The sequence below is a fragment of the Euprymna scolopes genome, chromosome 46, assembly GCF_053919585.1.
Source record: "Euprymna scolopes isolate OS-2025 chromosome 46, ASM5391958v1, whole genome shotgun sequence".
Taxonomy (NCBI): Eukaryota; Metazoa; Mollusca; class Cephalopoda; order Sepiida; family Sepiolidae; genus Euprymna; species Euprymna scolopes.
Genome location: NC_136527.1, coordinates 40,262,497 through 40,334,585, shown reverse-complemented (window position 1 = coordinate 40,334,585; position 72,089 = coordinate 40,262,497). Strand labels below are relative to the sequence as shown.

At 31.2% G+C, this 72,089-nt stretch overlaps 1 protein-coding gene and 1 long non-coding RNA gene across 2 annotated transcripts; one reads left to right on the top strand and one right to left on the bottom strand.

Annotated features, from left to right (window-relative positions):
• Positions 1-31,143: 31,143 nt before the first annotated feature.
• Positions 31,144-38,236, top strand: LOC145271193 (uncharacterized). The gene is made up of 3 exons (XR_013865747.1): positions 31,144-31,245; positions 32,565-32,651; positions 37,462-38,236. It is a non-coding gene; the product is annotated as an uncharacterized LOC145271193 (long non-coding RNA).
• Positions 38,237-56,478: 18,242 nt separating this feature from the next.
• LOC145270422 (uncharacterized) lies at positions 56,479-58,472 on the bottom strand. Its single transcript, XM_080126063.1, has 2 exons — positions 57,018-58,472; positions 56,479-56,868 (listed from the first exon to the last, which is right to left on the bottom strand). Exons 1-2 carry the CDS (start codon positions 57,077-57,079, stop codon positions 56,493-56,495), a joined length of 438 nt encoding a protein of 145 aa, XP_079982189.1. The 5' UTR covers positions 57,080-58,472; the 3' UTR covers positions 56,479-56,492.
• Between the last annotated feature and the right edge of the window lie 13,617 nt (positions 58,473-72,089).

Sequence of the window (72,089 nt, the reverse complement as noted above, 5' to 3'; positions counted from 1 at the left end):
CGTCTGTGCAAAAGAAGAGCCACATACTTTACAAGAATGTGGTTTCTCTCCCGTATGTGTTCTAATATGACGCAACAAATGTGACTTGTGTGCAAAAGAAGAACCACATACGTTACAAGAATGTGGTTTCTCTCTCGTATGTGTTTTCATATGACTCAACAAATTTGACTTCCATGCAAAAGAAGAACCACATACTTCACAAGAATGTGGTTTCTCTCCCGTATGTGTTCTCATATGATGCAACAAAGTTGACTTCTGTGCAAAAGAAGAACCACATACTTCACAAGAATGTGGTTTCTCTCCCGTATGTGTTCTCATATGATGCAACAAAGTTGAATTCTGTGCAAAAGAACCACATACTTTACAAGAATATGGTTTGTCTCCCATGTTTGCTCACATCTAATTTCCCCAAAATTATATGCAATAGATAGTATGATGAGATACGCTTATAAATTTCGACTTTATATGAAGAAATTTTATTCTTATTATGATAAAATTTTTTAAATCACCACTGCCGAAAGCCGCTACTCATTAATTAATGGATTTCTTTTCAATGTTGCAAATTCTGGAAATATAAAATAAATGTTAAAAATTATTATGTTGACTTTTAAAAATATAAATTTAAAATAAAATGAGTATTGTTTTATTCAATACTGGGTAAGAAAATTAGTTTTTATTTCAAATATTTAACTAAACATCTTTACATTTTTTAGTTTTAGAAATGAGGATTGATTATTCATATTGTTTTTATTCTTCAAAACACTGATCTCATATTGAGTGTAATTTTCACAACGATTTTCTGTTACCTTCGATTTTATTCAGGTGTATTTTCTCAAACTTTCATCATTAACTTACAACTGAATTTTACCAAGTTATATATTATTATCATTGTGTTATGAGAGTCTTTTAATGATGTTAACCCTATGAGGCATCACATGACTTGGGAAGTAAAAGCAACAAGAGTTTAATTGCTTTGTGTCACATGTTGAAGGTGCAAATGTCAACAGTTTAACATGTGCAGCTGTTAAAGGTAAGCGAACCTGCAAAATGCAGGTCACATATATAGCCCAGAGAAAAAAGATAAAAGACAAGAGAGGTGAACAATCAGCCGCCGATCAAAATATCACAAGTGTGGATCCATCTACCCACCTCCTCGTCCGCACTCTTTATCACATTTTGCAGAATTCAGAATTGAAAGAGAGGAAAATAGAAACATACAAACACACACATGACAGCTGGTAGCAAATGCACTGAATAATGAGGTTGGTTTGTCAGAATTTGTATGGTCAGTGGTGAAATATAAACTTTTTGACATGTGCAGCTCTCGAAAATCAACAGACATGCAAAATGCAGGTCATATATATAAACCAGAGAAAAAGGAAAAAAAGGTCTACAATCAGCCAGCATTCAACATCACACAAGCATCCATCTACCAACCTCCAGTCCACAATCTACATCTCTTGCTGGGCGCACACATATAACAGTAAAGAAACAGAAAATAAAAGGTGTGGTATTTTTATACAAAATGAAAAATCTACTGCGAAGAAGCTTCATTTGATGCCGTTTTTGACCAGTTATTCAAACAAAGAATAAGGAAGCCTAAAAACCCCAGTATAAAGAATAGGGCCTTTGAACTTGAGGAAAATAAAAAAAACAATAATGTGAGATTCGACTCGAAAAACATATACATATTTTTTTAAAAAGCCAAAGACTACACGAGGAAAGACCGGAATTATGAAAGTAAAGAAAGAAATACAAACACATGTAGACGGGTGCGCTTGAGTAGAGGAGTGTCTAGCCTTTATGTGTCTATCTCTCCTCACCTCAATGTATAATTATTTATAACCAAGTTGCTGGTATGTCCGGTGTATGTAAAGTCCGTGGGTATTATGGAACTTTGATTAATTTCAGGAGAAAGGGACCTCTCTTTTTCAAAAGACAAAAGTCGATTCAAGAAAATTCTCGAAATTAATCAAAGTTCCATACCACCCACGTACTTTACATACACCGGACATACCAGCAACTTGGTTATAAATAAGACACTCCTCTACTTAAGCATACCCGTCTACATTTGTTTGTTTTTCTTTCTTTACTTTCATAATTCAGGTCTTTCCCCGCATTGTCTTTGGCTTTAAAAAATTCTATATATTTCTTTACCACCAATGCTTCAAGCAAAATACTACCTACTCTTATATATATAACTATATATATATGTATATATATATTATATATATATCTTATATATATATATTATATATATTTATATATATATTATATATATGTGACGTGCATAAAATAACAAAAAAAGATATATATGCTAAAACCTTTTTAAGCTTATTTTTCTCTCGCTTTTATGTTTCTTAACAAAAATTGATTTTGAGTTGTTTTATTATCTTGTTCTTTCGTCAATAGCATACTATTGGTAAAATAAAGTAGCAGCTATTTTCAAATTTTGTGCAGAATTGAAAAAATCAGTAGGGTAGGTTAAAATGGATACAGGACTATATGCAAAAGGGATTTTTAGATGGTTTAAGGCATAGGAGAGTGAAGATGGTTGTGATGAGACACAAGCCACAAGATCTTAAAGCAGCTTATCAGAAAGCTATAGCAGAAAATAAGTACTTGGATTTTTTAGAGGGTTTAAAGGATAGGAGATGGTTGTGATGAGACACAAGCCACATTAATTAAGAAATGGGAAAATTCTAGCATGGAAAGAACATTAAGAAAAACCGAAAAAAAAGGAAATGGGTGGGTGGATGATGTAGAGCAGTGTTTTAGGGTGAGCATACCAGTCGAGGAAGAAAAATGTCAGTGATCCTTCCATGAGATAATATATTAATACCTTGCAGAGTATATTATGGTGATCAGCAACATGAGATCACTCTACAAGAGATGCATCAATCTTTTATTTTCTAAGGGATAACATTTGGAAAGCAAGGAAAAAACTAATAGAGAACTCGGATAAGAAAACAAAGTTCATAAATTTTAATATTGGAGATCTGGTTTATTATGAGAACAGCAAGAGGCGAGAAAAGCTAGATGGATGTTGGAAAACATATTATGTAGTTATAGATAAAATGGACAGCATCTCATATAGGATTAAGGATCAGTTGATGGGCTACATGATAAAGGCACATATGGAACATCTGCTGGCAACATCGATTAAGAAATGGGAAAATTCTAGCATGGAAAGAACATTAAGAAAAACCGAAAAAAACGGAAATGGGTGGGTGGATGATGTAGAGCAGTGTTTAGGGTGAGCATAGTAGTCGAGGAAGAAAAATGTCAGTGATCCTGCCATTAGATAATAGATTAATACCTTGTAGAGTATATTATGGTGACCACCAATACGAGATCACTCTGAAAGAGATGCATCAATCTTTTACTTATGTAAGGGATAACATTTGGAAAGCAACGAAAAAAACTGTTAGAGACTTTCAATAATAAAATTCATAGATTTTAAGATTGGAGATTTGCTTTATTATAAGAACCACCAGAGGCAAGGAAAGCTAGATGTATGTTGGACAGCATATTATGTAGTTAGAGATAAAACAGGCCCCGTCTCATATAGGATTAACGATCAGTTGATAAGCTCCATGATAACGGTGCTTGCTGACAATGTCGATCAAGGAATGGAACATTCCCAAAACGGAAAGATCATAAAAAAGGCCACACTGGCTTCTCCAAGGGAATCTATGGAGTCAAATATCAATTCAGCCATGGAACAAACTGATATCACAATACGAAGGAGACTCCAACCAAAATCTCATCACTAGGACCAATCATGCAACTACTAGATGGTTAAGTAACTCGATTGCAAGATAATTGACCTACCGCATGGTCAGGAGAATTGTTCAATTTGGATTTTTGATTGCATATCTTAATTGTCTCTTCTTTCTCTTGTTCTTCCTATATGGACAGAGGAGAGTTTTACCTAAGCAGGTAGAGAAGAGGAGGAAGTTTTGTTAGTTTCATATGATTGTAGGGGAAATATGTCAAGAAATGATCAGCTTTTTTATGCTCCTCTGAGAAATGATGTCCTTTTAGCAACCGATGAAAGTAAGGTGCCCTATATCCAAATAGAATCACTAAGAGTTTATCCTCTCTGACCTCAAGATGAAGAAGAGGACGAAAATTTTACTTGTTTACTTCCTCCCAGATGCTTATAATAGGTAACATTTGAAACGTATCCAAATTTCATAACAAACACATGGCTAGGGATCTAAAAGATAGATACACAAGTTCTTTTACTCATAGCCGAAAGAAAAATAAAAGATCAGACCAATTGCAAGAGGGAGCTAACGGTTGCTTTCTTAACTTCCATGGACACAAGGCCACCTTCAATCATAACCGGAAGAAAAATAAAAGCCCATAACAATAGCAAAGGGTGAATAACAACAGTAGTAATAAATAACAAGAAGAATTAACAATAAAACATACAATCCAACACCAAGAAAAATTAATAATGAATCACATTTATTGAAAAACTAAAATAATATCAGTTTTTTCTTAAACAACTTTCAAAATAGTTGAATTAAACAACTTTCCAGAAAGTTCTTATCAGGAGAAAAAAAATATGAAAGTAATTAGAGATGTAATATTCAGATTTTGTTTAAATGCTACATATATAATTCAGCATGTGTTCTTGTAATAGAACGTGCATGGTGTTCATGTGAGAAAATCAGCAGCAGCTGTAGGATAGCTGACTAGTGAAAATATAAGCAGCTGCCGTTTACCACATATGCAAATAAAGAAAGTGTGCACATGCTGATGTCACAGGAAGGTGAAGAGAAAAAAGCAGAAAAAAGCACACGATGAGAAACGACGGCAATCAGACGTGTTTCGACTCATATGAAGTGAGAGGAAAAATGTGATGCATGGTTGAAAAAGTGGAAACGCAGGTGAGGAAAATGACACATAAAGAAAAGCATTTCTGACAGACATGTACAACAGGGAAGCAATATTTTTAAACACAGTGAAGAGTATTGTTGGAAATCACTGGACAAAATGCTTGTGTATCCACCTAAAAAATGCTAAATCATATTTTAATGTCCTTCCTTCAGACTTTGTCCCTGCGATAGTATCAGACAATGTGCAGGTGCGAGTTTTTTTTTAAATGCATGGTTTGAGTGCAAAGTTAAAGTGTACTATCACAATCTAGTAAGTAAATATTTGACAAGTGTTAGTTTTACAATGTTTGCACAATAAATAACACTCAAGATGAGAACAGTAGTCCTAATAATCTAAATAATAAAAGGAATCATTCATCATCTAAAAAATTCAGAACCGTAATATTGTAACTTGTTTAAGTAACTCGATTGCAAGATGATTGTCCGCATGGATGTTCAATTTGGATTTTTGATTGCATATCCTTAATTGTCTCTTATTGCTCTTGTTCTTCGTATATGGACTGAGGCGAGTTTTACCTATGCAGGTAGAGAAGAGAGGGAATTTTTCTGGAATTTAGTAGTTTTTTTAAGTATAGTTATAATTTGGAAGAGTTTATTGTTTTGGCAATTGTTTCAGCCATCGCTAACAACAAAAGAACATGATACTCTCATGTACTAAGCAAAAGGTATCCATTCAAAAGTCTTAGATAATTTTAAATTCTATTTTCAATCTCACTGATGACTGAAACTTCAGCATTCAGGAGTATGTAACTTACACCTGAATTTTACCAAGTACTCTAACCATAGCAGACAATCTTAGTAGGAATTTTAGGAATTCATTTGCTTTTAGATGTTATCACTATTTATTATTACATATTATACGTATGCACTGTTTTGTAAAGCCAGCTTGGTCTTCACTGTTCTTCTCCATGTATAATTTTTACCTCAACACATAAAAACAAAAATGGAAGAAAAAATATTCACATATCATACTGAATGGAAAAGCGACCTATGGAATACATTCAACACTGATTTTAAATGTTGTACAATTTTTGTTGTTGGTTATTTTGTTTTGTAATTGTGTTTTGTTGATTAGAAAAAGAATGTGTATATATTTTATATTGATTCTGATTGTTGGGCAGTTTCATTATTGTATTTATTTTGTATTGTAATGTTTTGTTGAATTGTGAAAAAAAGAAGAGTAAATTGACAGAGCTGGAATGGAAAAAATATATGTGAATATTTTTTTGAATATAGAGAGGGGAGGGATGTCGTGTGTTGAATATGCACACACACAAAGTCACACATGACAGCTTGTAACAAACGCATGGAGTGATGGGATCAGGTTGTCAGTATTGATATCGTCAGTGGTAGATATCCCAATTATTAGACGTATGCAGCTACCAAAGGTGAGCGGACTTGCAAAAAGCAGGTCACATATATAGCCCAAAAGAAAAGGCAAAGAACAAAGAAGCTTACACTCAGCCGGCAATCAACGTCGCACATGTGTGTCTTAATCCATACTAGCTAAGAATATCTATAGATTTTATTTAAATGCTGCATACATAATTCATCTATCTAAAAACACATGTTCTTCTAATATAACATGCATGGAGCTCATATGAGAAAATCAGCAGCAGCTGTAGAATAGCTTACTAGTGAAAATATAAGCAGCCGCCGTCTTTGCACATGTGAAAATAAAGTGTGCACATACTTATGTTATGGGAAGGAGAAAAAGGCAGAAAAAAGCACACGATGAGAAAAGACAGCAATCAAACGTGTTTTGACTCATATGTCGTGAGAGAAAAAATGTGCTGCATGGTTGAAAAAGTGGAAACGCAAACAAAAGGTCATTTTTCAGTCAAGCTGTGCACGTGACAAATGCAGAATATTCACTTATGAAAACCCATTAATAATAATTCAATGTTTTCATCTATCACAATTAATGTCTCCCGAAATACAAAATAGTTAAATTTTATATCGACTTCACTTTTAAAACGGAATTAAAGTTAAAGTGTACTACCACAATCGAGTAAGTAAATATTCGACAAGTGTTATTTTTACAATGTTTGCATAATAAATAACACTCAAGATGAGAACAGTAGTCTTAATAATCTAAATAATACAAGAATCATTCCTCATCTAAAAAGTTAAGAACTGTAATATTGTAATTTGTATAAGAATTATGGTTATATTTTTAATTTAATGAAAACTATTTGTAAGGTTTGTTGTTTTGGTCAATGTTTAAAATCTTTTCAAACCCCAAAATAAACCTTTACAATGACGACTTTTATTAAGTTTTCGAGGGTGCTGAAAACGAATATATACTTCAAAAATTGCTGAAAACGAATATATACTTCAAAAATTGCTGAAAACGAATATATACTTCAAAAATAGTGCAGAGAAATAGTTTTCATGATATGACAGATTTTTCAAAAAGTGAGGGATCGCATTTAAATATGAATTAAACGTAAAATGAGCAACAACTATATGGTCACCTAGGGAAGGGCTGTTATTTTTTATCTTTGTTTTTTGAGCGAAAGTTATTTTTTGTTTTCTTTTCTTTAATTTTTCAATAAAAACACGAGGACATTAAAAAACAAAAATTAAGTACAATCTGTATACAGATACGTGTCATTCCTTATGTTATCAGTGGTGACCATTTTTGCATATTTAAGTGCACACATATATTTGCCACAAACAAGTAGTTTTCAAACATGAAGCAATGTAATTCCTTATGTTATCGGTGGTGGGCAATTCTCGATGTGCAAGTGCATACTTAATTGGCCAACACTGATAACAAACAATTAGATTGTTTAATGTCCAGATACCTACTTGTTTACATCAAATTCAAATGTGATATTCGTTTTCAGCATACCTAAAACTTATCGAAGTTGTCATGTTAAAGATGCTTGTTAAGGTTGAAAGTAAAAAACAATTTCCGAAACGGGTTTCATGCCAACAAAACATGAAAAAGTAATTTCCTCATATCATGAAAAGGAAATCACTTAACAAGTTTTGAAGTAGATATTTGTTTTCAGCACACCAACAAACCAAAATAATTACAAAATAATCCATTTAAAAAGAATGAAAACAAAAGACATTTTTTTTTTACTTTAAACTTGTGGAAATTTTATAAAAGAAACAATGTAATGTAAAATGAGCACCCACTTTATGGCCATTTAGTAAGGCGGGCTTTTTTTTTTAATTCTGATTTAATGTTTTAATAAAGACACAGGGACATTAAAAAACAAAAATCGATAAAAATGTGATCAATTCTGTACGTGAAAACGCATTCATAATTGGCCACGTATTGACCTTTTTTATGTTTAAATCAGTATTGAAAACAAAATCTGATAGATTAGTGACCATTCGATAATAATCCGATGAAAAAAAGATGAAAATAAAAAATACACATACGTGCGCCATGTAGTAATACTTACGTTTTTGTTTTATAATCTGCTTTCGATTAACTTTATCTGATTTTATAAAGGAAACGATTTTTCAAATGTGATTGACTTTACAAGCTCAACTTAACATTCAAGATGACGAACGGAAGAGCAAGTTCGCAGAAAACAAAATTGAAGAGGAAAAATAAAAAATTAAATCATTTCGAAATAGAGCCGATCTATTTGGTGAATACCATGGATAAAATTAGTTTTATTTTAACATTTTAATATTTACATGAGAGCGAACAGATAACAAGTTTCATCTTTATTAATTCTATTATATAATTTGTTGCACGTGCAATTTAATGGCAGAAATGGATCGTATCATATTTTTATTTATTTATTTATTTAATTTGTTGCATGTGAAACTGATAGGGAACATAGTTTTGAAAACCAGCTTATCATATTTTTAATAGATTTCTGATTACTTTTTTGAAAAATTAAAATCTAAAGTTAATCTGTTAATGGAAAAAAATTACATGTGGAAGAAAATTTATAAAGGAAAATGTTTTTACGGCATCAGAAACTGACAAATTCAGCTAATTTTAGAAGTTAAATAAATTCCTGATGAAAATCCCTTCAAAGATAAATATTAGTTTTGTGGGACTATTTCAGAGATAATTAGTAAAGTCATAAGATATTGAATAAAAAAAGAAGATACCTTGTTTTTCAAATAAAACAAATAGTATTATTAGCCCCCCCTCCCCAAAGACACACCGCATAGCATATAAGTTCTAAAAATGTAAGAAAATTAATTTATTTTATACTTAACAGGGAAGAGAGGGAGGGCCAACTTTGGCCGGTCGTTAAATACGCTTAAATATAATATTTTAACAACAGATTTAGTATATATTATTACAAAGTGTTGATGTCAAAATTAAAAAAAAATGTATTTGGATGTCATCAGCTAGAATAAAAAATAAACTGAATGCAGAATGGAGTCACTAACTTCTACGTGTGTGAATCTGTGTTCAACCATTCATAATCGGGATATATTTTTAAGATCGATGTTGCAGGTGCAGGAATCTCTTGAAGTCGAAATTAGTAGAGTAATTGCAGGACCATTAAAGGTAAATTTAACAAGATCGATGATTAATAGATTTCCACCAAGTCACATCCTCACATACATAAAATAAAAAAAATATATAGAAATACCTTCGGAAAATAACGACACTTGACAAAGAACTCGAAATCACTGTATTAAGATGAAATAACATTCATCTACGTGTTAGAAATATTAATTCAAATCGTTCCAAGGTAAATGTTTTCTTGTAACGAGTGTTCATTATGCAGGCTTAGTTAAATGAGGATCTCGTGAGAATAGCATGAAGTTTAAGATTACTGATTTTTATGAACAGAGTGTCACTTGAAATGAATCTGATTATTTTCTGAGAGGAAAATAGTCATTAAATCATGTAAGCGAAATGTTTATCATTAAAACCGCATCAAATATTTTTTCATATTATTTGTTTGTGAAAATATTGAATGAATACTGCTTATCGTAATGTTCATGAAATATTAACAGTATTCTTTAACTGTTAACATCTACAATGTTTTATTTTTATATAAAAAAGCAAATAGAAATTCATGCGTTATTTTTAATTTAAAAAGACAATAATTTGCGATTTTAATCATCATATCGGTGTCACTGGATAAATGTATCCATAAAAATTAAACTGCGTTTTTAAAGGAATCCATTCTATAATTGATCATTTAAATTTATTATCCATTTTCATATTAAGTTAAATCAAATTACAAAATAAATAAATGAATAAATAAACCACGATAATATATTTAGTTTAAAAAAGAACCGAGAAGTTATAACAGGTTAAATGGATATGCGTAATGAAATGAACAACACAGCTAGAAGTCCTATTATCTTCCCTTGTAAGTTCGAGGTTTGTATTACTGTACACATAGATTCGAAAAAGTTGTCAAAAAACAAATATATCACAAATAAATGTTAGCAAAAGCAAGATAAGTTACTTTTCTACCTAACTGGATATATTTTTTGTGTTTTTATTCAGTGTAACATGTTTATTCAGCTCGAAAAACATGCAGTGTTTAACGATGGAATTGGAAAATTCAAAATGGCGGCCGACTCTCTCTCGGAGAGGGTAAGTTTGGGAAAAGGTATTATAAATAATAAAATAGACAAAATACTGTTAGAAAGTCGCTCAATATATGTTACCGTGACATAAGCTGACATATATTCAGTTGTTTTTTAATAGTATTTTGTGTAGTTTATTATTTATAACATCTTTTCTTGAACTTACCGTGTTAAAGAGACAGTCGGCCGTCATTTTGAATTTTCCAATACATCGGTAAACACTGCATGTTTTTCGAGCTGAATAAACATATTACATTGAATAAAAACACAAAAAATATATCTAGTTAGGTAGAAAAGTTACTTATCTTGCCTTTGATACCATTTATTTGTTATATATTTGTTTTTTGACAACTTTTTCGAATCTATGTGTACAGTAATACAAACCCTAAATTCGATTTGATTCTCTTTTTAACCTTTTTTTCGGTAATCTCGAAAATAATCATGATGATTATTGAACACATTTGAAATGTTATTTTCTCCATTTTAAATTAAATTTAAATAAAATAATTTTTAAATCGAAATGACTCCTCATGTCATAATATTTTTTACAAAAGATAATTTTAAATTAAATTTAAATAAAATAATTTTTAAATCGAAATGACTCCTCATGTCATAATATTTTTTACAAAAGATAATTTTAACGCTAACTTAGGAGATTATCCCTTTTTAATTAACACACGCATATTGTACTGTCTTTTTCATTGACATATTGTGTTGATTATAAACATACGACCCTTGAACAGTTAGCATTAAATACGTACCGACAATCAAGACAGGAAATCCTATAAACAAATTCTGTGAGAGTAGATATACGGTAACAAACAAAATAAATGCAAGAAAAAAAAAACTCAACTTAAAAAAGAAACCATTGTTGAGAACACAAAGAGAAAAGATAAGAATCGAAAAGTTATAAAAAGCTGAATGGGGAGTCGTATGCGTTAGAAAATGAACAAAACAACTAGAAGTAAGGGGATCGGACATGTGGGTAAAGAAAATAAATAAAGTTCGTAGTTAAGATGAAATAAAAAAAAAATAACGTTAAAAATATTAAAAAGTGTCTTTAAGAAGGAGATATATAATGTTTCTTACCGGAGATGGCTTAAAACAGCGAAGGACAACAGAAGATAAAAAAAAAACAGCGACACATGGGGTTAGAAAGGCCGCTGACTAGGTGTCGAGTCCGAGGAAACTCTAAGAGAAAAATGTCCGGCCAAGGGAGATAACTGTTAAAGGGAGATAATGCATGGGAAATCGACCACAATTTTAAAAAGAAAATTTTTATATTTATTGTAATTTATTTATATTTAAAAAAAAATGTTGTTTTTTTTAATTCAAAAGAGTTTATCTTGCAACTTAACTCTACTGTTTTGTTTAGTAAACTACTTTTATTTATTCGATTTCGAAATTTATTTTCACTTAAAAATATTGTGTATTTATGACGATATATATATATATATATATATATATATATATATATATATATATATATATATATATATATATAAATTACAATTAAATTTACCAAAATGATCCAAGATGGTAAAACTAAAGTATATTATAAATATAAAGGATTAATATTTTAAAGGAATCTCAACTAGATAAAACAAAATAGGAGATAGAGCTTATAATAAGAGCAAACAGTTAATAAAACATGTTAAAAAAACACTTTGAAAAGAGTTAAAAACATATTTAATCTGAAAAGAAAACACGTGATAATTGCGGAATTTCGAAGGTTTTACTTGTGCAAATGGACATTCAATTAACTTTCTTGGAGTTATATTTTTGGATTTTACCGTCATTGGATTATTTACCTTTCACCAGACTATCCATTCACGTGTAATCACCCTTTTCTTCACCATATTCCCTCTGTTTCACTTTATTGTTATCAAGTAAGATCTTTGACTTAATTGTAGTTTCATCAAATACTTTTGTATGCAAAATCCGATCCCGCATTTTGCTAATTCCTACCCTCTGATGAGAAGGAAACTTCGAAACTCTGCGGATTAAGGACTATCCACTTATCAAGTGTTTCCTTTTCAAATTAAATACGTTTTTAACTCTTTTTCAAAGTGTTTTTAACATTTTTTATTAACTGTTTGCTGTTATATATATATATGTGTGTGTGTGTGTGTGTGTGTGTGTGTGTGTGTGTGTGTGTGTGTGTGCGCGTGTGTGTTTACATATGTATATATACACATATGGATAAACATATACATATGTATACTGCTAAATTCTACGCTAAGTTCAACCATTTGCCCCATATAACAAATTACTGTAACATCTACAAAAAACCTCCACCTCAATCTTCCTCTACCCTATCCCATCCTATCTTTTACTACTTTATCCTCTCCCCCCTCCTCACAGAATAACTTATATCTCAAATTTAATCCCATTTAACCCTATTTATACACCATAAAATTATCCACTGTCGTATGTCTGTTGTTCCATTTAGTCAAATTTACCTCTCCAATTATAATCTTAATTTATACTCGGAATACAATTCAATCCTCCATCTTCTCCTTCACTAGGGACTGCCAAAAGTCGCCACAAAATTACCCCGCCCTATATGTAACACGATGTAACTTTATTATAAATTAATATTATCAGTATAACTTTTATACCTTTTAAAAGGAGAAGGGCAAAATAAATCAGTAACAATTTAAAAAAAATTTTTTTCATTGAACGAAAATAATGAAATTGCGAGACGAACATCGTGTTTACATAATTGGCGCTTTAAAATAACGTTCCCATGTAGTAGACATTCCGAACGTGAAAACATACCCGTATTTAATAAATCTAGCAAAAATCAACTAATGGTCAGATTTTCGTGAAATTTTCGATACTTATCCATTACAAAATGAAATTACATATAAAATGCAGTTTTTGTAAAATATACGAGGGGAAATATTTTTTAGTGCGTGACCCACCATATTTACTTTTACGAAATTCGAACAAAATATATTTAAATCTATCGAAATTTCCATGTATTATGAAACGTAAGAGTTCAAATAAGTAAAAAAAAAAACATTTCTTTTTTAAAAATTTAAAAAAACATACATTGAACAAAAATTTACCGTGAAGTTGCAATAAAAAATTGATATAAACTTAATATTATTATGTTTTTTTAAATAGTGTTTTTTCGAATTAATATATACTATAATCAGCTGAATTGCCAAGAAAAAAAAACTTCGTAAACATTAATTTTTAAAAGATTAAAGCGATTAAAATTCTATTATTTCAAAATATTCCGTTACAATATAGATTTTTAATTAATTGTGTTTAAATTTTTTTTTATATTAAGTTTTCATATAAACATGACTCTTGTCAGCTATTTTATCGCCAGATTAAAACCAATTTGAAAATATTATTGCACAACATTAAGCATTTTTAGGTTCCCCCCTCACATTTTGTTTGTCTCTTTTTACCGAACACCCCATATACTCCACTCCTTATATATATATATATATATATATATATAAAATAAAAATTACAATAAGTTTACCAAGGTAATCAAAATGGTAAACTTAAAATATATTATAAATATTAAAGAGTTAATATTTACAAGTAAAATAAACTCAGCCAGATGTAACAGCTCAATAAAACCGAAAAGGAAATAGAGCTTATAATATGAACAAATGATTAATAAACATGTTAAAAGACATCTTGAAGAAGAGTTTAAAACATATTTAATTTTAAAAAAGGAAGCACAAGATAAGTGGATAGTCCTTAATCCGCGGAGTTTTGAAGAAATACACTCCTTCTCATCAGAGAGCAGGAAATAGCAAAATGCAGGATCGGATTTTGCATATAAAATTATTTAATGAAACTACAAGTAAGTCACAGATCTTACTTGGTTAAAAAAAAGGGTAAGGTAAGGGGAACATAACATTAAATATGTTTTTAACTCTTTTTCAAGATGTCTTTTAACATGTTTTATTAATCATTTGTTTATATATATATATATATATATATATATATATATATATATATATATATATATGCATAGATCATCGTATAACGATTAGATCACTCTCTGACTGATGTAATGAACATTTAAAATTCAAATGTTTAAAATTCAACGCTATTTCACGTGGTTAATGGTAGACGAATGGATACGGACTCCACTAATCGAGCCAGAGATGTCTCGTGTTGAGGGGTTCGAATCATTCGGCTGGTGCTAATCGTGACACCCTGCACTGAAGAATCCCGTAAGGATGAAACACTAGTGTCTGTAGATATTTTATTATTATAGTAAAAAATAATTATATATATATATATATATATATATATATATATATATATATATATATATATGTGTGTGTGTATGTGTATGTGTGTGAGTGTGTTTGTGTGACATAAAGAAAATAGTTTTAACAAACATTTTTATGAAAGTATATTAAAATGAAAAAAGAATATAGATTTCTATGAGTCGTTCTGTTTATAATTGTTTATATTTGAAAAAAAAAAACCAACAACAAAACTTACAGCCATTGAATTATAAGTGGTTTGTCATACTTGTAGGTAAATTTGCACTGAACAGATACCATAATAATTACAGTTAAATTCAAATTTTTATATATCTTTTAATTTAAATGCGGAAAACACAATTGGGACGTCGAAAACGTACACAGTAAAAAAAAAAGTTTTAATGTCGCGTGGATTATTTATTCGTAAGGCAAATTAATATATATATATATATATATATGTGTATATATATATATATATATATATATATATATATATATATATATATATATATATATATATATTCGGGGTTATTTATTAGGTGTGTAAGAATTTGGGGGGAATTTTTGACAGCCTTAACACTAAACTGCAAATAAAATATACTAAACTCGTTTTTTTTAAGTGGGTTGTTTAATTTATTTATAGAATATGCTTCCAAAATAAACTATTAAAGTTTTTCTTAAATAATAAAGGCATTATTTTTTTATCTTTTCAAAAAAGTGTATACAAAGTGCATCCGCGCGCTCATGCAACCTTTTTTTCTACGTAATGAAATGAATTGAATTTTACGAGTTTAATTTGTTCAATTTTTTCAATTTAAAAATGTATCAACATTTTTCTATTTGTTAAATTTTTAAGATATTTTCAGGTTTAATGTAAAATTTTATGCTCTTTCCAATAAACTGAATATAATATTCAAAACAAACGTTTTTTTTTAATTCACCCTTCGATTTTGAAATGTCTATTAATAAGTAAATAACTAATTTGTTCACCTAAGGTTTATATATTACAAATTGAAGATAACAGATCAATAACTAAAATAATCTAATTTAAAACAAAACAAAAAAATAGTTATGTGAACATTTACCTGTAAAGTAAAAGGGCTAAAACCTTTTTATAAAAAAAACACGTTGATTCTTTTTAGATTTTTGAAAAAAAGAACCATTGCATAAAAAAGAAATAAAATATTTTAAAAAAAGAACCATTGCATAAAAAGAAATAAAATATTTAAAAAAAAAGAACCATTGCATAAAAAGAAATAAAATATTAAAAAAAAAGAACCATTGCATAAAAAAGAAATAAAATATTTAAAAAAAAAACCATTGCATAAAAAAGAAATAAAATATTTAAAAAAAAGAACCATTGCATAAAAAGAAATAAAATATTTTAAAAAAAGAACCATTGCATAAAAAAGAAATAAAATATTTTGAAAAAAAGAACCATTGCATAAAAAGAAATAAAATATTAAAAAAAAGAACCATTGCATAAAAAAGAAATAAAATATTTTAAAAAAAAGAACCATTGCATAAAAAAGAAATAAAATATTTAAAAAAAAGAACCATTGCATAAAAAGAAATAAAATATTAAAAAAAAGAACCATTGCATAAAAAGAAATAAAATATTTTGAAAAAAAGAACCATTGCATAAAAAGAAATAAAATATTAAAAAAAAGAACCATTGCATAAAAAGAAATAAAATATTTAAAAAAAGAACCATTGCATAAAAAAGAAATAAAATATTAAAAAAAAGAACCATTGCATAAAAAAGAAATAAAATATTTTAAAAAAAAGAACCATTGCATAAAAAAGAAATAAAATATTTTAAAAAAAAGAACCATTGCATAAAAAAGAAATAAAATATTTTGAAAAAAAGAACCATTGCATAAAAAGAAATAAAATATTAAAAAAAAGAACCATTGCATAAAAAGAAATAAAATATTTAAAAAAAAGAACCATTGCATAAAAAAGAAATAAAATATTTAAAAAAAAAAGAACCATTGCATAAAAAAGAAATAAAATATTTAAAAAAAAAAGAACCATTGCATAAAAAAGAAATAAAATATTTAAAAAAAAGAACCATTGCATAAAAAGAAATAAAATATTAAAAAAAAGAACCATTGCATAAAAAGAAATAAAATATTTAAAAAAAAGAACCATTGCATAAAAAAGAAATAAAATATTTAAAAAAAAAAGAACCATTGCATAAAAAAGAAATAAAATATTTAAAAAAAAAAGAACCATTGCATAAAAAAGAAATAAAATATTAAAAAAAAGAACCATTGCATAAAAAAGAAATACAATATTTTAAAGCAAAAACACATAATTCTTTAAGAGAATAAAAAAATGGGAAATTTTTCGGCGTTTTTGAAAGTAAAATTTGATGAGTAATATGTAATCATTTTTTCAAATACGGTGACCCATGCTTGACTAATTTGATTGTTAACAGTGACCACATGTCAGAAATTCAAAGGGGAGATAAGACACATAATAGGACTTCAAATGTTTGTTTGCTTATATAGTTAATACCGGGAAATATATTTGGTCTAATGTGTGGTTTTAAAGTTTTTGAAATAATTAATTATGCCGTTTTCCAGCCTCCGCATTTGTCAACTGGAAGAAAGGAAGACAACTACGCTCTGTGACCACATGTTAGTAGATTTGAAATTCGCGGTTTTTTTTAATGGTTGCTTAAAAATTATTTTATTTTAAAAGTACATGGTATATAAAATATAAATATGGACAAATTTTTTTAATGAAGAATGAAAGCACCCGTTCATTAGTATTTGTTTATAGGTAAGTGATTTTTTTGGAATTTATATATATTTATTATAATTGGAGTAAGTTAAAATTCATTGAATTTCTTGAAATTTTTTTTTGAAGAAAACAGATTTTTTAAAATATTGCATATTTTTCTATAAAATCTTTTATTATTTTAAAATTTAGTCTTTGTAAACCGGATGTTGGGTTACAACATCCGTTACAAGGTAATTAGAGTGTTATAATTATATATATAGACTACTTTGAATATGTCTATTATAGTGAAATTACAAAACTAATGAAAATCTTCTTGAAATTTCATATGACTACATCAGATAAAAAGACTATTTTTCAACATTGAAAAGATTTTTTTTTAATTCTAAGGAACACAATCAGTTCTGAAAGAAACTAGCATTGCTTTTAATATTAAAAATATTCTTCACTAATACACGTTGAAAATGATCTTTTCTTACAAATTAAAAAAATAAAAATGAAGAAAAATTAAATATTTTTTTCTATATAAGATTCTATTAATTTCTATATTTTTATATTTATGCATATGTATATATTTTCATGTTTGTTTTCATTTTTCTAGGGCAATTGCTCTTGACATATCAAAGACCTTCGACAAGGTATGGCATAAAGGCCTACTTCACAAGATTCCCAGCTACGGTATAACTGGAAATATTCTCTCTATCATTGAATCATTTCTCTCTGATAGGCTCATAAGATGGACAAAAATCAGAGGCCTGCAGTATTAATGCTGGAGTCCCTCAAGTGGGCCCAACTCTCTTCCTGATCTACATCAATGATTTCCCTAAACACATACTTAAATCATTCTTTGACATCTATGCTGATGACACAACCAACTACGGCAACACATCAAAGGTTGTAAATGACAACGCTCTCTCTAATTCTCTCTCTTCTGATCTCGAACGAGTGGTTCAGTGGGGGAAGACGTGGCTGGTTACCTTTAATGCATCTAAAACCAAACCTATCTTTACATCATCAACGCTCTGATCCCCATCTGGCATCAATTGAATTTTTTTTACATAGGCATCATCACATTATCAAGGCCAAGAGGTCACTCAAGGATAAGGGTTAAAGAGTGTACAGTAGAAATTGGACAATATAGTAATCATTAGTAATGAAAATTTGGTAAATTTGATAACATATAGAACGGCGCATCAAGAACTTATTTACGTTAGACTTGAAGACAACCATATTTTAGTCAGCCGGAAAGCAGGAAAACGGAAGACAATTCCACAGGCGTGCAGTTCTAAGAAAGAAGCTTTGTTCATGGAATCTACGTTTAGGTTTAGGCACAGATAAATAGTGGGGGGAATTATTGATAGTGTTTACAGCTAGACGAGGGTTTCTTGTGAAACTTTGGCGAGGGGGGACCATAGATTGAAGCTCAGTCGAACACTTTCCATGAAAATAACGATACATCAGAGACAAACTCACAACATCTCTTCTGTGAGATAGAGGTTGCAAGGAAGAGAAAAGGACATCTCCTACGAGGCTACGAAGTCTATTTTGAACTCTATCAAGGCAGCTCCTGCCCAGATGTGGCAACAGTATTCCATCCTTGGACGTACCTGGCTCTTATATAGATAGAGAATAGCATCAGCAGTGAGATATCTACCGGATCGATAGAAAGATCCCACCATTTTTCCAGCGGCCTTGGCAACAGATTTGATGTACGTGTTCCATTTAAGATCAGGAGTAATGGTCAAGCCAAGAAGCTTGTCAAAACTTGAGGCCTCCTGAAGATGAGAGCCATTCATTTCAATTGATGCCAGATGTGGATCAGAATGTTGATGATGTAAGCTTGGTTTTAGATGCATTAAAAGTAACCAGCCACCCCTTTCCCCATTGTACTACGTGCTCAAGATCAGAGAAGAGAGAATTGGAGAGAACTTGGTCGTTTAGATGTGCTACCATAAATGGTAGTGTCGTCAGCATAAATGTCTACAAATGATGTAAGGATGTGATTTGGAAGATCATTAATGTAGATCAGGAAAAGAGTTGGGCCCAGGATGGACCCCTGAGGGACACCGGCATTAATACTGATTAATACTGGCTCTCATCTAGGAGAAGCCCCATGTTTTGACAAACTTCTGGGCTTGACCTTCACTCTTGATCTGAAATGGAACACGTACATCAAGTCTGTTGCCAAGGTCGCTGGAAGGATGGTGGGATCCTTCTACCGCTCTCCAGAAGATATCTCACTACTGATGTAATTCTCTATCTATATAAAAGCCAAGTACGTCCAAGGATGGAATACTGCTGCCATATCTGGGCAGGAGTTGCTAAAAACAGCCTATCCTGCCTTGACAGAGTACAAAATAGACTTTGTGGCTTAGTGGGGGATGCACTTTTCTCTTCCCTACAACCTCTCTCCCACAGAAGAGACGTTGCAAGCCTATCTTTGTTTTATCGTTATTTCCATGACAGGTGCTCGTCTGAACTCCAATCTCTGGTCCCCCCTCGCCAATCTTTTACAAAAAACACCCGTCTAGCTGAATCCACTGTCAAAAACGTTCCCCACTCTTTATCTAGGCCTAAATCCAAACGTAGATTCTATGAACAAAGCTTCTTTCTTAGAAGTTCACGCCTGTGGAACTCTGTTCCGTCTGCCTGTTTCCCACCTAACTACAATATGGATGTCTTCAAGTCCAACATAAACAAATTCCTGATTAACCGCCCCTTAAGTAGACACTTTATTTAATCTCCACACTAACGTACTGTACTTACAATAACCCTTATCCCTGAGTGGTTTCCAGGCCTTGATAAGTGGTGATCACCTTGTAACAAAGAAAAATATAAAAAACGTAAAAAATTTTATGGAGCAGTGTAACAGAGTACTTAATAGAAAATCAGCAGCAATTGTGTCTAATATTGCTGGTGCGGTAGACATGTGTAAAATATCGGACCTGCCTTCTTTTGAACGAACTGCTATAAACTGTTTTTGACTCCTAATGGGGGGGGGTAAATATTTATTTTCATAAAATACAAAAAAATATTTTAAGAAAAATTTGGCACAAGGCCAAACATGGGGGAGGGGGAAGAGCGGTCTTCTTTGTCTAAAGCTAACTAATTTAACCTAACTAGTTCCTACATTTACTCTACTTTCACCACAATACCACATTCATACTATACATCCATCAGCGTATACATCCTTCTTCATTCAGCATAAGAACATCATACCATGAGAAACTAATTAAAACCCATAAGAAAAGGGGGTTTGGGAGATAAAGATTTTATAATACAAGTGGTGGGGTATGAAACCAATGAATTCGCCAATCGTTTTTATAATCACTGGCTACCAACCAATGAAAACCTTCCAAAGTTACTATAAAAATTTCCGAATTTGGGATTCAATCAGTTCACCGTTGACTATGTCACGGACCGCGTTTGATTCTTGGCCGTCATCTTGGTTGCTACCAATTACATTCAGGATCTGATCTGAACTACGCCGCCATCTTTGTTCAACATAATGTCTATTATTTTATGTTCCCACCGAGTTATTACTTTGTTTTACATGGGCATGCTTGTGTTTTGAAGGTATATAAATATATGGAGGCGTTGTCAAGCGTTTACGCAATTATTGTGCCATCCGAAAACATTCATTTTTATCTTTTATTGTCTTAACAAGTTTTTAAATAGAATTAATTAATTTTGTAAAATGGCCGTTTTCATCTTGCTTTAGATAATGTCGTATGGTCTTTACTACCGGGTGTTGCATCATTCTTTTGGAGATTGGATGTTTTTGTATCTTATCGTCTTAGCTGCTGTCAGGTTGAAGGGAGTGCCGTGAGTACAACCCAGGCTATGATAACATAATTGTGTGAAATAGGCAATTCGCATTAGAAATCAAATAAAGTAATTGTATTAAGAGAAGAAACATTTCTAACTAACAATTAACTCAGATTAAAAATAGGAGTTCATCTGTAACATTATTATAGTTTAATGGAATTTGTCTTTCCGTTTCGATTAAATGTATTTATTCTGTTAAATCTCCCCTGACACATGTTTCGTCATCTCTAAGTCTTATGTGTGACTAAGCGTACATAGATTAAAGACTGAAACTTCAATTGTTGGCACATAGCACTCTACTATGTGTATCAGAATTTGGCGGGAATTTTTGACCCCCCCCCTAGCACGAAACTGCGGATAAAATATAAAAAAAACTCGTACTTTCTCTTTTTAAAGTGGGTTGTTCATTTTCTTTATGGAATATACTTCCAAAATAAACTATTATAGTTGTTTAAAAAATAATAGGAATATTATTTTTTATTTAAAAAAACAACAACAGTGTTTTAAAAGTGCCGGCGCCATTTCATGCAGACATTATTTTACGTAATGAAATCAATTGAATTTTACGAGTTAATGTTTTTTTAATTTTTAAACTTTAAAAATCTATCAAAACTTTTCTATTGGGTAAATTTTTACAATATTTTCAGGATCAATGTGAAATTTTATGCTCTTTCCAATCAATCAAATATAATGTTTTAGAAATACGTTTTTTTTTAATTCACATTCGCCATTTTGAAATGCTTTTAAGAATTTTAATTATTAATTTATGTACCAAAGTTTCATATATCACAAATTGAAGATAAAACATGAATAAATAATATATTCAAATTTAAAACAAAAGAAGAATAGTTTTGTGAACATTCACCTGTAAAGTCAAAAGTTTAAAACCTTTTTTTAAACCACGTTCTTTTTTTGTTATTTTTTTAAGGAAATGAAATGTTTCCCGAATGTATTTAGATATAATCTTCTTATATTGCACAGTAAGTTTCGCTTTATTACGAAAATTATTTCTATTTCAGTCAATGTTTTTTTTAGATATAAAAAAAATCACTCCATAAAGTGGTATTTATATATATTCAATGAAAAACTCGTGTATTTCTTTGAGAAAAGAAAAAAATATAACTAAAATGTGAATAGATTTCAAGTATGGGAGCACGAAAAGGCTAAACGGCTAAGGCAAACGTGTGGGTTTTACTTCCTTCTTCAAAACAATAATAAAAAAAACTACTCCCCGTTTTGATAAAAATGTAAAATGTTTGCGACATGGCGTTTTTTTTTTTCAAATAGTCGTTTAAAAAATTATTTTATTTTAAAATTAAATGTATTTTAAAATATAAATATGGATAAATTCTGAACAATGAAGAATGAAGAATGGAACTAAAGATTCATAGCATGTTTTATAGGTAAGTAGTTTTTGGAATTTATATCGATTTTTATAATAGATATAAATTAAATCTCGTTTATTTTCTTCAAATCTTAAAAAAAACGATTTAAAAAAAATATTGCATAATTTGCCTGTTATTTTTACAAATTTGGTCTTTGCTCTTTTAATTGAAAAAAAAATTAGGGTTTGATTTACATTTTTCAATTAGTTATAAGCTTCGAAAAGATAGTAAGTTGAATTATTAGTTCTTATCACGTCATTTTTAATGGCAGCTTCTGATACACCTAGCAGTTGAGCAAATGTAACTGTTTGTAACAATGAAAGATATTTGAATGAAGCTCTTCATCTTATTCTCTTTCACATGACATGTAACGGACCAGGATATAATACCCTTTCTGCTGTCAGAAGGCAAATGTGTTTCTTTTATATAACAGCATTTGTTTAATTTTTCAAAACTAGATTCCGATTATAAAATGAATGTGCCACTCTGTGAGGCATATGAACAAATGCAGATTTTAAATGGAATTATTGTACGTTGTATAGAAAGTTTGAACTATATATAAACTATATACGATGAATTGTAATGTTATAGAAGGCGTTGTCATTTCGTTCTTCCTCTCGTCTGTCGACCCCATCTAAGTGCAAAACAAATAAATAAACACTTTTAACTATTTTTGACATTTTTATTTTCTGTGATTTCCATAGCACAGAATCACATTCCACTACAAAATTATTATCAAGAAATTTCTTAGAGTGATTACATTTCATTTTGTGTGAATGGATGGATATGCTATATTTGAGTATTGTAGAAAAACAACTTAGCATAGTACCTACGTATACTTTGTAGTGGTGATTAATTCCTACCCTTATTTCCAAAAACAAGTTAGTTCTCACAAGAAAGTGGTAACTCAAAATATTCCTAACCTACGAAAATTGTTATAAACTGGAAAATAAGCATATATATATTGGGATCTGTAAATTTGTATGAATTTTGGCGAGGTTTAAAGTCATACATCTCAGTATAACCTGTTAGCAAACAGGAATGCGCCATGCTGCAGGTGGCATAATTGAAAGTTTTGTTCCCTAGACAAACGCATAAGAAATGCAAGTGTCACATGATATGACAAATAAGTATCTCACATATTTGAAAATAGAAGAGAATTTCCAGGAAGTCTGAATCAAGAAGGAAGACAGAGAAGATGCCTGGTCGTCTGTGTCTCTCAGTTCTTGTCCTTAAGTTAATTTGATGTTGGTCTTTCTTTCTGGCTTGTGAAAATGTTAGCATCAAACGTTAAAGCATGTATGCAAATTAGCAAGTTTTCTGTCCTAGAAGGATCTGCTCGCACGTAAAACTTTCTGGTGTGCAGAAGGTTTTAACTATATAATAGCTATATTTTATAAATCATATTCCACCAGAAAATTATTCCCTATGAATTTATTAAGGTAATTATATTTATTTTTTTGTGAATTGATGAACGTGCTATATTTGAGGATTGCAGAATAAAATACTTAGCATATAGAGAATAGTGTATTACATAATCATAATCCAGCCATTAGTGCATCTTAGATTTATCCAACAGATAATTGAATTGTTATGTTATACTCATGTTGCCATAATATCATTGTATGTTTCAGACCTCCATCATTGTGGATGAATAAAATTAGTATCTGAAAATAGTATCAGCCATATCTATGATGGCGGTCCGACAACCAATAGTCGACCATGTTCTTTTCGTATACCCTGGGCGTGAAGTGATCATGTTTATTTTCGTACTTGAAAATACGTACACCAGGTATCATACGCCTTCAGCATGACGGACAGGATGCAAGCATTCAGACAACTGTTGAAACCTGGAACTCCATTCACCTGGGACAACACACTGGAACGTCTTTTTCAGGAGTCAAAAGCAGTCATCATCAGTGGAAATATGTGTCCAGATATTCGACAAAAACAAACCAACTTGTCTAGCTACAGACTGGTCCAAGAATGGCATTGGATTCTGGCTGTTCCAAAAACATTGCACATGCAACAAAACTGTGCCCTTCTGTTGCCGAGACGGGTGGAAGATAACTCTTGTTGGCAGCGGGTTCAACAGCCCCACAAAATCCAGGTATGCACCCGTCGAAGGTGAAACCCTTGCAGTTGCTGACGCCTTGGAGAAAGCAAGATACTTTGTTCTAGGATGTGACAAGTTGATCATCGCAGTAGACCACAAGTCCCTGATCAAGCTTTTTGGGGACATATCACTGGAAGACATCCGTAATTCAAGACTTCGCAATCTGAAGGAAAAGACCCTAAGGTACAAGTTCACAATGATACACGTGCCTGGTGCCAAACACTGTGCTGCCGATACCGTATCTCACCACTCAGTTGGAAGGCCTGACAATATGGTTCTCATTGATGACATAGCCTCTGTTGATGGCTACAACCGGAGTGAGGTGCCACAAACCATCCCAACACTGCAGCACAAAGCCTCGGATGTTATTACCAGAGAGCCAGACACTGCTTCGCAATGTGGTGAAGCCATATTCTACTCATCAGCCTTGTCTTCAGTCACATCATTGCAGTGTATCTCCTGGGACAAGATTAGAACTGCAACAGCTAGCGACTAGGACATGCTCAAGCTAGTACAGCAAACTGAAAGTGTTATGTTAGACATCCAAAATGATCTGCCGCCATCTTTGAGAGTATCCCATCAGTTCCCCGACCACCTTTCCACCGTTAATGGTGTCATTATATACAAAGACAAGATAGTGGTTCCAGCGTTACTGAGAAAAGATGTGCTTACAACGTTGCACTCTGCACATCAAGGCATTTCATCCATGACGTCAAGAGCAGAAACCTCTGTGTTTTGGCCTGGTATAAGTAATGACATCACCAAACTCAGAAACTCTTGCAATCATTGCAACCGAAATGCGCAATTTCAACCAAGTGCACCACCAATGCCACCCGTATACCCCTTGTATCCATTTCAGTGTGTATGTGCGGATTCTTCGACTACAAAGGCCGTAATTACCTAGTGATTGTTGATAGATACTCAAACTGGCCCATCGTTTAAAGGGCACACAATGGTGCCTCTGCCTTCAATGACTGCTTACGACGCACATTCGTCACATTTAGAATAGAAGATGAGTTATACACAGATGGCGGTCTAGAGTTTACAGCTTCAACAACCAGAGATTTCATGAAGACCTGGGGTGTGAATCATAGGCTCTCATCTGTAGCTTTTCTACATAGCAACTGTAGAGCAGAAGTTGGGGTGAAGACCGTGAAATGCATGATTACAGACAACACTGAACCAAATGGTGAACTAGACACCGATGCCTTTCAGCCTGCCATGTTGCAGTATCGAAACACCCCGGACAGAGATACAAAATTATCTCCAGCAATGTGTGTCTTTGGGCAGGCAATCTGAGACTTCATCCCAATCCTGCCCGGTCGCTACAAACCTCATGAGACATGAGAGTGACACACTTACTCTTAGAGAGGAAGCTTTACGCAACCGACACATGAAAACTGCCGAACGCTTAGCTGAACATACAAAGCGGGTGCCACCTCTCAGAGTGGGAGACAATGTAAGGATCCAAAATCGAACTGGCCCTTGTCCAAGAAAATGGGACAAAACTGGAACTGTCATTGAAGTTCATCAATATGACAAGTGTGTTGTACGCATGGACGGATCAGGCAGAGTGACATTTACGCAACAGGAAGTTTCTATGAAAGTACATGCCGGTGTATTCCCCTCCTGAAAAACATACCATTGACCATGACTTGAGATATCACTTCAAAGGAGGAAATCCCAACCCACCTACACCAGTGAGTGGGATACCAATAGCCCCAGCTGTTCCATCTCAGACCGTCACAGACTCGGAACTACAGGATAACAGTGGGCATGCACCAGCTTCACCAAGTCATTGTTCACCTCCGGTCTGTATTACACCAGCTGAGCAGGGTAGACCACCTCATGTCACTCAGCCTTAATCACCAATGCCATCAGTCTTGGACAGACCACCACCAGTGGATGACAGTCAACCTCCCATACCTGCATCTACCAGGCCACCTCCCACACCGCAGACTCCAACGCCTTCATCCACAGTACCAACTACACAAAGAAGGAGCGTGACACCTAGAGTAAGACCAGAACAACTTTCCTCCGACCAGACTCCAAGATGCTCCAGTCGCCCATGACAAAAACCAAAGTAGCTCAGTGATTATGAACATTAAACGGGGCAGAATAATCCCTGAACCAGAGGGCAGTTTACCCAATGATGATTCATGACTGTCTCTTTATTTTATGTACAAGCAGTACACGTATTAATTATTTTAATTTCACTTTCCCACCTGATTTGAGGTCATAGTGCAAAGACAGTATAAAGACACTATCTATTAACAAATTATCTTTGAAAAGAACATCATCCTATCTGTAATCATCACCAGTAAGAGACATTAAATCAGTCATTCAGAATACTCTCAAATGACTCAGGGAGGGATAGAGGATAGTGTATTACATAATCATAATCCAGCCATTAGTGAATCTTAGATTTATCCAACAAATAATTGAATTGTTATGTTATAGTCATGTTACCATAATATCATTGTATGTTTCAGACCTCCATCATTTTATACCCATGTTACCATAATATCATTGTATGTTTCAGACCTCCATCATTTTATACCCATGTTACCATAATATCATTGTATGTTTCAGACCTCCATCATTTTATACCCATGTTACCATAATATCATTGCATGTTTCAGCCCTCCATCATTTTATACCCATGTTACCATAATATCATTGTATGTTTCAGACCTCCATCATTTTATACCCATGTTACCATAATATCATTGTATGTTTAAGACCTCCATCATTTTATACCCATGTTACCATAATATCATTGTATGTTTCAGACCTCCATCATTTTATACTTATGTTACCATAATATCATTGTATATTTCAGACCTCCATCATTTTATACCCATGTTGCCATCATATCATTGTATGTTTCAGACCTCCATCATTTTATATCCATGTTACCATAATATCATTGTATGTTTAAGACCTCCATCATTTTATACCCATGTTTCCATAATATGATTGTATGTTTCAGACCTCCATCATTTTATACCCATGTTACCATAATATCATTGTATGTTTCAGACCTCCATCATTTTATATCCATGTTACCATAATATCATTGTATGTTTCAGACATACATGATTTTATACCCATGTTACCATAATATCATTGTATGTTTCAGACCTCCATCATTTTATACTAATGTTACCATAATATCATTGTATGTTTCAGACCTCCATCATTTTATACCCATGTTACCATAATATCATTGTATGTTTAAGACCTCCATCATTTTATACCCATGTTACCATAATATCATTGTATGTTTCAGACCTCCATCATTTTATACCCATGTTACCATAATATCATTGTATGTTTCAGACCTCCATCATTTTATACCCATGTTACCATAATATTGTATGTTTCAGACCTCCATCATTTTATACCCATGTTACCATAATATCATTGTATGTTTCAGACCTCCATCATTTTATACCCATGTTACCATAATATTGTATGTTTCAGACCTCCATCATTTTATACCCATGTTACCATAATATCATTGTATGTTTCAGACCTCCATCATTTTATACCCATGTTACCATAATATTGTATGTTTCAGACCTCCATCATTTTATACCCATGTTACCATAATATCATTGTACGTTTCAGACCTCCATCATTTTATACCCATGTTACCATAATATCATTGTATGTTTCAGACCTCCATCATTTTATACCCATGTTACCATAATATCATTGTATGTTTCAGACCTCCATCATTTTATATCCATGTTACCATAATATCATTGTATGTTTCAGACCTCCATCATTTTATACCCATGTTACCATAATATCATTGTATGTTTCAGACCTCCATCATTTTATACCCATGTTACCATAATATCATTGTATGTTTCAGACCTCCATCATTTTATACCCATGTTACCATAATATTGTATATTTCAGACCTCCATCATTTTATACCCATGTTACCATAATATCATTGTATGTTTCAGACCTCCATCATTTTATACCCATGTTACCATAATATCATTGTATGTTTCAGACCTCCATCATTTTATATCCATGTTACCATAATATTGTATGTTTCAGACCTCCATCATTTTATACCCATGTTACCATAATATCATTGTATGTTTCAGACCTCCATCATTTTATACCCATGTAACCATAATATCATCGTATGTTTCAGACCTCAATCATTTTATACCCATGTTACCATAATATCATTGTATGTTTCAGACCTCCATCATTTTATACCCATGTTACCATAATATCATTGTATGTTTCAGACCTCCATCATTTTATACCCATGTTACCATAATATTGTATGTTTCAGACCTCCATCATTTTATACCCATGTTACCATAATATCATTGTATGTTTCAGACCTCCATCATTTTATACCCATGTTACCATAATATCATTGTATGTTTCAGACCTCCATCATTTTATACACATGTTACCATAATATTGTATGTTTCAGACCTCCATCATTTTATACCCATGTTACCATAATATCATTGTATGTTTCAGACCTCCATCATTTTATACCCATGTTACCATAATATTGTATGTTTCAGACCTCCATCATTTTATACCCATGTTACCATAATATCATTGTATGTTTCAGACCTCCATCATTTTATACCCATGTTACCATAATATCATTGTATGTTTCAGACCTCCATCATTTTATATCCATGTTACCATAATATCATTGTATGTTTCAGACCTCCATCATTTTATATCCATGTTACCATAATATCATTGTATGTTTCAGACCTCCATCATTTTATACCCATGTTACCATAATATCATTGTATGTTTCAGACCTCCATCATTTTATACCCATGTTACCATAATATCATTGTATGTTTCAGACCTCCATCATTTTATACCCATGTTACCATAATATCATTGTATGTTTCAGACCTCAATCATTTTATACCCATGTTACCATAATATCATTGTATGTTTCAGACCTCCATAATTTTATACCCATGTTACCATAACATGTCACTTCTTTTTTGTTTGTTGGCTTCTCTTAACAAAACTCTCCAAAACGGTTAATATTAAATTATGTTTCAGACCTCCATCATTTTGGATGAATAAAGTTATTATCTGAAAATTGTATCGGCCTACTTATCTAGGTAGAAGAGTAACTTATCGCATTAAAATACATATCTTATCCATGTAGGTAGAAGAGTAACTTATTGAAATGAATAAAAGCATTAAAATACATAACTTATCCATCTAGGTAGAACAGTAACTTATCGCACTAAAATACATAACTTATCCATGTAGGTAGAAGAGTAACTTATTGAACCGAATAAAAGCATTAAAATACATAACTTATCCAGGTAGGCAGAAGAGTAACTTATTGAACCGAATAAAAGCATTAAAATACATAACTTATCCAGGTAGGTAGAAGAGTAACTTATCTTGCTTTGCCACTTTTTTTGTTTGTTGGCTTCTCTTAACAAAACTCCCGAAAACGGTTAATTGTTATTTTAAATTATTTTGAATGCAATATTTTGAATGCAATATTTTGAATGCAATTATTTTGAATGCGATATTTTTTATTACAAAATATTTTTCTACTTTATTTTTTGTTACGGTGAAAAGTGAAGATACAGAAGAAAATAATTAAAACTAATTTTTGCAGTATTTAAAAAAATAAATAAATAAATAAAACGGAAGAAGTTTCGTTTCGTTTCCGTTTCATGTTTTTGTTGTTACTTCAAGTTCTGCTTCTTGATACAACTTTTAGACGAACTATATTATCTACCCTTTATTTTTATTAATTATCTTTGAAATAATCACAGAAAACTAGTATTTATTTTGCAAGGGATTTTTTGGATTTTACAACGAATTTATTTAATTTCTTAATTTAGATGAATTTGTCAGTTTCTTCCAACGTGATAACAGTTTTCATTATTACATTTTTTTTCACCTGTAATTTTTTACATTTAATCTCCTTAATTATTTTTTTTTTTCGTAGAGATTAACTTTTGATTAATCTTTTTAAACACAATAAAAAAATAATCGGAAATCTATATAAAAAATAAATAAAAATGCGAAAAGAATAATCGGAAATCTATAAATAAATAAATAAATAAATAAATAAATAAAAATACGAAAATGCAGCTTTAAAAACTATCAGTTTCCGCCATTAAACGAATGCAACGAATTAGAGAAAATGAAAAAAATAAAACTTGTAATCTGTTCTCTCTCATGTAAATATTAAAATGTTAAATAAAATAATATTAATTTTATCCGTGATATTCACGAAATAGATCGGCTCTATTTCGAAATAATTTCTTTTTTTTTTTAATTTTCCTCTTCAATTTTGTTTTCTGCGAACTTGCTCTTCCGTTCGTCATCTTGAATGTTAAGTTGAGCTTGTAAAGTCAATCACATTTGAAAAATCGTTTCCTTTATAAAAGCAGATAAAATTAATCGAAAGCAGATTATAAAACAAAAACGTAAGTATTACTACATGACGCACGTTGTGTATTTTTTTATTTTCATCTTTTTTTCATCGGATTATTATCGAATGGTCACTAATCTATCAGATTTTGTTTTCAATACTGACTTAAACATTATATTATATATTACTGTCTTGGACATCCACAAACGATGATACAGCAGATAATTTGTGTCCAAATTATTTGCAATTTTCGATGTCATGCTATATGTCATGACTCTACAATCCATTAACGGCTGTTGATGTTGACTCCTCCATATTGAGATACCAGTTCCAAACTCTAATGAATATTGAGATATCAGCTTGTTCTGTGGCTCAATCACTATCCAACTCATTAGACTTTCCTCAATCAACGTTGTCCACAGATGTTCCACATGCGCCTTCTGGTGGTTCTTATAAAAAACCAGATCTCCAATCTTAAAATCTACTGACTTTATTTTCTTATTCTTGTTCTCTATCAGTTTTTTCCTAACTTCCTGAATGTTATTCCTTATCAAAGTAAAAGATCGATGCATCTCTTTTAGAGTGATCTCGTGTTGCTCATCACCATATTATACTCTACAAGGCATTAATATATTATCTAAAGACAAGATCACGGCTCTGTTGTATAGCAAGTAGTATAGTGATAATTTCGTTGTTTCGTTCACATGAAATCTGACAGCTGCCAACATTTGGTTTATGTATAAATCCCATGACAACTGATTGTTCCTGATGTTTTTTGCTTAACTGTCATGCATCATTCTGTGAAATCTTTCCACTTCTTTCTTTGTTTGGTAATAAAATGACGTCATCACATGATGTATGTTGATGTCCTTCAACACCTTCTTCATGACTTTGTTAATATTTTCCAGGCATTATCTTTTAACAGCTGGGGTGGTTCTCCGAATCTGGGGAGAATTTTATCCAACAACAGATGCACCACCGTTTCTGCCTTCTTATTAGGAACCGCAAAAGCCTCCAGTCAACCTCTATACATATCCATGAAAGTCACTATCTCCTAGTTACCCAAAAGTGTCTTAATAATAATAATAAAAATATAACATATGATAGCAATAAGCCCTCAACTTTCTTATACAATGAAAACTATTTTGGCTCAAATAAAACGATTTTACGTACTATCTCTTTTGCATATCACTAAGATTATGAGATAAAAAAGTAAATTTGTTTTTAACAAAAATCATATCAGATCATGAGGTTGTGCTTATGTAAAATGACTAGTAGTACCCTATCTATGTGATCTAAGTGATTTTCCATCGTATCTTAGAATATTAAAATATCATCCAAATATGGTAATGCATAATCTTTCTGTCCCTGTAGAACTATGGACATTAATTGCTGAAAGATCCTGGGGTGTTTGCGAGACCAAATTGTATAATGTTAAAGTGAAATAAACCTCAGTTGCAGGTAAATGAAGTTCTTTTCTTTATCATTCTTATTTAATTTAACCTGAGAGTAACCCGACTTCAGATCTAAGTTTACAAAGTATTTTGCCGACCCAAGTAAGGCTAATATGTCATCAATGGCCGGTAACACTCAGGCAAACTTCTTCATGACTTTATTTAAAGCCTTTACATCTATTTTACTACCATCCTTCTTTTTCTACTTACACAATCAGAAAACTCCATGGACTATTCGATCGCTCAATTACATCTGCTTGCATCATTTCACCTAAATTGACGTATATCCTCACCCCATTTTTCTTAAGCCACTTGCAGCTTTTATCACATTTGTGTTGAGATTCTCTGCAACAAAGAAATTATGGTAGAAAGACTGACTTTCATTCCCTACTCTTAATCGAGCAAGCCCTTCTACAATTAATGGGGAACCATTAGCTGTTCTTAAACTTTTTTATCACATAGTCCAGGTTCCTATAAGTGCTTTAAAAACAGTGCTAATTATTACTAACACCTAAATCGAAGTACATTCTCATCTCCTTTTTCTTAGCAACCCATGGCTTTTATCACACGTGTGTTCAGATTCTCTGCAACAAATCAGTCATGACGGAAAGACAAACATTCTATTCCTACTCTTAATCGAGCATTAATTAACCTTCTACAATTAATGGGGACTCATTAGCTATTCCTAAATTTTTATCACATAGTTCAGGTTCCTGTCTAAGTGCTTTAAAACGCTGCTATTTATTACTTTATTCTTAAATTTCTACAATTAGAGCTAAGGGAAGTTATGTGTTAACATCCTGGATATTTGATAGAAACAAAAAGAACTTTTAGAATTTAGAGTGGGGGTTGGTTGCACATGAATTTAATGTAAAATGACTTAGCATTTAAGACCATTCTAGCGTCTTAGGACAGTTGACCAATATAATTTTTATGGGAAAACTATCATTTGCACTTTTCCTTAAGGAAAGATCTTTTTTTACGTTTATATGTAACTTACCGAAAAATTTTGTTTAGTGGGGAGCTCTACCACTTGGACTTAGCGTTACCGAAAAATAATAATTATTTGTTAAAGCTGACATAATATATTAAAAAAAAACAAGTTTTTGTTAAAGCTGAAAAATTGTTCACACATTTTGAATAAATTTGATTTTTTTAAAATTACATTTCACGTCTTTTTCTACCGTTTTTATTTTTTTAACTGAGCACCTCCTACAAATATTTAAATATCGATTTTGCATTTTTTATAATTGGGCACATTAGTTTCTATTCAATAATAATTCGCTGCAAACATTGGAAAAAAGACGAAAATTAAAAAATAGAGAGCTGATACCGCTCATACATGTGAACCTAAAACATAATTCAGTCACATTTTCGGTTGTTCAAAACAAAAACACAATATTTAAAATTTTGACCACTAGTCAAAGTTTTTAAATATTTATATGCTTGATAAGAAAATAGCTCTAACTAAACATGTAAGAAAGGTTTTTGTAATCAAATTTTTTATTTAAAAAAATCGATCTGGAATAAAAATCAACAATAAAAAACGTCCTTTTACAGGGGCTGTGCTATCGCTGCTTCTGTTTATTATGCTATTCCTAATGCTACAGTCTACACTCAAAATCAAAACGATTTTTTACGAATATCATGTGTTTTAATTGCTATTTACAACAACAGAAAACCATATACAATTATTATTTTAACAGATTAAAACAGTAAAAAGATTATTTTATGATAGTTCAAATAAAATCAAAACAAAAAAGTTCCATAATCATGGGTAAATCTTTTTTACACAACGGAAAAACGAGTGCTCAAATCTATTTCAGACATGCGAAACTATTAAAAGTGCAATCTTTTCTTGGCTAGATTCTAAATCTCATGAAAAAATTCTTCATACCAGCGCAGTACGAGCATTTAGAAATTGGGGAGTTGTTACAAAATTTTATTGAAAACGCCATTTAAAATATATACTGCACATTATTAAAATTTTACAGAAAACGTCATTTTATGATTTTAACATTTTTTATCAATTTATTTGCTTAAAATTCTTAAAATATATAAGGTACATTATTATTCATGAATTCATTTGCTTAAAACTCTTAAAATATACTATGTACATTATTATTTATAAATTTATTTGTTTAAAACTCTTAAAATATATAAGGTACATTATTATTCATGAATTCATTTGCTTAAAACTCTTAACATATATAATGAACATTATTATTTATAAATTTATTTGTTTAAAACTTAAAATATATAAGGTGCATTATTATTTATAAATGTATTTGTTTAAAACTCTTAAAATATATAATGTACATTATCATTTATAAATTTAACATTATCATATATATATAACATTATCATTTATAAATTTATTCTTAAAATATACAATGCCCATTTATCAATTTATTTGTTTAAAACTCTTAAAATATATAATGTACGTTATTATTTACAAATTTATTTGTTTAAAACTCTTAACATATATAATGAACATTATTATTTATAAATTTATTTGTTTAAAACTCTTAAAATATATAAGGTGCATTATTATTTATAAATTTATTTGTTTAAAACTCTTAAAATATATAATGTACATTATTATTTATAAATTTATTTGTTTAAAACTCTTAACATATATAATGAACATTATTATTTATAAATTTATTTGTTTAAAACTCTTAAAATATATAAGGTGCATTATTATTTATCAATTTATTTGTTTAAAACTCTTAAAATATATAATGTACATTATTATTTATAAATTTATTTGTTTAAAACTCTTAACATATATAATGAACATTATTATTTATAAATTTATTTGTTTAAAACTCTTAAAATATATAAGGTGCATTATTATTTATAAATTTATTTGTTTAAAACTCTTAAAATATATACTGCACATTATTATTTATAAATTCGTTTGAAAAACAAAACAGTGGTATATTGACGACTTAAAATGCTTCGGTTTGTAAAATATGACTATTTTATCAGAATCCCCCTTGGAATGTGTGATTATCCAAAGCATTTTATCGTTCATGTGTATTGCTACTGATAAAAATGTCAAAATAAGGAAAGTTTAAGAAAACAATACAACAGAGAGCTAGACACAATAGAATATTCAAAAGTGATTCGACTCTCCAGAAACATGCTGTTCATGTCAATCTGCTTATGTAAAAATCATAACTAATATATTCCATGTAAATGTGGAAAATTATACAAATGTGAGCCATGTCATTCACTAATAGTAAAATTAGAAATATGTTGAAAAGCTGTAATATGTGGAAAGATTTAAAAATCAGATATGGCAGAATATATATGGATGGAAAAGGGAAACCATCTATTTTTATAGGATTAAGTACAAATTATAGATGGAAGAGAACAGTGAAGAGCAAGCTGACTTAAGAAAAACAGCGCATGCATATAACAATTGCAAAAACAACAAACTATTTTTACTTATACTTAAAAAAAACTGATTATAGTAGTCTAATAACGTATCCAGATAGGACACGCCTACAAAACTTATGACTCATACTAAAAATTATACAAAATATATACTGCACATTATTATTTATAAATTCGTTTGAAAAGGACAAAACAGTGGTATATTGACGACTTAAAATGCTTTGGTTTGTAAAATATGACTATTTTATCAGAATCCCCTTGGAATGTGTGATTATCCAAAGCATTTTATTGTTAATGTGTATTGCTACTGATAAAAATATCAAGAGTTTAAGAAATCAATACAACAGAGAGCTAGACCTAATATAGTATTCAAGAGTGATTCGATTCTACAGAAACATGTTGTTCATGGAAAGCCACTTATGAAAAAATCATGACTAATAGATTCCATGTAAATGTGGAAAATTATACAAATGTGACTCATGTCATTCACTAACAGTAAGGTTATAAAAACATTGAAAAGCTGTAATATGTGGAGAGATTGAAAAATTAGTTATGGCAGAATATATATGGATGGAAAAGTTAAATCATCTACCATTATGGGATAAAGTAAAAATTATAAATGGAGAAAAAACAAGAGTAAGCTAGGTTATATATTATTTAATACGATAAAGGAACCATTAATAATAATATATATACATATAGTAATATGTAATAAAAACTGTCTATATATATATATATATATATATATATATATATATATATATATATAGGAAGTAATGAATACTGATAACATCTAGAAACAAAATAGTTCTTCAAATTCATACTAAGATTGTCTGCTAGGACCTGTAATGCTAATATATGTTGCTATGATTAGAGTACTTGGTAAAATTTAGTTGTAGGTTACATACTACTTAACGTTGAAGTTTTTATCCTCAGTGAGATTTAAAATAGAATTAAAAATTACTTAGAAATTTTTACCCAGTCATCGCTACCAATACTAGACTGTGCTAATCCCATGTACTAATTAAAACGTTCCATTCAGAATTATGTAAAGATTTTTTGAGTTCAAGAAAAAGGTTCTCAAGTTCGACAAAATACACCCAAATAAGATCGGAGGTAACATAGAAACGTTGTGAAAATAACACCCAAGTGGAGAACAGTATTCTGAAGAATCAAATAATATGAAGACTCAATCCTCATCTCTAAAATAAAAAAACGTTATTACTTTCAGTTGGAAAAATAAAAACACATTAATTTTGTAAACAAACCTGTGTTTAATTAAAAATACACTCATTTTATTTTTTTATTTAATTAATTAATATATGTTTGGATATTTTTTGATAACTAACAACATAATAAATTGAATTTTACAACATGAAATGTACTTTTTCAAATTTATTTTATACTTTCAGAATTTGCAACAATGAAAAAAATTCATTAATGGATAAGAAGCACCTTTCTGCATTGTTGATTTAAAAATCGTTTAAAATAATTATGAATTACTTCATATAAATTTTCCAAAGTTGAAATTTATTAGCGTGCCTATCATCACACACTTCATTACATTCCTATTTTTTCTGGAATCAGATGCAAGACAAACCTGAGATGCAAACCATATTCTTGTGAAGTATGTGGTTCTTCTTTTGCAAAGAGGTCACATTTATTGAGTCATATGAAAACACATACGGGAGAGAAACCACATTCTTGTGAATTATGTGGTTCCTCTTTTGCACGCAAGTCAAGTTTATTGCGTCATATGCTAACACATACGGGAGAGAAACCACATTCTTGTGAAGTATGTGGTTCTTCTTTTGCACTGAAGTCAACGTTGTTGAGTCATATGAAAACACATACAGGCGAGAAACCATATTTTTGTGAAGTATGTGGTTCTACTTTTGCATGGAAGTCAAGTTTGTTTCATCATATGAAAACACATACGGGGGAGAAACCACATTCCTGTGAAGTATGTGGTTCTTCTTTTGCACAGAGGTCACATTTATTGAGTCATATGAAAACACATACGGGAGAGAAACCACATTCTTGTGAAGTATGTGGTTCTTCTTTTGCATTTAAGTCAAGTTTATTGCATCATATGCTAATACATACGGGAGAGAAACCACATTCTTGTGAAGTATGTGGTTCTTCTTTTGCATGGAAGTCAAGTTTGTTGCGTCATATGAAAACACATACGGGGGAGAAACCACATTCTTGTAAAGTATGTGGTTCTTCTTTTGCACAGAGGTCACATTTATTGAGTCATATAAAAACACATACGGGAGAGAAACCACATTCTTGTGAGGTATGTGGTTCTTCTTTTGCACAGAGGTCACATTTATTGAGTCATATGAAAACACATACGGGAGAGAAACCACATTCTTGTGAAGTATGTGGTTCTTCTTTTGCACAGAGGTCACATTTATTTAGTCATATGAAAACACATACGGGAGAGAAACCACATTCTTGTGAAGTATGTGGTTCTTCTTTTGCATGGAAGTCAAGTTTGTTGAGTCATATGAAAACACACACTGGCGAGAAACCATATTCTTGTTAATTATGTGGTTCTTCTTTTGCATGGAGGTCACATTTGTTGAGCCATATGAAAACACATACAGGAGAGAAACCACATTCTTGTTAATTATGTGGTTCTTCTTTTGCATCCGATTGACATTTGGTGAGGCATATGAAAACACATACAGATCGTTCCTACTGATGCTTTACTTAACAGAGCAGCTACAGAAATCAAAATAGTAGTTAAAAATACTCCACACATTGTATTTCAAAAATTGGAAAAAATATTCCAAACAATAGTGTGTTAAGTCTTTTCTGGAATTATTATTATTATATAAGTAAGGAATGTTTTATAGACTGGCTTTAAAGAGGATTTCTTCACTATGATCAGGATAGAATTATAATGACTGCTCACAATGAAAGCTTGATTACCACTGCTTTTAAGAAGATAGAAAAAAGCTGGAATCTTTGGAAAATTTTTATTTCAGTAATTATAAGAGCAACTGAATTAGACAAAAGGATTTAAAAAACTGACAAATATATTTGGTTAAATGATTTCTCGGTTGAAATGCATGAGAATTAATATATATATTAAATTAAAAAAGAGACAAATAACATTCTGGTTCTTTTAATAAAAAGACAGATTTATTATAGGTAGGAACCCCTTCGTTTCTGAGAACTGCAAACGTGAAATAAAGTTAACAAAATGTTCGAATTGATTCTTTTATTAATTTTACTTTTGATTAAGTATTTTATTCTAATTTTTTTTTAATTTTTCCATGTATTCACGTAATTTGGCATGAAAAAATGTATTTCTTCTTTGAAGATTCTTTCCAGATTCAGATTGGAAACTCTTTTCTATCCTCAAATACATGAGATACTTCTTTGTCATATCATGTTACACATTTCTCATATATTTATCTAGGGGAACTTTTAATCACGCCACCTGCAGCATATTTCTGGTAAACAACAGGTTATTATGAGTTGTACGACTGTAACCCTCACCAAAATTCATAAGAATTAACAAAATTGTTATAGGCGTATGTTCTCAATATATAAGAATAAGAGTGTGGTTTTTCTAGTTTTAAACAATTTTCGATTATGAATATTTTGAGTTAATGAATCCTTGTAAGAACTAACTTGCATTTGAAAATGACGAAAGAAATTAATCACCACTACAAAGTATACAAAAGTACTATGCTAAGTTGTTTTCAAATCCTCAAATATAGCACTCCCATCCGTACACACAAACAGAAATTTAATCACCTTAAAAACGTCATGGTCATAATTTTGTGGTGGAATGTGATTCATCATATATAGCTTATATGTCGTTAAAACCTTTTGCACAAACAACATACAACAATTTAATTCTATTTTATAATCTACATTTATTCACATGCCTCACAGAGTTGCATATTTTATAATTGGAATCTATCTTTCCGAAAATTGAATAAAGACTGTAATAGAAAAATCACACATTCAAAGGTTTTACCTGCGAGCACATCCTTCTAGAACAGAACAAACACTACATTGAAATAATACCACGAAAGTCTGATTTGTTCATATGCTTTCTATGGCTTAAGTTAGACACAAGGTCAATTCATATTTAGAATTAACCTCTTAGAAATGTCAAATTAATCAATTGCTGAAAATAATCTTTCTACCCTCGCCATACTTCACGCAATTATAATATAAAATTTGTGATTCAAAATAAGTAGATAATGCCTGGGATAATACATTCATGAAACAAAACATATACTTGACTTTTACCATCACCAATTGCTTATTATAATTATTGCTAATACCTTGAAATAACTTCCACCGTTAAATGCGAGGGGGGGGATTCACATGAATGTTTTTCAGGTTAGTGTGCTCTTCCATATGTTTTTTTGCTGTCTCTTCAAATCCTTCTTTCCGAATCACGTGTTTCATAAACAGCGTGAACGAGGATAAGATGAAGAACTTCATTCAAGTTTCAGAAGCGGTTTTTTTTGTGCAACCGGTAGAGAGCAACTACAGTTTCGGTCTTTAATCACACATAAGAGTTAGAGATGACGAAACACGTATCCATGATTATCTAAAAGAATAAAGACAATCGAAATAGAAAGACAAATTCCATTAAAATTTAATAATGCTACAGATGAATTCATATTTTTAATCCTAGTTAATTTTTTAGTTAGCAATGTTTCTTCTCTTAATACAATTACTTATTTCGGTTTTCTAATGTTTCTTCTCTTCTTTCGATTTTCTAATTATTATTTTTATAATCTTATCCAATTTATATTTCGATCTGCACATATGGTTATTGCCAATTTCACACAATTACGTTATCATAGCCTGGGTTGTACTCATGTCCTGGGTTGTACTCTCTGCACTCCTTTCAACTTAACAGTAATTAAGATGATAAAATGCAAACACATCCACTCTGCAAAATAAGGATGCAATACCCGGAAGACCATACAACATTATCTAGTACAAGATGAAAACGGCCATTTTACAAAATTAATTAATCCGATTCAAAAACTTGTTAATAGAATAAAAGATAAAAATGAAAGTTTTCGGATGGCAAAATAATTGTTTGAACGTTTGATAACGCCTCCATATATTTATATATGTTAAAAAAACAAGCATGTCCATGTAAAACAAATTAATAACTCGGTGGCGATAAAAAAATAAAAACGGTTCTGTCGACAGAACGAAGATCGGATTTTTTTACAAAGGTCTACCACACCAGCAATATTAGACACAACTTCAATTTATCTAAAAAAATCCAGCTCCACAAAACATTGCCCCCTCACCTGATTCCCCGAAAAGAGATAATCTGTTCCAATTACGCACATAACCTTAACAGTTCTTAAAAACCGGTAGTGATTAAGGTTAAAGGCAATATAAAATAGCAAGCCAGCTATCTTATAGCTGCTGCTGATTTTCTCATGAGTACTCTGTTACACTGCTCCAGAAAAAGTTTTACCTATTGTTTCGATATTTTGTAAAATTAAAGCATAAAAATACATATATATGCATACATATAAAAATATATAAGCTTAATAGAATCTTATATAGAAATAAATATTTTATTTTACTTCATTCTTATTGTTTTAATTTGTAAGAAAAGATAATTTTCAACTTGACATCTTGTGTATTAGTGAAGTATATTTTTCAATTGAAAGCAATGCTAGTTTCTTTAAGTACTCATTGTGTTCCTTCGAATTTTTACAATTCTTTTCAAGGTTGAAAAATAGTTTTTTATCTGATTTAGTAATGTGAAATTTCAAGAATATTTTCATCAGTTTTGTAATTTCACTATAATAGACATGAGGGGAAAACGAATGTACACATATCAAAAGTAATAGCAGAGGCATTAGAAAACTACGTCCAGTTTATAGAGAAATGGAACCGCAAATGGATAAAAAAAACAGGTAATGCTACTAAGACTAAGCTTCGTTCCTTTAACAATCATAAAAAACTCTAAACTATTACCATAACAAAAAACATATTACCTGACAACCCATTTTTCAAACTTTTCGGCCTAACATTTCCCACATATCCTTTATCTCTATCATGCAGAGTATTGTTGTCACATCTAAGTTGATAAATCTACCACTAGTCTTTACCTATTAGACATGATCCAAAAAGAGTTTCAAATCTAATAGAATCTGCACTATCTGCCATGCTCCAGCCCCTGTCACATCGCCGGAATGTTGCATCTGTTTGCTAATTTTGTAACTTCTTTAATTGAATGTGCTCTGATGAAATAGCACTTATGAACCCTCGATGTACAAACTCCCGAATGATGCGAAAGCAGAAAAATACCAACCCTTCAATGTTGAAGCCTCTAGGTGCCGACAATCCTTATATTGTAGTAGAATTCCCCTTGACTTTTAAACCCGCTTCCCATGATTCCTAATTCCCTGGGTGTAATGATATGCAGAAGTTTAAATGTAATGTGAATAGGCATCTCACTGGTAAGCTCTCCACAATCCCATGTTCGATATGATTCCAATTAGTAGCACCTTACGTTCAAGTAGCAATACGCCATGTTTGGTCTCATTTTACAGGAATTTTTCCTTTCTTATGTGCCCATTTTTAATTAAAAAACTTTCTGAAAATAAAACTTTCTAATAAATAATAAACCTTTTATTTTAAATAAAAATAGATGAATTGAATAGAACAGGATAGTGAATAGATGTGAGGGAGAGAGGGAGTTATGTGAAAGCGAGAATGATGAAATGATGTAACCGTGATAGAGTAGGGAAGGAATAATATAGAAAGAAGGGGGAGGGGGTTAGGGGCAGGGTTGGGGAAGAGTAAAAATAATAGAAAGAAGGGGAGAGTGGGAGAGAGTGATATGGTGAATAAGAGAGGGGAGGGGAGGTTGGCGGAAAGGATGAGAGAGAGAGAAAAAGAAAAAAAATAAATAGAAAAATAGGGAGAAGAAAGAAGAGAATATATATATATATTTCTGTAGAAATATATTTCTTATAATCTATACCAATCCTTATTTAAGAAGCTCAATATAATTATAGAGCAATATAGAGAATAAAAAACAAAAAAATGATATTCCAAAATTCATGATGTTGGCCAACTTATAATTTATTCCTTTAATTCAGTTGACTTATACAATTCTGGACAGTATCTGTTTCGTAGCGCAAAATCAATAACTTAATTATTATATCAATCAGTGAACCTCTTATGTCCTTAACTCATCAGAAGAAGTTCTATTTAATAATTAGTAAATTTATTAATTCTAACGTGTGTATTCATACTTATAAAAATAACATTAATAAATTATAAACTATGTTACATTTCTTGACTATTATAACCAAGCTTTCAAAAATCATAGAATGCACACCCTATACTTACGTTAAGTTAAGTTTAAAAATTATCTGAAACCTCCTTTTTTATCGTAATTGTAAATAATAAAATTTATTTGAATTAAAGTGAGGCAGAGTTACTTCCCTTGGAACAAAACTAACGAAATATTAACTTTTCTTTTATTTATTTTTTCCTCTTTAATTTCATTTTTTCTTCTCCTTTAACATTCATATTAGAAACATTTCGTAACCCATAGTCATCCATATTAAACTAATAATTAATCTAATATAGTTTTAATGTCTTTCACTTAATATTATCAAACAAAATTTACTCGCTTTATATTATAAATTAATTCACTAATCTGTCTAATATAAAATTTAAGTATTAAAAATTATTTCAATCGATAGTCATAAGTTGTACTTCATTTCTGCTAATACTGAATTGTAAAATAATTGGTTACTTACATTCATTGATATAATAATTTAGTGATTGATTTTGCGCTACGAAACAGATACTGTCATGAATTGTATAAGTCAACTGAATTAAAGGAATAGCTTATAAGATGGTCAATATCATGCATGTTGGAATATATTTTTTACTTATTTATTGTGTGTCTGTCTGTCTGTCTGTCTGTCTGTCTCTCTCTCTCTCTCTCTCTCTCTCTCTCTCTCTCTATATATATATATATATATATATATATACAGTCCTGGTCAAAATCATAAGACAACTTAAGAAAGTAAGCATTTACGCATATTATCGAATTTTTAATCAAACAAATGGTTGAAACCCTTGCCAAAAGGGAAAATATGATGAAAAAAAATGAAATCTGCTTCATTCGAAACCTTAACCCTGATCTAATAATTACTTTTTTAAGTAGTCTTATGATTTTGACCAGGACTGTATATACATAGGAAGGTTAATGGAAAAGGCAGGGTAGTGAAAAAAGAAAAAAGGGAGGAAAGAATGTATATATATAATGAGAAAATGGTGAATAAACCTGAAAAAGAGCTCAATACTAATGTAGAGCAAACTATGTTTTTATTACTGTTTTTTCTGTCTGTTTAGTTACACATGTTTCCACTACCAGTCTCGAAATAACGATCTGATATTTTAATCAGTTTACTTGGCAGATTAAATATTTATTATAACGGAGTACGAAAAGTACAAAATACAAATTCAAATCAAAACATCAGTAAAACAACTGTAAATTCATAAAAACGAGATAACAAAGGTAGAAAGGGATAGGGTTAAATTACAAACAAATGGGCAGAAGAATAAAAAGAGGGGGAGAGAGAAAGAGGAGGGCAAAAGGAAATGAGAGAGTGGTATGTTATTGAAGGAAAAAGAAAGAAAGAAAGAAAGAATGAGGCAGACGGTTAAATAGATGAGCGGGGGTTTCACATCATTAGGCCGTTTATCAAGATATGGAATATAAAATGTAGAAAGTAAAAAAATAATCAAATAATAAAAAAAAATTTAAAAAACTGAAATAGAAAATATATTTCTGGTCTCAGAGTCGGAGAGAGAAATTGGTAGAGAAGAAGAAGAAGAAGAAGAAGAGACGTGAAATATAATATATGAGGGTAGTGCATTGAAAGGTAAATACCTGAATTATTTTTTGGGGGTGAGGTAGGTGTGTCAGAAGTTTCGTGAAAATAGTGAATAATTCCACCCCATCTTTCCAAGCTTATAACTCCTCGAAAAATGTAATTCAAACCCGAATTTTTTTTCAATTAAAGAAGCAAGGACCAAGGTGTCATAAAAAAACAAACAAAAAACACAACGTGGTTATTTTTTTTTAAGTTTTAAACTTCGGACTTTACTGGTAAATTTCTAAAAAAACAGTACTTTTTTTGCTTTAAATTTGAATATATTATTTATTGACCTTTTCTCTTCACTTTGTGATATATAAGACTTTGGTACATAAATAAATTATTTACTTTTTAATAGACATTTAAAAATGGGAGGGGTGAAATATTCGACCCCCTGTCTTTCCAAGCTTATAAATCCTCGAAAATTGTAATTCAAGCCTTAATTTTTTTTCAATTAAAGGAGCAAGGACCAAGGTTCCATAAAAAGAAGAAAAAAAAACAAATAACGTGGTTTAAAAAAAAAGGTTTTAAACTTCAAACTTTACAGGTAAAATCCTAAAAAACATTACTTTTTTTTAAAAATTTGAATATATTATTTATTGACCTTTTCTCTTCAATTTGTGAGTAAATTGATTATTTACTTTTCGGTGAGTAAATTAATTATTTACTTTTTAATAGAAACTTGAAAATGGGGGGGGCATGAATTAAAAAAAAACGTTTGTCTAAAATATTATATTCGGTTTATTGGAAAGAACGTAAAATTTCACATTGACCCTGAAAATATCGTAAAAATAGAATCAATAGAAAAATTTTGATAGATTTTTAAAGTTTAAAAATTGAAAAATATTGAGTTCGTAAAATTCATTACTGTTTTTTTTTTTTTAATATTTCTATTACTTTTAAAACAACTGTAATAGTTTATTTTGGAAGTATAATCCATAAAGAAAATAAATGACCCACTTTTAACAGAGAAATTACGAGATTTTTATATTTTATTTGTCAGTTTCGTGTTAGGGGTGTCAAAAATTCCTACAAAAATTCTGATACATCTACACTACACCTACAGCCACGCCTAGCTGAATTTACTGGTGCCCGGAAAACTCGTCCCGGGAAAACTCGTCTCAGGAAAACTCGTCTCCGGAAAACTCGTGTCGGGAAAACTCGCCCCCTTTCGCTAGGTAGGAAAACTGGTCCCTTATTGAATAAATATCGATTGAAAACACATTTTATGATCGTTCTTGAAGGAGAAATTGTTTTTTTTTAAATAGACTATAGCCCCCCCCCTAATATTAAAAAAAAATTTTTTTTACTTGTTTGATGTTTTTTTTTTTTTTTTTTTTAATAAAATCGATTTTCTAAGTGTCCGTTTTCTACCTAACTGACTAAGTTCTTAGTGGTTTCACTTATTTTAAAGCGTTTATTATGTTCATAAACGAGACCGCATATTTTTTTATATTAATATAAAAAGAATTTACTTATTTACTGTTGTTATAAAAGGGTAAAATCGATTTGGGTTTGTATTACTGTACACATAGATTCGAAAAAGTTGTCAAAAAACAAATATATAACAAATAAATGTTATCAAAGGCAAGATAAGTTACTTTCCTACCAAACTGGATATATTTTTCGTGTTTTTATTCAATGTAACGTGTTTATTCAGCTCGAAAAACATACAGTGTTTACCGATGTATTGGACAATTGGACAATTCAAAATGAATTTAGGAAAACTCGTCCCGGGAAAACTCGTCTCGGGAAAACTCGTCTCGGGAAAACTCGTCTCCGGAAAACTCGTCTCGGGAAAACTCGCCCCCTTTCGCTAGGTAGGAAAACTGGTCCCTTATTGAATAAATATCGATTGAAAACACATTTTATGATCGTTCTTGAAGGAGATATTGCTTTTTAAAATAGACTATAGCCCCCCCCCCATAATATTTAAAAAAAAATATTTTTATTTGTTTAATGTGTTTTTTTTTCTACCTAACTGGCTAAGTTCTTAGTGGTTTCACTTATTTTAAAGCGTTTACTATGTTCATACAAAGTTAATTACAATTTTTTTGGTTCTTATTTTAACGATGTTTTTTGGAGTCATAAAAACAATAATAAAAAACAAAACCAAAAAATTAAAAACTGGGAGCGTTACCTTTTTGTTTTGGTTTTTTAATTATGATAGTTTTTTGTTGTTATGTTTTTGTTTTCTCTCATACCAAATGCACTCATGCGTTATTTAAAATTATATTTTTATCCATTATCAACATTTATTGTCGTCCTGTGAAATTTTGCAAAAATTAACTAATAAATTAAAAGCGAAATATTTTTTTGGCGCGATAGATGCCATGTGCTTACAATCTCTCGTTAACTAATTTTTAATTTTTTAAATTTTTACTTCAAAATTCTAAAATCAATCATTCAGAGAAAAAGTAATCACTACATAAATTTATTACTCAATGTTATTGAAAACTCCGCTATCGTTTATCAAGAATCTTTTTAATTTCATTTTTTGTTGGTTGTTTTTCGGAGGGAGATATAGTTTTAACCCCCCCCCCTCTCTAAATTATATTTTAAAAAATATTAAAATTTGGGTTTGTATTACTGTACACATAGATTCGAAAAAGTAGTTAAAAAAACAAATATATAACAAATAAATGTTATCAAAGGCAAGATAAGTTGGGTTACCCGATAAGTTACTTTTCTACCAAACTGGATATAATTCTCGTGTTTTTATTCAATTTAACATGTTTATTCAGCTCGAAAAACATGCAGTGTTTACCGATGTATTGGAAAATTCAAAATGGCGGCCGACTCTCTCTTAAACACGGTAAGTTCGGGAAAAGGTGTTATAAATAATAAACTAGACAAAATACTGTTAGAAATTTGCTCAATATATGTTACCGTGACATAACTTGACATATATTCGGTGGTTTTTTAATAGTATTTTGTCTGGTTTATTATTTATAACACCTTTTCCCGAACTTACCGTGTTAAATAGAGAGAGTCGGCCGCCATTTTGAATTTTCCAATACATCGGTAAACACTGTATGCTTTTTGAGCTGAATAAACATGTTAAATTAAATAAAAACACGAAAATTATATCCAGTTTGGTAGAAAAGTCATTTATCTTGCCTTTGATAACATTTATTTGTTATATATTTGTTTTTTTGACAACTTTTTCGAATCTATGTGTACAGTAATACAAACCCGAACGAGAAATAATGTCCGGTAAATCACATCTTAGGGGTCTTTATAATCGCTAAAAAATAGAAAATTAAAGAAATTACTGAGGGAGATTTAGTTTTAAATAGAAAATAATAAATTTTAATATTTTTTAAAATATAATTTAGAGAGAGGGAGAGAGAGTGGGGGGGGGGTAAACTATATCTCCCTCCGAAAAACAACCAACAAAAATGAAATTAAAAAGATTCTTGATAAACGATAGCGGAGTTTTCAATAAAATTGATTAATAAATTTATGTAGTGATTACTTTTTCTCTGAATGATTGATTTTAGAATTTTGAAGTAAAAATTAAAAAAAAATTACAAATTAGTTAACGAGAGATTGTTAGCACATGGCATCTATCGCGCCAAAAAAATATTTCGCTTTTAATTTATTAGTTAATTTTTGCAAAATTTGACAGGACGACAATAAATGTTGATAATGGATAAAAATATAATTTTAAATAACGCATGAGTGCATTTGGTATGAGAGAAAACAAAAACATAACAACAAAAAACTATCATAATTAAAAAACAAAACATAAAAGTAACGAAAAATCGAATCGCTCCTTGTTTTTTAATTTTTTGGTTTTGTTTTTAATTATTGTTTTTATGACTCGAAAAAAACATCGTTAAAATAAGAACAAAAAAAATTTGTAATCAACTTTGTATGAACATAATAAACACTTTAATATAAGTGAAACCACTAAGAACTTAGCCAGTTAGGTAGAAAACGGACACTTAGAAAATCGATTTTATTAAAAAAAAAAAAAAAAGAAAACATTAAACAAGTAAAAATATTTTTAAAAAATATTAGGGGGGGGGCTATAGTCTATTTTAAAAAATAATATCTCCTTCAAGAATGATCATAAAATGTGTTTTCAATCGGTATTTATTCAATAAGGGACCAGTTTTCCTACCTAGCGAAAGGGGACCAGTTTTCCGGAGACGAGTTTTCCGGAGACGAGTTTTCCCGAGACGAGTTTTCCGGAGACGAGTTTTCCCGGGACGAGTTTTCCGGGCACCATTCAAAATAGCGGCCGACTCTCTCTTAAACACAGTAAGTTCGGGAATAGGTGTTATAAATAATAAACTAGACAAAATACTATTAAAAAAAACACCGAATATATGTCAACCTATGTCACGGTAATATATATTGAGCGAATTTCTAACAGTATTTTGTCTAGTTTATTATTTTTCGAATCTATGTGTACAGTAACAAACCAAAATTTTAATATTTTTTGAAATATAATTTAGAGAGGGGGGGGGGGTATATCTCCCTCGGAAAACAACCAACAAAAAATGAAATTAAAAAGATTCTTGATAAACGATAGCGGAGTTTTCAATAAAATTGATTAATAAATTTATTTAGTGATTACTTTTTCTCTGAATGATTGATTTTAGAATTTTGAAGTAAAAATTAAAAATATTAAAAATGAGTTAACGAGAGATTGTTAGCACCTGGCATCTCTCGCGCCAAAAAAATATTTCGCTTTTGATTTATTAGTTAATTTTTGCAAAATTTGACAGGACGACAATAAATGTTGATAATTGATAGAATTATAATTTTAAATAACGCATGAGTGCATTGCATTTGGTATGAGAGAAAACGAAAACATAAAACAAAAAACTATCATAATTAAAAAACCAAAACAAAAAAGTAACGCTCCCAGTTTTTAATTTTTTTGTTTTGTTTTTTTTATTATTGTTTTTATGACTCCAAAAAAACATCGTTAAAATAAGAACCAAAAAAATTGTAATTAACTTTGTATGAACATAATAAACGCTTTAAAATAAGTGAAACCACTAAGAACTTAGCCAGTTAGGTAGAAAAAAAAAACAAAAAAAAACATTAAACAAATAAAAATATTTTTTAAAAATATTATGGGGGGGGGCTATAGTCTATTTTAAAAAGCAATATCTCCTTCAAGAACGATCATAAAATGTGTTTTCAATCGATATTTATTCAATACGGGACCAGTTTTCCTACCTAGCGAAAGGGGACGAGTTTTCCCGAGACGAGTTTTCCGGAGACGAGTTTTCCGGAGACGAGTTTTCCCGAGACGAGTTTTCCGGAGACGAGTTTTCCCGAGACGAGTTTTCCCGGGATGAGTTTTCCTAAATTCGAATTTACTAACCACCCAAATGTTACCTTACGCTACAACAGAATACTGATCACTCTAATTTGGTTTTATAGGGGTATTCGAGGTCGCTGACAACTAAGGACCTCCAAACTATTCTGTACTACGTCATCATCATAAACCAAAAACACGACGTCGTCATTTTGTGTGTTTACTGTAATTTCTATGGAAAAACATTATCAGCATTTAGCACTATAAAATTTATTGTCAGTAACGTTATTTTACTATCGGATTTTCAAATTTACATTTAGATTATATTGATTTAGAAAAATTGATAATTGAATATTTATGTATTTATTAATCCTTTTGGCTTACATTTTTCCTATACATCTGAACAAAATAAAAAAAAGTTAATCTAAATATTTGGCTGCATCCGAATTTACAATAGTTGTGTTATTATAGAGTTTAATAAATAATAAAAATATTTGTATATTAAATAAAAACTATAAACATTTGAAGAGTATTCTTTTCATTTTACATCAAATAAATCGTAGATAATAAAAATTCTCGGGTTTGTATTACTGTACACATAGATTCGAAAAAAGTTGTCAAAAAACAAATATATAACAAATAAATGTTATCAAAGGCAAGATAAGTCACTTTTCTTCCAAACTGGATATATATTTCGTGTTTTTATTCAATGTAACATATTTATTCAGCTCGAAAAACATACAGTGTTTACCGATGTATTGGAAAATTCAAGATGGCGTCTGATTCTCTCTTTAACACGGTAAGTTTAGGAAAAGGTGTTATAAATAAAAAAAACTATAAAAAATACTATTAAAAACCCGCCGAATATATGTCAAACTATGTCACGGTAACATATATTGAGCAAGTTTTTAACAGTATTTTATCTGGGTTTTTATTTATAACACCTTTTCCCAAACATACCGTGTTAAAGCGAGAATCAGACGAAATTCTCTAATTCGTCGCACGTGCAAATTAATAGCGGAAACTGATAGGTGAACATAGTTTTGAAAGCTGCCTGATCGTATTTTTTTTTTGTTTGTTTTATAGAAACAGATTTATTTATTATCGATTTTTTAAATAGATTTCTGATTTTTTAAATTGTGTTTGAAAGATTAAAGTATGAAAAATACACGTGAAAAAAAAAGTTATAATCAAAAATGTTTTTACGGCGGCTTCAGAAACTGACAAATTCAGCTAAATTTAGAAGTTAAATAAATTTCAAAGATAATTAATAAAGTAAAGTGTTAAAATATTGATACAAAAAAAAGCTTAATTACCCCCCCCAACCTCCAAAGCGAGAGGTGAGTAACAGATCAAAACAAGTGACAACAAGTCGCGAATAAATTCTACAGAAGCCAAAAAATGGCAAAAAGTTCATTTTATTTAATTACTAGCGGGGGGGGGGGGGCTTTTCCCGTTCAGAACATACGATTAAATATAACGTTTTTATTTGTTCAGAGGGTGGCCACAAAGTCACGCACCTAATCAGATCGAGCGTACCGGAAACCGAAATGACCAAATTGTCCATTGGCTTTTTTTTTTATCTTTCTTTTTTTTTTTTTTTTTTTGCTTGAACTTTGAGCTTTTCGGATTATTTTGTTATGTTTTATTTTCTTGGTGGATATTTTTTGTCAGTTTTTTTTTGGGGGGGGGGCAGAGGTAATTATTAACAACAAAATTGGTGCAAGTCCAGATTAGCACTTGTAAACAAAAACGAGTACCTTTTATTTTCTTAAATAATTATAATAATAATAAAAAAAAATACTCGAAAAGAACACGACTGTTTTTGATTTAATAATATTTTTTTATTCAAACGTAACAAATAAAACTTTCAATTTTGCTTGAACTTTGCAGTTTTCGGATTATTTTTTGATTTTTATTATTATTTTTTAGCCGGATTTAACAAACAGACAAAACATAAAAAAAAAACAATTTTGGTGCTTATGCACTTATGTTACCGTTATTTTTTATGATTTAAGTGCCTTCCCCACTGTTTGAAGTGTTTCTAATGATTTTACCTATAACTATAATCTCTGACAACCCCCAAATATCCATCAAGAAAATAAAACATAATAAAATAATCCGAAAAGCACAAAGTTCAAGCAAAAAGAAAACACAACCTTTAAATCATGATTTTCTCTAGTTCAGATGGGTGCAGTAAATAAACTTTTAATTCGAAATGACCCATAATGTACTAATGTACATAACATAAGACACAGAAATGAACACTTATAATGCGTAAACAGCTTTATTTTCTCATATAAACACCATACGCTCTCAATGGATTTTACCTTTTTTGTTTTACAGCGAAAAAACTATTTGTTATGATACCGAGCAAAAGATTCGATTTTTAGGAAGAAAAGCTAGTATTAAAGATGGGGAGGGAGTGTCGGCGCTTTAACTGAAGTTATCTCACGTGGTGTTTCTAAAGTTCAAACATTTTTTTTTAATCCAAGATGTCTGCCTTCAACGCGCTCTCATAAAAACGTGTTTTTCCGCTGAAAAAAAAAAAAAACAAAAAACAAAAAAAAAACTACTTAATGAAATTAAGAGAAGTTTTTTTTTCCGGAGAACTTCGTTCCATAACGAATACATATAATTTAAACTTTTTTTCCGATATTTTCCTTTTTTTTAATGTCTTGGTTAAACTATGCAAGTACCATATTTTTATAATTATATTATTTTTTGTGAAAATATTGAATGAACATTGCTTATAGTATTGTTTGTGAAATATTAAAAATATTTTCATAATTATATTATTTTTTCATGAAAATATTGAAGGGATACTGCTTATCGTAATGTTCGTGAAATATTAAAAAATATTTTTATAGTTATATTATTTTTTCATGAAAATATTGAATGAACATTGCTTATCGTAATGTTTGTGAAATATTAAAAAATATTTTTATAATTATATTATTTTTTCATGAAAATATTGAATGAACATTGCTTATCGTAATGTTTGTGAAATACTAAAAAATATTTTTATAATTATATTATTTTTTCATGAAAATATTGAATGAACATTGCTTATCGTAATGTTTGTGAAATATTAAAAATATGTTTAAGGTATTTTTTTTTAAACATTAGGTTCACCTCGACAATTCACTTTAAAATTCACTTAATGTTGTATGCACACGCGATAAAATCTACTTCTCTGTGACCGACAGTGCCACCTAGCGGAAGCAAATCCACTTTTTTTCACAACCGAGAAGTTAGTAATATGCATGTGTATAAGCCAAAACAATTACAACTTTACTTCCTTGAGTAATTTCATGTTAAGAACGGCTTTCAGAATAGACATCCTCAACCTCCCCATGTAAAGAACGTCTTTCAGCATAGACACCCTCAACCTCCCTATGTTAATTCTGGAAATTGTTGAAGGAATGGCTTTTGCAATAAACATTCCATTTGATGGGGAGGGGGGTATTTGCCCCAAATGTAAGCGTGATATTCGTTGCCAGCATACTCACCCACAAATACTATATTTAAAAAAAAGTTGGAATTGGCAGTCGAAGAGAAGTAGATTCTTTTATCACACGCATACATGGAAGCCAGTGAATTATAGTGCATAATAAAAGTCTTTATATCCCCCAAAATACTCTGCAAAATTTAAATGATATTTTCTCATTCAGCATAGTCGAAAACATTTAAAAATCGTAATTAAAAAAAAGTTGTGGAGGTGTTATCATCTATAAAAAAAGCAACCAGAAATTCATGCGTTATTTTTTTCTTTAGTTCTTAAAACTTTATATTGTAGGTCGATTTTGGAATTGGAAAAATATAATTCGAAGGAAGTTGCCAGACTAAGCACATTATCTACATTTGTCCTCTGAAACAGAAAATAAGATATTTTCGTTTTTAATTTATTGTGGAAAGGGATATGCATAATATCTAAATTTTACAAATGTTGAAAGAAATGAATTTCTACAGTTAAAATAAATATTGAAAGCCATTTTATTTGACATGTGAAATATTTTTATTAAATCTGTTAAACTGTATTTTTAATATTTAAAAAAACTAATATTTTAGGTTCCTGTGGAAAACCGTGAATATTAAAAAGATCAGAGTGTTAAAAGATGACCTAAGTTTTTTTGTGAATATGGAGTCAGCTAACATACAAAATTTCGTCTATTATTAATTTTCCATATCATAATTTGTATTATTTTTTCTTTTTAAATTAGTCTTGTTGCGGACCAGATATAAAATACCCTAACTCGCTACAAGAAAATAATGAAACGAATGGAATTGAAGGAAACAAAAACTCAATTGATGGATAAGATAAACGTGTCGTTTATTTACTGTTGAAAGAATGAATGTTTTAGATATAACATGTGTTCATGTTCGCGCGAGTGTAACCATCGTTTGTTGCGGGATTGGTATTATAGAAGAAAAAAGGAAATGCGTTTTTATCTCACGTTCGGGTCACTATCATTTGTTCGCGCATGGGAAAAGAAGTGAGTAATAGTAGAAATGAGAATGATAGTCCAGCGTGTAGATAAATACACAGGATAGAGGGTTGACATCAGTTAAACTGTGCGCCATGTTAGCCGTCAGTTACGCGGTGGTGCGCTGTTGGTCCGTAACAGATTGTAAAAGTTGCCGTGGACAAAAAACTTTAATTAACTCTTAAATCATTATTCTTTCAGTTACTTTTATATTTTAACTAGCGAGGGGTACCCGGCGTTGCCCGGGTGTTTGGAGGTGTGTGTGGTTTTGGGTAAATAAAAAGAAAAATCGTTGGTTGTTAAAAAAACAAAAAAATGAAGCCTTGACGCACAGTTGGAACATAGTAAAGTGTGAAAAAAAAACAAAAAAAACAACAGGTGCCCATTTTTGATGAGTTATTGACGTGAACTTTGAGTGCGGACAGTGTTTTATTAAACGCGAGTCTGTTTTTTTTTTATACGAGAAAGCTTAATGCACATGCGGCGATGGTAAGCAGTAGCTATTTAGCAGTTAACATTTTCTGCAGGACAGTTTTTAATGAGGTCAATAAACCGGTTTGTTTGTTTTTAACTAACTTTGAAAAAAAAAACAGCTCCCTGTTTATTAGGGGGAGTGTCTTGTCTCGAAATAAAAGCAACCGTTTGATATGACGAAGCCGACATTGACCAAACATTACATAGCTTTCTGTGTGGGCCAGTATTTCGATTCGAGTTTCACTTTTTTTATACCGAAAAACGATTGCAACACGTGCAGATCCGAAAATGTCGATTAACATTTCAAAATCGGGCAAATTAAATAGAGAGCCGACAACCGTTGTTAAGTCATAGATATTATCATTTAGACGTGATATAAAGTTTTAAAAATTAGCGACAGCCTCGAGAATCCACCGGAAAAAAAGCCTTTTGAAGATATACACAAAAAGCGAACACACATACATTTTCGCTTTTATATATATAGATATGTAAAACACACACACACACACACACACACAAATCGGTACAGCCAAAACTAAAAGAGAAAGTAAGCATATTTTTTGACAGAGGCTTTCTTTTAAAATCTATCAAAAATCAAGTAATTATCCAATCAATACGTAATTTTCACCGATTATGAAGTGACGAATGAACTTTATAAGGATGTACTTTTTTTATAATCGATATATATATATATTAGGGTAGGTCGATTTTTCACTTTTTTCAGAATATTAAAAAATGGCACTTACCGAAAGTTGCGTCTGGACATATTAAGTACTCATGCAAAAAATTAGATGAAATGCTCGACCGGTTTTTTGCGTATTTTAAATCAAAGTTTTAGACGAAAATATACTGAAAATTCCTTGTTTTTCGCAAGGTTCGTCTTGAATATTTGTGTAAATACCAAAATGTTTCAGTATTTCAAATCAGAGGATGTCTTTTTATTTTATGAAAATGATATTAATTAAAAAAAATATTAATAATCTTCAAATTGAAAAGATGCCCCCCCCCCGCATTTTACTTTTATCTTTTTAAATTTCACCAATTATCCAAACTGTGTGGCAACTCTAAGTAAGTTAAGTAATAAGTAGATGTTCTGCACTCTGTCAAGAGATGAAAGGGTATGCTTTGGAGCTCCATCCCAGATGTGGCAGCAGTACTCCCTCTTAGAACGTATGTGTTTTTTGTACAGGTAGAGGATTGCAGTGGCAAATACTTTCTGGAGTCGCTATGGATCTGATGTCGGTCTTTCATTTCAAGAAACAAACAAACAAGGAAAAGATCAAACTTTATTTGGGTGAGCTTAATATATTGTCAAACTGCTCCATATAAGAGCCCTTAGACAAAAATGCTGGTCTCAATTTCTGACTCAACACTTTGGCTGTGATGTGTTGATGTCTTGCTTCAAAACCATACACGGTCTGTGATGCCTCCGTTGTTAACTTGACTGCCCGTTCCACGCCCTGAGAATGTGAGGGCAAATCTGACAAGTCCAGCTTGTTCCCAGTAAATAAAGACTCTTGAAGTTCAGAATCAGAAAAATCTTCCGTCATTGGTGATTCAAAAATACCACATAAGTTCAAGTCTATTAATTGTGTCCAATGGGTCGCATTAAAATTGATATGTGGTATTCTTTTTAAGCGTTTCCTGGTTGACTCCCCACTCCTGAAAGAATATAAAAATTAACTGAATATTAAAAAATTCTGATGTGTACTGCTTTAATAATTATGGTGAAATTAGATAAAATCTTTAAAACTGTTTGTATAAATTGGAATAAATAATTGAGTTGTTGAAAGAAATAAATATTTACTTACCTAATGGCCAAAATTCGTTTTATAGCTTCTTCTCTTACTTCAACTTCCTCAGATTTGACCATCGAATATAGAAGGTTTTCAGGCAGTAAACAAAATGCATTACCTTGTATATTTTTTAATGTGATCTGTTGGATTTCCTGCGGCTGCTCCTTAATCCTCTAGATCATATTAAAAATGTGCATTTGCTGATTGTGGAGTTTATTATTTTTTTTTAATTTCAAACCAACAAATGGCATAAACATTTACAATGAAATTTATTAGCTTCTGGAGTTTTGTTGTGAGCCTTTGTGGGTATGCACCACGAGTCCATAAACACATGAGCCTTATGGCCAAAGTTAGCGATCTTGCCTGGTTTAAAGGACCAATTTTCCATGAAGCATATCTAGAGTCAACTTTACCTCTAGAAATACCTACTGTATATTCATACAATAGTCTCTGGTCACAACTCAGGTCAGTCATTTCATCAATTTTCAAAATTAAATCCAGAGGATTTCTAATTTTGGAAAATGATGTTTGGGGTAAATCATGGCAATCATTTGAGCATAATTTCCCCAGGGGTCGGCTAAATGTTGTAGGGCCTTTTGCGCAACCATCCATGTTTTTAAAAAGAGCCCTGAAAGGTAATTCATTATGGTGCAAAGAGCAACCAATTGTATGAAGATTTTTTTTTAGCTTTTTTTCTAAAATTGCCACCATTCCACCTTCACAACCTGTGTTTGCATTCGTGTTATCAACAAGGATAGCCTTGATGGTGTTTTCACTGTTGAATTCATGCAAAACATCCATCACTTTCTCTGCATGAACATCACCTGTTGCAGCATTGTTTGGAAGAACTCTGTGAGTCAAATATTGACTTTCATGTCCTGTCTCTTTTGTAAATGTTAAATGACGTTCTGGTGCCTTGGCTTTTTTCATAATTTTCTGTCCATTTTCCTTTACAGTTTCCTTATACAGTAATGTCTCCTTATCCATTCTCCCATCAACTCCAATGCATATTAAATTTTCAACACTTTCATTATGTTTTTCTTGTGCAGTTGTTTTTACTTTAGTTTTCGCCCTGTCAATTTTACATTTATCAATAAAGATGTTATTTATGTCAATATTGGGCACAAGAAGGTGCATAGCCTGCAAATCCAAGAGAAAAGCATTGGCAAGGCTGGCTCCAAGATTAGAAGATACGCCACCCCTGACTAACTCAAGAGCATATCTGGGAAATTTAACAAGGCTATAAGGTCCTTTTAGATGACTTTTTGACTGCAAATATTCTTCTTCTGGATCTTCACTTTGAGAAGATGAGTAAGAGGGAGAGGAGACATTACTCTGGAGATGTGAAGTCGAAGGTGTTGGTGATAAATATGTATTTTTTATTAATCCCTTTCGTTCCTTTTTACTTTTTTTTATAGCACTTTTATCAACTGGACCAAGCTGAAAAGTACCTTTCGGCCCTATTTTGTTTCTCTGATCCTTGAGGTATTTACGGTTCTCAACTGGAACCTGAAAAATCAGATTTTACTTATATTAAAATACATCTAAACAGATTAATATAAAAATTAGTTTGCATGAAAAATAAAAGAGGAAAATGGTTTATATATTTAAATAATCTTTAAATATGGAAATTGGTTTGGAGATGAGATTATCTCATAAAGACATTATAATAAAAATAAAAATAACTTACCTTCTTTTGAAGAGGACAGGTGCAAATAATGTGTTCAATCTGGCAATTTTCTTTATTGCATTTTACATGATAGTCGTCACAACTAAAAACTGGCAGTTTGCAAGAACAGGACGAAATATCAAATAGTGAATCCAGTTTTTCCACCCAGAATTTCTTTTGGGAAGCAGGAAGAGCACTCCTATTTATTTGCTTGGCCTTCTCGAAACATAGAATAGTCACCTTTTTTTAAATAGTCATTTCACTTAAAAGAGGTAAACATGGGTTAACCGCTTTCCAAATATCTATGATTTCTTTTGTTATTAATTTGGAAATAGCAAAATTTGAAAGGTGAGGGTAAGTATTTCGTAAATAATAACTATATTGTATTATTTGTCGATAAACTGGAGGTTCCGTTTTATTTAACGGTGAAGGTAGACCAGAAAATTTCATTACATTTTTACTACGAGTTGACATTGTAGATTTTCGGGACATTTTGAATAAAATATCTGAAAATAAATAAATAAATAAAATCAGAAATTAAATTACACAAATAATTTTTAAATAAATTTGATTTTAAAATTTGGTGCTTTTGCGCTTATGTTACCGTGCTATTTTTAAAATTGTATTTTCAAGTTAAAATCGAGTTTTAGGATATCTTCTTTTAGTCAATGTCAAATTTCTTTTCAACTTTCCCTCAAACTTTAAAATTACCACTTTATAGACAGCCTCCCCCAGCAAAAATTGTCCGTTTGGAGGTGCGAGGGGGAATCGTTGTGGGGGCCGCATGTAAACAGAGAATTTTTGCTTGGAGGGAATCTATAAATGTAGTCATTTTAAAGGATTTTTCGAGGGTGGAAACATTCTGCACATTTATCAAAATACTTGCCTGTGACAGAAAAAAATTGTTTTCATGATATGAAGACGTAACTAGATGACCAGAAAGTGGGTACCCATTGTACGTTACATTTATATAGGAAAGTTATATCCCAGTTTTTAAAAAGTAATTTCTTCATATCATGAAAACTACTTATCTGCCCAAAATTTAAATGTGATATTCGTTTTCAGCACCCCCGAAAACCGAAAAAAGTTGTCATTTTAATGTTTTTGGGGGAGTTGGAAAGAAAGTTGATAATGACCCTTTTCTTTTTTTTTTTAAAATTAAATTATTAGGTGTAAGTGCAGAATAGTTGCAAAACTATTTCCATGTTTAAATGACTTTCTAAATAATAATGTTATTATTTCAGCACGGTAACATAAGTGCATAAGTACACAAAAACACTTAATAAATTTGAGAAAATTTGAAATAAATACTCTTGTTGACTTACCTTAAAGAGAAATATGAAGTTCAGCTCGCTCGTTATTTTTTTTTTTTTCAGGAATAAACACTATCTTTTTGAAATAGAAACGAATCAGAATAATTACATATGTTGTTGTTTTTTATATTTAAGCCTATTTTAGAGAAAAATTTGAGCGATATTTAAACAGAAAATAGGTCAGAGATAATTCAAGAGTTTATTTAAAAAACGTAAACACGAAAACACGTGCGTCGTAATTTCAACCGGTGAATCTTTATAAATTATCCAATAAATAAAACTTACATATATAGATAGATATTTCTATAAACAATACAATATTAGAACATTTTTATTGTTTTTGTTTTTTATATTTTCGTTTAATCTCTAAAAACACGAAATAATAAATTTTTAAATATTTATTATTATAATGTATTGTATTGCTTGCTTTGTTAACACTCTGGTTTAATTTAAGCGGTACATAGTGGCATTGTCACCGACGCCATGATAAAAATTGGAATTTATTTGGTCTTTAAGTTGGAATTCGCTACAAAATACAAAATTTTACAGAAAAATATTTCTTGTGGTAACTTTTAACATTATTTTGCAACTTTCTACCAATACCATTATGTACGGTTCCAAAATCGACCTACCCTAATATATATATATATATATATATATATATAAGCAAACAGTAAATAAAACATGTTTAAAACACTTTGAAAAAGAGTTAAAAAAACATATTTAATCTGAAAAGGAAACACGTGATAAGTGGATAGTCCTTAATCCGCGGAGTTTTGAAGAAATACTTTCCTTCTCATCAGAGGATAGGAATTAGCAAAATGCGGGATCGGATTTTGCATACAAGTATTTTATATATATATATATATATATATATATATATATATATATATTGTCTACTACCCCTTCTGTATTTGTGAGCACAAATATGCTTAAAACGATAAACCAAAACTTTCATTTTTAATATACCATGCTTTTATGTGCTTTTAAGAATCGATGCAATAAAAGAAAAGAAATTAATAACTGTGCATTTTGCTAATAATACGATGATTTCTTTTGGCAATATCTTCTTTATTCACCTATAGTGGCCTAACCGTGATACTAGATACAAGAATTGTTTTCAACACATACGACGCCTAGCATTCCTCAAATAGTTAAGCATCTTGGATTGGCTAGCCTCATCATTGTTTCACCAACAAGCCAACAAATATATATATACGCATTTAATTAGTGAACAAAACTTTCAATCACACCACCTGCAGCATGACATATTTCTGTTTGCTGACAGGTTATCTTGAGATGTACGACTCTAAAATTCAGACGTATAATCCCAATATATAACATTAAGAGTGTTATTTTTCTAGTTTAAAGGTTAGGAGGAGAGAAGGAGGGTGGCGGGGAGAACGAGGAAGGGAAAAGTGGGGAAGTGAATTAAAAAATAAAAAAGAATATAAAACGAAAAATACATAATGATAGGCTTGCCTTGAATAAAAATTTGAAGCTTCAAATCCCATCTTGTTCATTAATAAATCTGTCTGCAGAAGTAAGTACCACTCCCCAGCAAGATGGCAGACCAGCGATCAGAAGATATCATCCGCTGGCCAAAGCAACCAGGTATGTTTACACTACATTGTGCATACACGTCTCAGAAACCTTCAAAGGCAAAAGAAACTGTGTAAGAATGAGAACACACGCACATATAGCAGTGGACTTCACGTAAGATACGTAAGATCATACACCCACACACGTATATGTAAGAACAGTGATAAACGTTAAAGTACTCATAACAAGAAAACGTAAAAGTAAACGATTAGTAAAAGCAAACGTTTAATAATAATAATAATGAATAAATAATAAGCAGTTAAAAATACATAATATACTTTGTTATCACGTATTTGAGGATGGAATAGAGTTTTGTGGGTGTCTGAATCTGGATTCTATACAAGAAAAATCAGTCTGAAATGGAAGGAAAATCTAAGCCATTAAAACCTTCATATCTAGCTGTCTACATCTCTAAATTTTCATCCTTAAAACTAACTTAGAAAAACTGATCAAGAAGTAATTAATTAATAAGATGATGGTCTCTCCTCCTCTGAAAAATTTCTCTTTAAATAAAACCTTTGAAAACCAGAAAATTTTCATTGTTTTACTACACGTGTAATTTTTGTCTGTTAAATTTATCTAAAGTGAGGGCCAGGCCTCAACCACAACGAGGAGATCAGACGTCAATTACCCTAATTTAATCGAGCATTAAACAAAAAACCTTGATCACTTGAAAACGAAAACGCAAGCGAGAAAAACTATGTGTTTATGAAAAGACTGTACGAACTTCTGAATATTAAAATATTACATTAAGTAAACCAAGCAATTTATAGCCAGTGCTTTGGGTCACAAAATTATACTTTCTCGATATCATGATGCTGCAAAAGCAAATGATAATGCCAGTCTAATTTCTAATATAAATAGAACAATAAAAATTGCCACAGTTTTTAGTTTCTTTTTATAGATAAAAAATCACAGAGTTACACATTTCTCACATCGTTTAATGCATCTCTGGAGACAGTTTTTGTAGATGATATGAAAATTCAGAAATCAAGCTGCATCATCTGATTATTGGAGTGATATTTTGCAGGGACATATTTGCTGATCTGATCCCACCTCTTAATGTTGATTTTATTTATTTAATTTTCTATTAAATGAAGTACAATAAGCCTCCTAATGCTGATAGCTTTATTTAATTTCCTATAAAATGAAGTGCAATAATCTCCTGTAATTGAGTTAAACATTGCCAGGAAATCTCTCATCTCCATTCCTGTCATTATTGAACGTTCCTCGTACTTAAAAAATCTTATAACGCTTAAGTAGATATTTAAACATGAATACTCGATATAAAATAGATGTTTTATTGAGATGTAGTCAATTTTAGAAGTAAAAAAACCTGTTAAGATTTGACCTTGGCATAAAAGTTGTGTTCTTTCATTTTAAACATTTACTTGAGAATAAAAACTTTTTTATTTAAAGAAAATTATCAACATAATCAAAGGATTCTATTCTTTTCTCTTTTTAGAGAAGAGCCACATACATTGCAAAAATATAGCTTTTTAGTTTTTCTTATTTTACTTTGTATGAAAAATCGAAACTTACTTGGCATGTGTGAATGCTTTAAAAGGTCTTGTAACAAAAACAGAAAAAACACTAAATAAGTTTCCAAGTTGGTTTTATCATAGGCGATCACTAGAGCGATGTGACATTTCTATGCAAATGATAAAAAGGTGAATAAAAAAAGACGTAAACAGATGATGAGTAAGAAGAAGACGTGCTACGTACATAGTTGTGTGCAAATAAACGTGAAATATTTTCATGTTTTGGATTTGGACGTTTTGACAACAGAGTTTGAGTTTGGGAGTTGGAAATTTTGACAAGAGAGTGTCAAGTTTGGGAGTTAAGTTTTAAGATTCAAACCGTCTCTCTTGCACTTGGTTCACCAAATACATTTATCAGGTACTTTGTTAAATTCTTTTAACTAATTTCAGTTGCTCCTATGATTACTGGAATAGAGATTTCACCAAAATTCCAGCTTCTTTTCTATCTACTGAGAAGCATTGATAATCAAATTTTGATAGTGAGCAGTCATTAGAATTCTATCCTGATCATAGTGAAGACATCCTCTTTAAAGCCAGTCTACAAAGCCTTTCTTTACTTATATAATAATAATAATAATAATAATAATAATAATAATAATAATAATAATAATAATTATAAAAAATCAGGAAAAGAATTTTTCCAATTTTCTGAAATGCAAGTTGTGGAGTATTTGTACTACTATTTTGTGTGACTTTTGAAGCAGATTTATTTTCTGATTTTGTCATATTTGTAAGAAAGTCTTGTGAAAAATGGTTGGCCAGTTTCCTGATAGACGTTGTTCTGCTGGTTCTTGTTTTGTGATGCTGAATACAATTTTGAGGTATTGATTTTGGAAAATCATCAAATATTGTTTCTCACATGTGTTTCATATGACGCAAAGAAGTTGACATTTGTTCAAAAGAAGAACCACATACTTCACAAGAATGTGGTTTCTCTCTGGTTTGAATCTCTTTTGCACTTGTTCACCAGTTTTTAAAATTCTTTTGTCTAATTTTATTATCTCCTATAATTACTGAAATAGAAATTTTCCAACGATTCCAGTTTCCTTTCTATTTACTTAGAAGCATTGGTAATCAAAATTTGATTGTGAGCAGTCATTATAACTCTGTCCTTATCATAGTGAAGATATTCTCTTTGAAGTCAGTCTATAAAGTCTCCCTTTTTTCATATAATAATAATAATAAATCCAAAAAAGACTTGTCTCACTCTTGTTTGACCCATTTTTCCAATTTTCTGAAACGCAAGTTGGAGTATTTTAAACTACTATTTTGTGTGATTTTTGTAGCAAATTTGTTTTCTGATTCTGTAATGTTTTTAAGAAAGCCATGTGCAAAATGGTTGGTCAGTTTCCTATATGACTTATCTGCAAAAGAACAGCCACATACTTTACAAGAACATGGTTTGTCTCTTTTTTTTAAATAAAAGTTCTCAGAAATCATGGGCTCCAAAACCTGCGGCTAACACTTGAACTCTATATGAGATACATAGATATTCGAATGTTCCATTTAAGTTCTTTATCTCTTAAACAATGAGTTAGTTAAGAAATTGTCTTTTGTATGTGTTTTCATATGATTTATCAAGGTTGACTTCAGTGCAAAAACACAATCATATACAACACGTGAATGTGCTGTCTCTCGCATGTTTTCATATGACTCAACAAATTTGACTTCCATGCAAAACCACACACTTCGCAAGCATATAGTTTGTCTCGTTTTTAAAAATTTTCTTCTTTAGAAGATTGTAACACTGGGTATGGGGCAGCCAAACAAGCCACCAACATTGCCCCACTTTTTATTGAAACCAACCAAGAGCTCTTTTTAGTATCCTCGCTCTTCCCTTAAGTTAAGTCTATTTTGCACTTTGTTCACCAGGAAGATTAGCTAGGTAGGACTTAAGGTTCTTCTTCATAAACCTTATGGCACCTATAACTGGTATGATGGATATCTCCCTAACATTCCAGTTTCTTTTAATATCATACATGAGACATTGATATTTGGTCTGCTTCTCTCTTTCAGCTCTGTTCAGATGTCCATCATTAATGACACTCACTTCAACCAAGGTTGTCACTCTGACTTATTCCATAAAACTATGTAAGGTTTGACAGCAGCATTTTCAATGTAGGTGGCTGTAGGGATTACATAGTTGTAATGTATGGTATATATATATCATTTCCAACTGTTCTTTAAGGTTAATGTTCCCAGAACTTGCTGCTACACTGGATGTTTATTTTTTTACAGATGGTCCAGTGGAGGTACTTACATACGCCATCATGTCTTGCTGTGTAGAAGCCATCTTTTAAAAGAAAATTCCAACTCGATAGCAGATGACCCACACTTTCCAATTCCATGTGGCAGAATCTGCATTGTCTCTCTTTTTTAATTTTCTTCCTTTGAAGATTGTAAGGCTGGGTATGGGGCAGCTAAACCAGCTGCCAACATTTCATTGCTTCTTATTGAAAACAACCGAAAGCTCTTTATAGTATCCTCGTTTTTCCCTTAAGTGCAATTATCTAGATCTCTTTTGCACTTGATTCACCAGGAATATTAGTTAGGTAGGACTTCAAGTTCTTCTTCATAAGCCCTGTGGCATCTATAATAACTGGTATGACTGTTTCCTGTATATGTTTGTTGCAACCAATCTGATGATGCAACCAATCTGACTTTTATACAAAAGAAGAACCAAATATAAACCAGAATATATTTTCTCTCATGTATGTGTTTTCCTATGACGAAATAAAGGAGAATTCCATGCAAAAGAACGGAATATATCAGAATAATGGGGTTTGTCTGTTTTAATTCCATTTATGTTTTTGATGGGATTCTGCTATATGTCCAACATTCTCCCATTAATTAAGTTACCCCAACGGATGGATCTTTAAAAACAATTAATTGAATTTCTCTTGCAATTGGTTCACAACGGCTAATCACTAGATAGTTTATGATTTTTCTCCAGTATGTGTTAGCATATGACGTGATAAAGTTGACTTCCATGCAAAAGAAGAACCACATACTTCACAAGAATGTGGTTTCTCTCCTGTATGCATTTTCATATGACGCAACATATTTGACTTATCTGCAAAAGAAGAACCACATAGTTCACAAGAATGTGGTTTCTCTCCCATATGCGTTTTCATATGACGCAACAAATGTGACTTCGATGCAAAATAAGAACCACATACTTCACAAGAATATAGTTTCTCTCCCGTATGTGTTTTCATATGGCTCAACAAACTTGACTTCCATGCAAAAGAAGAACCACATACTTCACAAGAATGTGGTTTATCCCCCGTATGTGTTTTCATATGACTCAGCAAATTTGACTTCCATGCAAAAGAAGAACCACATACTTCACAAGAATGTGGTTTCTCTCCCGTATGTGTTTTCATATGACGCAACATATGTGCCTTCTGTGCAAAAGAAGAACCACATACTTCACAAGAATGTGGTTTATCCCCCGTATGTGATTTCATATGACGCAACAAATTTGACTTCCATGCAAAAGAAGAACCACATACTTCACAAGAATATGGTTTCTCTACCGTATGTGTTTTTATATGACTCAACAAATTTGACTTCCATGCAAAAGAACAACCACATACTTCACAAGAATGTGGTTTCTCTCCCGTATGTGTTTTCATATGACTCAACAAATTGTATTTCCTTGCAAAAGAAGAACCACATACTTCACAAGAATGTGGTTTGTATCTCATGTTTGCTTGCATCTGATTACACAAAAAGTAAAAATCCAATGAAGTGTATGATGATAGGCACGCTAATAAATTTCAACATAAAAACATTTAATGAAGAAATTTATAATTATTTTAAACCTTTTTAAATCACCAATGCAGAAAAGTACTTCTTATCCATTAATGGATTTCTTTTCATTGTTGTAAATTCTGGAAATATAAAATAAATTTGTAAAAATACATTTCATGTGGTAAAATTGTATTATGTTGATTTTTATAAAAATATCCAAAACATTTATAGATAATGAATTTTTAAAAAATGAGTATAGTTTTATTAAATACTGGTTAGTTAACAAAATTATTTTTTTAATTTAACTAAAAATAATCACGTTTTTTTCATTTTGTTGGTGAAGTCAGATTATTCATATTATTTGGATTCTTCAGAATAATGTTCTCATCTTTTTCATAATGTTTCTATTTAACCTTCCATCTTATTCAGGTGTTTTTTGTCGAATCTTTCCCTTGAACTAAGAAATCTTTACATAATTCTGAATCGAACCCTTTATTTAGTATATGAGATTAGCATGCCCTTGGATTGTTAGTGATGACTGGGTAAAAATTCCTAAGTAATTTTAAATTCTATTTTAAATCTCACTGAGGATTGAAACTTCAACATTCAGGAGTATGTAACTTACAACTGATTTTACTTAGAACTCTAACAATAGCACTATGGCCCTGGCAGACAATCCTAGTATGAATTTGCGGAACTATTTTTTCTAGACACTTTTTATTACTTATTACTAAATATATACATAAACACTGTCCCCTTAAGCAGATTATGCTTCATTGTTCACCGCCATCTATAATTTCTTCTTTATTGCATAACTAGCCTGGGTACCCAGCATTGCCCGGGTGTTTGTAGGTGTGTGTTGAGCAAAACAAATTAAGTTGTAGTAGGCAGGCAGGCTCAGACTGGTGATGCAAAGGTGGAAAAGAAAGTTGAGGTGTGTGTAAAAGTGTTGGTTGAGCAAAAAAAACAAAGGAAAATTGCGAACACAAAAAAAGTGGTAGTAGGCAGGAAGGCAAACCTGTACTGCGAAGGAGGAAAAGAAAATGAAAAAAATGTAACGTGTTAGATGTTGTGCCCATCGAAAGTGACATAGGTATAAATTAAAGCTAGACAATCGAAAAGAAAATCCGTTGCCTCTTGAACTTTTTAGCGAGACATACATATACACATACACACATTTAAACAGATTTTTATCCCTTGTATTATAGATGGTAGAGGGTTGCCCTTTTCCATCCATATATATTCCACCATAACTGATTTTTCAATTTCTCCACATATTACAGCTTTTCAATGTTTTTTTTTAACCTTACTGTTAGTGAATAACATGGCTCACTATTTGACACATGCAAGTGTCGAAGGTGAGAGCATCTGCAAAAAGCATGTCACATATATAAACCATAGAAAAAGCATAGATAAAGGAAAAGGATGAGAGGCCTACAGTCAGCCAGGAATGAGCATCGCATAGGCACTGTTTACTCTACCAACCTCCTGGTTCACACTCTCCATCTCTAGCTAGGCACACACATATCATGCAGTATGAGAAAGAGAAAATAAAATTGTTTATATTTTTATACAAAAACAAATCAACATCGCAGTCCACACTCTCCATCTTAACAAAATTTTATTCTGAGTTGTATTGTTATCTGGTCCTTTCATCAGTAGCATTTGCTATTGTTATCATGGAGTAGCAGCTATTTTCAAATAGACGGTGGCTACAGAAGGTGGGTGGACCATGTAGAGCAGTATTTTAGGGTGACCAGAGCACTGGATGAGGAAGAATATCGGATAGCTCTCTTAACTACATGGGGCCTGGTCGATCTATTCATGACCAGACTCATCTTAGACAATGAAAGTTAAACATGGGTTGATTTGAAGAGGTCTTTAGAGAACTACTATGGAATTGTCGCAAACCCTAACAAACAAAGTCGAATTAGCAAACATGAGACAGGATAGGTTAGAAGGGGTACCTGACTATATGCACATGATAGTTAGATGAGAATAAGGCGCTTTTAGTGGGATAGTCCAGGTTTGTAGCAGATACTAGTTGAGACTATGGGTCTAGCCAGTTCCTGAAGATATGGAAACAGACATCAAAGAGGAAACCAAGTACAAAGTAGGGGACTAGGATTTTAAACTAGAGAGAAGGAAAGAGGCCGATAGATAATTAGCTGTTATTATTTTGTTGAGGTGGGCAACATACAGAAATTCTGCAAGAACCATATTCAGAGAAACCAGGAGAGCTCCATTCATGCAATGCCACCCAGCTGAATAAGGGCATACCGATGGCATAGTTGATAACATGGGTGCATCATATTCTGTTTTGATTAAAATTGAGGGAAAGGATTATAGAAGTCTGGTGGATAGGGGCTCAGAGTTGTCAGTAATAAATAGCAGTGTTTTTAATGCACTTAGACAGAGACCTGAATTATGTGATAAAAATTTAAGAACAGCTAATGAGTCCCCATTAATTGTAGAACTTGCTCGATTAAGAGTAGAGATAGAAAGTCAGTCTTTCCACCATGACTTGTTTGTTGCAGAGAATCTCAACATAAGTGTGATAAAAACTGCGAGTACTTAAGAAAAATGGGGTGAGGATGTACTTCGATTAAGCTGAAATGATGCAGGCAGATGTAATTGAAAGATTGATTAGCCCATGGAGTATTCTGATAGTGTAAGTAGAAAAGAAGGATGGTAGTTGTTAAGTGTTGAAACATTATGTTGAACAAAGATGGCGGTAGTAAATCAAATCGGTAAAGAATCAATTTAGTCAATTGAAGATTATTTTTAAATGCTCTGATTGACTTTGAGTCCCCCAGAGGGATTTAAAATGAAAAATAAAAATTTTGTATGGAAACTGAATAAATCATTGTACAGTCTAAAAGAAAGCGCTCACAATTAAAATTTTACAATTAAAATTTAACAATTAAAATTTAACACTCCATAATTATTTAATAGAACAAGAATTCAGGCAGTGTCCCATAGAGGTGTGCATGCATACCAAAAATATGTGTAATAAATACTTGATTTTGGGGTTTGGGGTTGACGATATATTACTCACAACAATTTTGAGACAACACTTTAAAAGATGTTAAAAAATAAGTTAAACAAAAAATTTAAAATGACCAATCTTCGACAATTGTCATAGCTCCTCGGTATAAAGTTTACCTGCAAAAATGAAACTATAACAATGAACCAATCATGGTACATTAAAAAAATCCTGATGAAGTTTGGAATGTGAGATTGCCAACCACCACCATTGAGATTGATATAAATAAGAACATAGAGATCGAAACTAAATTAAGAGACGATCGATTATACAGAGAAATTATTGGAAATCTAATATATTTGATGACTGTCGCTATGCCTGACATATTTTACACTGTAACAAAGCTATCCAAAAACTTATCAAAACTGACAATTAAGGACTTAACTCATGCAAAACAAGTCCTTCATTATCTAAAAGGAACAAGCTTACCAGTCATTGATGCCATAAAAGCCCCACTTGGGTCAGCCAAATACTTGCTAAACTTAGATCTGAAATCAGGGTACAGACAGGTAAAATTACTGTATTTGGATGATATTTTAATATCCTAAGATACTATGGAAAGTCACTTAGATCACTAGCCAGTTTACATAAGTTAAAGCTCAGGATGAACGCTATCAGTGTGGGGTTTAAGGAGAAGTACAGAATCTGGGGTTCAAATTAGTGAATGGTGTATATAGCCAGAACTGGACAAAGTCAAATCGATAAAATCCAACTCCAACTTGTGTGAGAAAAGTCAGAGCTTTGATTAGTATGACGTCATATTATTGATTATTTATAAAATATATTTCTGAGATTGTCGAGCAGTTAGTTCATCTAATGATGAAATATGTGGAGTTTTAATGTGACGTTACATGTCATTTTGCCTTTGATAGCCTTAAACCAAAGCTCACAGATATGGTTATACTGGCTTATCCTGATCATCAGAAGAATTACAGAATGTACACAGATGCCCCAATCATGCGATTGGGGCATGTTTGTCACAAATTTTGTGTCACAGATTTTATCGATTTGACTTTGTCCATTTCTGGCTATATACCTCATTCACAGGAGAGACGTTGCGAGCCTGTCTTTGTTTTATCGTTACTTCCATGGCAAGTGCTCGTCTGAGCTCTGATCCCTGGTCCCCCCTCGCAGATCTTTCATGAAAAAACACCCGTCTAGCTGAAACCACTGTCCAAAATTTTCCCCACTCTTTATCTGTGCCAATACCAAAACGTAGATTCCAAGAACAAAGCTTCTTTCTTAGAAGTGTACGCCTGTGGAACTCTGTTCCGTCTGCCTGTTTCCCACCTAACTACAACCTGGATGTCTTCAAGTCCAACATAAACAAATTCCTGACGAAGCTTCCTCTTAACTAAGACACTTTATCAAATCCCAACACTAACATACTGTACACACAATAACCCTTACCCCCCAAGTGGCTTTCAGTCCTTGATAAGTGGTGACCACCTTGTAAAAAGAAATGATCTATGATCTAAGCGAGGGTAAAGATGTTAAAAACAAATTTACTTCTTATCTCATAAACTTAGTGATACGCAGACGAGATGGTACTTGAAAAGGAAGGACGCTGTTTGTGTGGACCTCTAGTCGAGACAATGAGGATCCTGGTAGAAATAGATGATAGCAATTACTTGAATCATTTTGTTTGAGCCAAAATAGTTTTCAACATATCAGAAGCTTGAGGGTTCATCAGTATCGCACGACCATCCTACGTTGTTGGGTTTTTATTAAATTAGGGAACCAGAAAAATATAATTAAATTTTTAGATTCAAAGATGCAGAACAAAAAAGTTAATAGAGATGGACAAGATAGTGTATTACTTGTCCCAACCCGACACCAAACTATTGGTAATAGTTCTAAAACAGATCCTTGTTCGATAAAATGCATGCCCATTGGCTGATAGGAAGGGGAGCGGTGGATACTAGAAAGCTGATTGGCTAACTAAAATCCTCAACATATATAAAAACGAGAAACAACCACAGAATTCGCGCATAAGTCTGACGAATCCTATAGTGGATAACGCCGAATATTCAGTGTAGCTTAATCGCCATATATATTTTATAAATTACTAACTAGCTCTACCTACATATTGAGCACTTTTGAAGTAAATACTTAAAGTTAACGCATAAATCTATACTTTCGTATATTAATTTTATGAGA

Bases quoted from the DNA above. Each gene is read 5' to 3' on its own strand.
- LOC145270422 (XM_080126063.1), bottom strand. From the start codon at position 57,079: ATGGTCAAATCTGAGGAAGTTGAAGTAAGAGAAGAAGCTATAAAACGA. The intron at 56,869-57,017 runs GTAAGTAAATAT...ATATTCTTTCAG, and splicing joins AAACGAATTTTGGCCATTAG to GAGTGGGGAGTCAACCAGGA.